Source organism: Sapajus apella, unplaced genomic scaffold (genome assembly GCF_009761245.1).
Source record: "Sapajus apella isolate SASKATOON/1434 unplaced genomic scaffold, GSC_monkey_1.0 scaffold102, whole genome shotgun sequence".
Classification (NCBI taxonomy): domain Eukaryota; kingdom Metazoa; phylum Chordata; class Mammalia; order Primates; family Cebidae; genus Sapajus; species Sapajus apella.
In genome coordinates this window covers 2,449,287-2,521,375 of record NW_022437042.1, presented here as the reverse complement: position 1 = coordinate 2,521,375, position 72,089 = coordinate 2,449,287, and the positions used below count along the sequence as shown (strand labels likewise).

The 72,089-nt window shown below is 42.6% G+C and overlaps 1 protein-coding gene and 1 long non-coding RNA gene across 4 annotated transcripts; both read right to left on the bottom strand.

Annotated features, from left to right (window-relative positions):
• Positions 1 to 13,495: 13,495 nt before the first annotated feature.
• Positions 13,496 to 33,749, bottom strand: LOC116536601. Of its 2 annotated transcripts, XR_004262722.1 has the most exons (6): positions 33,475 to 33,749; positions 27,364 to 27,414; positions 25,597 to 25,672; positions 19,379 to 19,481; positions 17,739 to 17,830; positions 13,496 to 13,594 (listed from the first exon to the last, which is right to left on the bottom strand). It is a non-coding gene; the product is annotated as an uncharacterized LOC116536601 (long non-coding RNA). The 2 variants fall into 2 exon arrangements; XR_004262723.1 differs by lacking the exon at positions 27,364 to 27,414 and having other exon boundaries at positions 33,475 to 33,747.
• Positions 33,750 to 47,834: 14,085 nt separating this feature from the next.
• On the bottom strand, positions 47,835 to 50,579 carry ZCCHC12 (zinc finger CCHC-type containing 12). Of its 2 annotated transcripts, XM_032258344.1 has the most exons (4): positions 50,322 to 50,579; positions 49,949 to 50,000; positions 49,653 to 49,745; positions 47,835 to 49,251 (listed from the first exon to the last, which is right to left on the bottom strand). In XM_032258344.1, exon 4 carries the CDS (start codon positions 49,135 to 49,137, stop codon positions 47,917 to 47,919), a length of 1,221 nt encoding a protein of 406 aa, XP_032114235.1. In that variant the 5' UTR covers positions 49,138 to 49,251; positions 49,653 to 49,745; positions 49,949 to 50,000; positions 50,322 to 50,579; the 3' UTR covers positions 47,835 to 47,916. The 2 variants fall into 2 exon arrangements, with proteins under 2 accessions (XP_032114235.1, XP_032114236.1); XM_032258345.1 differs by lacking the exons at positions 49,949 to 50,000; positions 50,322 to 50,579 and having other exon boundaries at positions 49,653 to 49,751.
• Between the last annotated feature and the right edge of the window lie 21,510 nt (positions 50,580 to 72,089).

Genomic DNA, 72,089 nt, shown 5'->3' with positions numbered 1-72,089 from the left:
TTGAGAGTCACCTGTACACGCTTAGCAAAGAGAGACTCTGCTTGTCAAGGCAACTGAGTTGAGCCACCTGACTCTTTTTGGAGTAAGTCAAGTCAGGGGTCTCAAGCTGAATGCCTCTCAGTCCATAATGCCACCAACCACATGGCATGTGTGGCCAAAACCAGAGACACTCTGTTGATTGCCAAAATTCTTGTGTAGAAGCAACTTTAGTCTATCATACTACTAAGCAATGAGTTGTAGGGAAAGGAAAGGTTGGGAGGGCTCTGTCCCCATCCCTGTGATATGTGGGCCATAGTTGCTCTGAAAACCCAGCTACAGAATGGGGACAGTAAGCAACAAGCAGAGCTCTAGTTCAGTCAGGAACCATTTTCTTGTGGTTATAGCAGAGTGACAATGGAGCAGGGAAAGAACAGGGGCCGAAACACAGAGTCAATGCTCCTGAAACCAAGATTACTCACTGGAGACATTTATTGGTTTCTGTTTTTCCTGTGAAGGGAAGAAAGTAGGTCAGCACACTCAAAGAACTGTGACCAGGAACAGTGGCTCTGAGAGCGAGTCATTTGCTGCACCCTGTGCCAAGATGAACGAGTAATTAACACGCCTCTCAGTTGAGGGCATTTGACTGAGGTCACTTGGCTTTGGGAAAAACTCAGGCTGTTGATCCCTTGGTGTGTATTCTTTGCAGGCCCTAGGAGTTAGGTACAAGGGAAGGCTCACAGTTTTAAAACCAATATCTAAATGGTTGGCTGGCATGAGCTGGCAAGCACAGGAATGTTTATGAGCAAACTGTGTGCCTACTTTGGCTTTCAGACAAGGTAGACAAGGCACAGGGCAGCTTGGCTAAATATAGATGGCACAGAGGGGACTAGGAAGCAGGAGAGCTAGGTTTCATTCCCAGGTCTCTGAGTTAACCTTCAGGCAAACTTCCTGAGTGTCCTTTTGTATACTGATTAGCTCTTAGTAAGCAGGAGTATTGAATAAGTTTTCCCAGGCCTAGAGAAAGGTTCATGTGGAGTCTGCTGCATTTTCTTATCTCATCTTTCCTCAAAAGATCCAAGTTTGAAAAAAGACTGCTTGTGATCAGGTGGAAGATGGAGTAGCTGACACATGATGAAACAGTACCAAGCTATGATGACCCACTGGGAGCCACAAGTCCTTCTGGACTAACCAAGGTGGCTGCCCAGCCAGAGCCAAAAGGAGGCTCCCTGGCCCTGGGTCTGAAGGCAGAGAAGTAAACAAGAGGCACCAAATCAGAACTCCTAATGCATAACCCACGGCTATGAGGTGGGCAGTGTGAAATGCAGAGCTTAAAGTAGGAGATTCAGAAAGCAGGTAATTCCTACCCTTTGTCACTGCCCCACATGCCATTCCCTTCCTCAGCAAGATTCTCCTTGCTCCAAAGCAAGGGTCCAAACCGAGGCAGCCACTTTTCTAGCATGTAGTTGGGAGGTTAATGTTCTTAGAAAAAAACTGGACTATTCACAGAGCAGGGGAAACTGAGCACAAGGAAACTATTTTGTGCCGGGCACAGTGGCTCACTGCTGTAATCGCAGCAGTTTGGGAGGCCAAGGTGGGCAGATCACCTGAGGTCCTGGAGTTCGAGACCAGCCTGGGCAACATGGCAAAATCTCATCTCTACTAAAAATAAAAAATTAGCCAGGTATGGTGGTGGGCACCTGTAATCCCAGCTACCTGGGAGTCTGAAGTGGGAGGATCACTTGAACCTGGGAGGTAGAGGTTGCAGTGAGCCAAGATCACACCACTGCACTCCAACCTGGGTGACAGAGCAAGACTCTATCTCAGAAAAATACAAAATTAAAAAAAACAAGCTGGGTGTGGTGGCTCGTGCCTGTAATATCAGTACTTTGGGAGGCCCAGGTGGGCGGATCATGAGGTAAGGAGATAGAGACCATCCTGGCTAACACAGTGAAACCCTGTCTCTACTAAAAATACAAAAAATTAGCCTGGCATGGTGGCACATGCCTGTAATCCCAGCTACTCAGAAGGGTGAAGCAGGAGAATCATTTGAACCCAGGAGGCAGAGGTTGCAGTAAGCCGAGATCACGCCACTACACTCCAGCCTGGGCGACAGAGCGAGACTCCATCTCAAAAACAAAACAAAACAAAACAAAAAACAGAAAAAAAAAAACAGAGAGAAAACTATTTTGTACTTCCTGCCTCAAGACCCTTGGGCCTACCCTTATCCCAGGACACTTTCTCCAGAAGTCAGTGCATCTCTGTGTGGCAAGAATATCTAGGAGGAGCTACTATTTTTTTTTTTCTGATTACAAAAGTAGTAAGTGTTTATTTTATAAAATTAAGATTTTCAAAATAACTAGAAGATTCTAAATCTTCTCTCTCACCTCCCAAAAATTATACATGTTTGAGGTGATGAGTATGCTAATTACCATAATTTGATCATTACATAATGTATACATGCATCAAAACATCACACTGTATCCCATAAATATGTAGAATTATCATTTACCAATTAAAAAATAAAAAAATTGCAAGCATCAAGGGAAATATAAAGTAGAAGCCAGGCACAGTGGCTCATGCCTGTAATACCAGCATTTCGGGAGCTGAGGCAGGCGGATCACTTGAGGTCAGGAGTGCAAGACCAGCCTGGCCAACATGGCAAAACCCCGTCTCTAGTAAAAACACAAAAATTAGCCAGGTATGGTGGCACACACCTGTAGTACCCGCTACTCAGCAGGTTGAGGTGGGAGGATTGCTTGAACCCGGGAGGCAGAGGTTGCAGTGAGCCAAGATTGTGCCACTACGCTTCAGCCTGGGCGACAGAGCAATTCTGTCTCTAAATAAATAAAATAAATAGCAGAAAACAAAAATCACTATAATTCCATCACTTAAAGATTTTTAGGGTTCACAGCCTTTACATAAATTTGGAGTATTCAGCCTTGACTCTATTGCTTACTTACCATGGGCAAGTTACTTAAATTTTCTGAGCCTCAGTTTTGTTATTTACAAAATGAGAATAATCATAGTACTCACCTCACAGTGTTATCTCAAGGATGAGAGAATTCATGTAGAGGTTTAATAGTCCCTAGAAAATGAGTGATCAATAAATATTAGCCATCACCATCACTATCACATTCTATGTGCATATATTGAAAACTACTCATATTGATGGCTGCATAATATTTTGTATTGTGACTATACCATTTTCCTAGTGTTAAACATTTATGTTGTTTCCAAAATTTCATTATTACAAAACTACTGCAAGCAACATCCCTGTACCTATAAGTTCCTGTATACCTCTGATTATTTCCTTAACATAAATGTCCTAGGATTGAGTTTACTGGGTAAAAGTTTCCTAAAAATGAGCATTTTTAGGCCGTTGTTACAGACTTCAAAATGGCTTTATAGAAAGGTTGTAGTTGGCCAGGTGCTGTGGCTCATGCCTGTAATCCCAGCACTTTGGGAGGCTGAGGCAGATGAATCACCTGAGGTCAGGAGTTCAAGACCAGTCTGCCCAACATGGTGAAACCCCACCTCTATTAAAACGAAAACAACAAAAAAAAACCAAAAACAAACAAAAAAAAAAAAACAAAAATTAGTCAGGAGTGGTGGTGGACATCTGTAATCCCAGCTACTTGGGAGGCTGAGGGAGGAGAATTGCTTGAACCTGGGAGGCAGAGGTTGCAGTGTTGTAGTGATCTGAGATTGCACCACTGCACTCCAGCCTGGGTGATAGGACAAGACTCTGTCTTAAGAAAAAAAAAAAAAAAAAAGATTGTAGTAATTTTAATTTCTGCCAGCAGGGCATGTAAGTATCCATCTCTCCATACTTTCATCAACAATGAATAACACTTTTTAAAACATCTTTGACAATTTCGTGGGGAATAATGGTATCTTGTTTTCATTTCCATAATTTTGATTATAAGGGATAATAAACTTTTTTTTTTTTTTTTTTTTTTCTGAGATGGAGTCTCACTCTGTCACCCAGGTTGGAGTACAGTGGTGTGATCTTGGCTCACTGCAACCTCCACCTCCTGGATTTTGAAGGTTTCTCCCACCTCAGCCTCCCAAGTAGTTGGGATTACAGGCGTAGGCCACCACACCTGGCTAATTTTTGTATTTTTAGTAGAGACAGGGTTTCACCATGTTGGCCAGGCTGATCTCCAACTCCTGGCCTCAGGTGATTGGCCCGCCTCAGCCTCCCAAAGTGCTGGGACTACAGGCATGAGCCACTATGCCCCGCCATAAGGGACAATAAACATTTTAAGTTAATTCTCTGTTAAGTTCATACAGTAACTCACAAGTTCCCACAGACAAAAATCCATACCAAAGTCCTCAGGGGTCCTGAAATGAAAACATACCAGAGACATGTCCATAAAAATAATTCACATTTGAGTAGTTGATATACATATTTTTAACCATTTTAATTGCAAAATATAATAATAGAAAACTGCATATCTTAATAGAGTATTATAAAGTAACCACACTTTTAGATATTTACTTCTAGATCAAGAAATAGAACTTTGCCAGCTACCTTAGAAGCCTGGCACATGTCCCATCCCAATCCTAAAATTAACCACTATGCTGACTTTTTTATTTTTTGAGACAGAGTCTTACTCTGTCGCCAGGCTGGAGTGCAGTAGCGCAATCTCGGCTCACTGCAACCTCCGCCTCCCGGTTCAAGCGATTCCCCTAGCTGGGACTATATGCACGCACCACCACACCCAGCTGATTTGTTGTATTTTAGTAGACACGGGGTTTCACCATGTTGGCCAGGATGGTTTTGATCTCCTGACCTCATGATCCATCTGCCTCGGCCTCCCAAAGTGCTGGGATTACAGGTGTGAGCCACCGCACCTCGCCTACGCTGACTTTTATGGAAATCTCTTCCTCTCTTCCTTGCTTTTATTATAGTTTTATCGCTCAGGTTGCAACCTTAAATGTAATAGTTTAGTTTTGCCGTTTAAAAATATTTTAAGTGTTTTTCATTTAGTTGCTGATATACTTGTAATAAAAATTACACCAGACTATAACAGCAATCAACTTAAAGAAGCAAATGCTTAAAAATGCCATTTTTGAAAATAGTGCTTTACAGGCACATGAAAACACATACAATTTTTCCCAGGCATGTGACTAAATAAATTGCTTTGTCTCAAACGTAGCATGTCATTTTGATATGGTTATGTTTTGCTTCAGTTTTGAAGTAATGCCTCCAACGTCAGTCTAATTTTAACACTTTCTATCAAACTTAGGTGTCAGTTAAAGGCTTTCTGAAGTTCAACCTTGTTTTCCAACCTATTAGATAGGTCTAAGTTCTGAATTGCAAACTGCAAAATCCACTCTGACTAGTTTGAGCAGAAAGGAAATGTATTAAACAAAACATCCCACAGGATCTCTAGAGACCCATAAAGTGAGGCCCTGAAGAGGCCAGAAACAAGGTGCAGCCATACTCTGGGTGCTTTGCTGGCAAAAACTCCACGGCCAGCACCCTAGAGAAGACATTGCCTCTCCACTATCCTTGCTTTCCCTTTGGAATTTCCAAGCTTCTGGTATCTCTCTTCAAACAGCCCCCAGAAACCCTTGCCAGAGAGAATGCTGAGCTGGATAAATTCCAGCTGTTTGATGTGGTCCCTCTGTTGCTTGTTGGTTTCTGCTGTCCAGAATGCTGACATGTCCTATGTTGGATCCCAGACAGTACAGAAAAGTTTTCTATCTATTTTGGGTTTCTTTCCTATTCAACTCTTCAGTAGAACATAAACCTTTTAAGGGCAGAGGCCAGTTTATCACTTTCAAGTAATCAAATACATTTATTAATAAACTATTATATTCAGCCGGGTGCAGTGGCTCACGCCTGTAATCCCAGCACTTTGGGAGGCCGAGGTGGGAGGATCACAAGGTCAAGAGATCAAGATCATCCTGGCCAACATGGTGAAACACCGTCTCTACTAAAAATACAAAAATTAGTTGGATGTGGTGGCGGGCACCTGTAGTCCCAGCTACTCATGAGGATGAGGCAGGAGAATCACTTGAACCCGGAGGCAGAGGTTGCAGTGAGCTGAGATTGCACCATTGCATTCCAGCCTGGGTGACAGAGTGAGACTGTGTCTCAAATAAATAAATAAACAAACAATTATATTCATTAACAAATATTTATTGGAAGCCTACTCTAAATTTGGCTTAGTGCTAGGTGCCAAAGATATCATTATGAATGAGAGACAGGTCTTCTCTTGTGAGTTTATAGTCTAGTCAGTGTAGAGTGACAACAAATACATAAACAAATAAACAATCATGATTTCAGGTGAGGAGAGGAGCAGGGCTACCTTAGCTAGGGTGATCAGAGAAAGTCTCCATGAGGGGCTGATAGTGAAGGTGACACTGAAAGGCAAAGGGTCCAGGCATTTAAAGCGCTAGAGGAAGAACAGTCCTGGAAGAAGGAATGTCATGTGAGGAAGAAACACACACATTCACTAGGTCTTAGGCTAGAGCACAATGAGTGAGTGGGAGAGTAAAATGTTTCCGTTTTATTCCAAGCATACTAACAAGCAATTGGAAGTTGTGAATAGCTGGAAGTGACATAGTCTGATGTACATTTTGAAGGATCATTCTTGATGGTGAGTGGAGAACAGGTTATGGAGGAGACAAATCGAAACATTTAGGAGGCAAGTGGTCCAGATGGAAGATGATAATGGTTTACACTAGGGTGGTTGAGAGAATGAGAGATCACATTTGGGAATATGTTTCAAAGTTAGAATCAAAAGAAATTCCTGATTGGTTGTGGGAGGTAAGGGGGAGAGGAGACTCAATGAAAACACAAAGATTTGGGGGCTTGTGCAACAGAGTGAATGATGTTGACAGTTACTAAGATGGGGAAGAGTGGGGTAAAGGGGGAATCTAGTTCGTATTTGCACATGTTGAGATGTTGATGTCTATGGGACTGAACATGAGAAGAGACAGTGAAATATATGAGTCTTGGGCTTACAGAAGAAGACCTGTCTGTGCTAAGCACTCTGAGAGGATATATGAAATGTATAAGACACAGCGCAGAAGAAAGGGTTAACACAGAAGCTCTAATTGATCAGTCCTTGCACATCTTCAGGGGAGCCTAGAATTATGATTTCCCCTAGGCCTACCTCTGGGAATACAGCCCTCAGATGTTCTTTATGTCACCAACTGATGATGTCTTTATGTCATTTTATACATCCAGAGCAACGCGGTATCTGTATCTGCTTGTCAGGACTTCTCTGGATTGTTTTGACAAGATGCATGATGTACCTGGTTTTGATGTTGGGATCCTGAGTGTCATTTCACAAAACCTCAGAGACTCTGAGATTTGGGTTGGCTTTCCTAGACAGAGACATTTCACAGGTGTCCCTGTAGTTTGCTGTTAACTGCCTAAGTGCTCTTGTATAGCCCTGGATAGACTTGAAAGCCTGTGCCTACTCAATGCATATTTTTCCTGCTGCTTTTGTTCTGTATCCTTTGGTGTAATAAACCTTAGCTATAAGTAAAACCTGCTATTGAGTCTTATGAGTCTTTCTAGTAAATCACCCAACTTGGGGTGGTTGTGGGACCCCTCAAAACACAATTTGCCCTCCAGAGCTTACAGTTCAGCTGCAGAGGAAAAAGAAACATACATGAAACAACAGTGACCCAAGCAGGACAATATAGTACTGTCAGCCAGAGGCCAGGCACTAAGTTTTTATTCCTCTTTGTATCCTTAAAAGACGGCTGGGTCATTGGGTGGCCCTCAATAAAGGTTTGCTGAACTTAAATAGAAGAGGTGGAGTTTGCTGGATGGGTCGAACTTTGAATAAGCTAGGAGGAGAAGGAGGGCATGCCAACTGGAGAAAACTTGATATAGGCCCAAAAGCAAGAACAGGCAGGGTTTGTTTGTAGAAAGTTGTCCTTGGTCTCCCTGTTCAACAATGTCTGGCTCATTTGCCAAACAGTGGGCATTTCATAAAGTCTGCCACTTGTCTGGTATCCTTGTCCAAGTTTGCTACCACACCCTTTTCAGTCTCTCCCCTGCTTTTTCTGGGCAGTGCTAATGATGGGAGGTGATGGGATAGCATATTCCTTCTGCTCCCACCCCAGTCACTTGCAGGAGAGAACTGAGGCAGAGATGTCTAGTTCCAAATCTAACTGCATCATGTATGGTTAGCTTGGCTGCTCTCCCTGTGATTCAGTGATTAAAATTCCAGATGGGACTACAATAACTCTATTAATCTTGAATTCCCTACATCAGTTCCAAAATAAAAACTCCTAGAACCTAGGCACCTCTATATAATCTTCCCAAATTCTCAGGGCAGCTTTAAAGTGAAATAGATGAATAAGTCCTTCACCAAAAGAGAGGTTCCAGTTCATGAAAGGAGATGTGGATAAAGAGAAAAAGAGAAGACGCTCTAGGAAATAAACCAAAACATTTCTGTCTGTCTGAACAAGAAAGAAAATGGAAGATTTAATGTTTAGATCTCAGGGACTGACTAGTACAACCATCGTCTCCTTCCCCCTCCGGCAGATGAGGAAGAGATTTGTTTAAGATCACATAGCAATCCACAGCTGACTCAGGACCAGAACCTGGTTAGAATCAGGACCAGGTTTCCTAATTCTAAGTCCAGTGCTCTGCCACATTCTAGTGCCCTATTTCACAGTTCTATAGCCATAACAATCATCCTCAAAGGGGGGCGGTCAGTGAGGAGTGAATAAAACAGACCTTCCTGCTGGCAAAGATGTGTGGCCAAACTATGAATCTGCAAACAAAAGAAGGGAGGTAATTGCAGAAACATATAACAGCAGCAGAAACCTCTGGTGCAACCAGCGTCACCTCCCGCCCAGTGCCTGCCAGTTCACAGCAGCCGGTCAGAAAGCCTGCAGGCTTGCAAACGGGACAGACCACAGGAGTGGAATCTATACACCAGCCTCTGTGCCCTGCCCAGGCTTGACTCAGAGGCAGCGACAAATGCATTGGGCTGGTTAGTTGATCGGTACACTGAACATGAATCCAGGCAACAACCGGGCAGTGACTTCCCTGAAGACTGAAGTCACTTCCTGTTTGGAACCTCCAGTCCTGAGATGCATTCCCCCACAGCTCAGGCTTCCATGCAGGATCAAAAGCAACTCCTGGGGCAATGAAAGAAATGTAAGGAAAAGCCTATGTGTGGTTGAGAGAGCCTTGAATGAAGTCTGAAATGTGACACTTTTTCTTTTCTTTTTTTTTTTTTTTTTTGATGTACAGTTTTGCTGTGTCACCCAGGCTGGAGTGTAGTGGCACAATCTCAGCTCACTGCAACCTCTCTGCCTCTCAAGCTCAAGTGATTCTTGTGCCTCAGCCTCCTGAATAGCTGGGACTACAGCTATGCACCACCACACCCAGCTAATTTTTTGTATTTTAGTATAGACAGGATTTCATCATGTTGCCTAGGCTGGTCTTGAACTTCTGAGCTCAGGCAATCCACCCATCTCAGCCTCCCAAAGAGCTAGGATTATAGGTGTGAGCCACCACACCTGGCCAACACTTCTATATAAGTATCAAATCAGAGTATGAATGAATTCAGCATTCCAATCACATTCTTATGCAATGCCTGAATCACTCTCACAGAAAATCCTTACTATAAAAAAAGCATTATAGGCTGGGCACGGTGGCTCATGTCTGTAATCCCAGCACTTTGGGAGGAGGAGGTGGGCAGATCACCTGAGGTGGGGAGTTCAAGACCAGCCTGACCAACATGGAGAAACTCCGTCTCTACTAAAAAATACAAAATTAGCCAGGCGTGGTGGTGTGTAATCCCAGCTACTCTGGAGGCTGAGGCAGGAGAATTGCTTGAACACGGGAGGTGGAGGTTGCGGTAAGTCGAGATCATGCCACTGCACTTCAGCCTGGGTGAAAAAAGCAAAACTCTGTGTCAAAAAAAAAAACAAAAACATTATATTGTCACTATAGGAAATACTCATAATTCTGGTTTAGGTGAGTTATAGCAAGCTTAGAAATAATTGGATTTGTACAGATAAGGGAACCTTACCCCTTAAATGCCAAAAATTTTAAACAGTATTTTCATGACATGTGAAATATACATGTTTATATTACATGTTCGCCAGATTTCTCAGCCCAGTGATTCCTTTTTCCAGCTTACTCAGGGTAATCTCAATCACATCCTTCATTATGTTATGGTATTTTGTTTTCCTGTCTCCTCTCAGGATTTCAGGCCTTCAGCAGGCACTTCCTTTGTCAGTTTGAGCTTCTTCCCTCCCTCCCCCACTGCAATATATCTTCCTGTTTCTTCTAATCTGTGCAGCTAGGCAACCAGATTACAGGATTCTTTAGAGCTATGTTATAAACAAGGCAATAGAAAAGGTCTGGAGAATAACAGACCTTTAAGGCTGTAAGGCTACCTCTGCGTGTTTGAGGGAGTTTGCAACTGTTTCTTCCATCCAGATTTGGAGCAGATTTTCAGAGAGCAGAGGGTGCCAGAGGCACAGGATAAATGCTGTGCTATGGAATATCAGCCTGGGATCAGGCCATGCCTCAAGCCCCCTGTCCCCCACTCAACTCCCTAGAGCGCCAAAGGCTTTGAGCGACAGAAAATTGGGAGGAATAATTAGGAATAAAGATGAAGCCACACCAGATTCTTCTTTCAGAAAATGAAATAACTGCTGACAAAGCAGGGGTAACACTAGCCTGGGGAATTTGCTCTAACCTCCACAGAGGAGCATCTCTGCATTGTGCCTTACAGAACTGTAAGCATTGAGGAAATTGAAAATGTGGTTTTGGCCGGGTGTGGTGGCTCATGTCTGTACTCCCAGCACTTTGGGAAGCCGAGGTGGGTGGATCACTTGAGGTCAGGAGTTCGAGACTAGCCTGGCAAATATGATGAAACCCTGTCTCTACTAAACATATAAAAACTACCTAGATGTGGTGGTGGGCACCTGTAATCCCAGCTCCTCAGCAGGCTGAGGCAGAAGAATCACTCGAACCCAGGAGGCAGAGGTTGCAGTGAGCCAAGATCGCACCACTGCACTCCAGCCTGGGGGCTGGAGTGAGATTGCATCTTCAAAAAAAAAAAAGGAAAATGTGATTTATCAGGCATAGGCAGACGCTGAGGGAAACCCAATGACATAAAAAATATCCTAATCGGAAGTAAACTAAGGTGAATTTGGGTTTCATGATTGTAATAATACTTGAGATCTCTGTGGTCTTCCTTACAAACCTCGGGGGAAAAACAACACATGCTATTTATTTATTTATTTATTTATTGAGATGAAGTCTCACTCTGTCGCCAGTCTGGAGTGCAGTGGCACAATCTCAGCTCACTGCAACCTCCACCTCCCTGGTTCAAGCGATTCTCCTGCCTCAGCTTCCCGAGTAGCTGGGATTACAGGCACGCACCACCATGCCCAGCTAATTTGTGTATTTTTAGTAGAGACAGGGTTTCACCATGTTCGCCAGGATGGTCTCGAACTCCTGACCTCGTGATCTGCCCACCTCAGCCTCCCAAAGTGCTGGGATTACAGGCATGAGCCACCATTGCACCAGGTAACACATGCAATTTAAAATGTCACAGCAATAACCATCATGTCTCATATTTTTACTACTTAGAAACCACTTTCATAGTCACTAACTCATCTGGTAATCTATAGAGAAGGCCATTCTCCCTCCCATCCTAAGCTGTCACTTGCTACTCTAGGAAGGAATACTTGAAATTTCTCTGTTTCTATTGTCTATAACATTCTTGGCAGCTAAATGCCCACTGCATCCCCATACTTTGTAGGCAAGGATTACCACAGGGTTCTGCTGGGAGGGCTGGGCCAGATGCCAAAGGCCCAGCCAGACACAGGATATCAAAGGATGATTGTTTAGATGCTGGGGTTCCTGCCTTTTAGGGACACCTAAGTACAGAGTTCTGCCTCTGCCAGATCATTCACCCCCATACAATGCACAGTAGTCTCCCTCAGCCTGTCTCAGTGTCATTTTTAGCCAATGAAGGAGGTAATAATGCAGAATTCACAGGTCATCATTTCATTACTTTGGTCTGGATATCAAAGAACCTGCAGGATAATGATGATGGAAAAGTTATTTATCATCTCTGAATCTCAATCTGTCCATTCTTAAGATAGGAAGGGTAAAAGTCACCCCTACCTAGTCTCCAGATATTTGGAGGTGATAAATGAAGAACTACAGTGGAAAAGTTTAATTTTTAAGGTGAATTACTTTGAACTCCTTGGAAAAATCACGTAAATCTAACAGATTCTAACTGGCTCAGAGTTATAAATCTTCAGTCACTTAAAAGTTTTGCTAGAAACCACATAAAATACCTGAAATTAAAGATACAGAAAAGGGAATAAAGCTTAGGATTTGATATTGAGAAAGGGAAGGAAACTTAGCAAAGAAAGTGGCAACCAACAGCAGAGATTGAAATAGAAGAGGAAGACAGGAAAATGTGAAATTGAAGAGTTAAAATTTTGTTACTGGTAATGAAAGGGGAAATATAGGCATAACTTGAAGATGCTGTGGATTGGGTTCCAGACAACTGTAACAAAGTGAATATTGTAATAAAGTGAGTCACACATATTTTTTGGTTTCCCAGTGAATATCAAAGTCATGTTTATGCTATACTATAGTGTTTTAATTGTGCAATAGCATTGTATCTAAAAAAAATGCCTTAATTTAAGATACTTTATTGCTAAAAGAAAATACTAATGATCATTTGACCTTCAGCATGTCATAATCCTTTTGCTGGTGGAAGGTCTTGACTTGATGTTGATGGTTCCTGACTGATCAGGGTGGTGGTTGCTGAAGGCTGGGGTGGCTGGGGCAATTTCTTAAAATAAGACAACAATGAAGTTTGCCACATCAATTGATTCTTCCTTTCCAAAAGCTTTATTTTCTTTTCTTTTTTTTGAGACAGAGTTTCACTTTTTTTTTTTTTTTTTAAAGACAGAGTTTCACAGTCTGGAGTACAGTGGCAGGATCTCGGCTCTCTGTAATTTCTACCTCCCAGGTTCATGTAATTCTCATGCCTCAGCCCCCTGGGTAGTTGGGATTACAGGCACCTGCCATCACGCCTGGCTGATTTTTTGTATTTTAGTAGAGATGGGGTTTCACTGTGTTGCCCAGGCTGGTCTCGAATTCCCGAGCTCAGGCAATCCACCTGTCTCAGCCTCCCAAAGTGCCAAAATTACAGGCATGAACCACCATGACTGGCCCAAAAGATTTCTTTATAGCATGCAATGCTTTTTGATAGCACTTTACTCACAGTGAAACTTCTTTCAAAATTGGAGTCAGTCCTCTCAAACCCTGCCACTGCTTTATCAACTAAGTTTATGTCCTATTCTACATCCCTTGTTGTCATTTCAACAATGTTCACAGCATCCTCACCAGGAGTAAAATTCCACCTCAAAAATCTACTTTCTTTGCTCATCTATAAGAAGCAATACTCATCTGTTCAAGTTTTATCATGAGATTGCAGCAATTCAATCATATCTTCAGGCTCCACTTCTAATTCTAGTTCTCTTGCTATTTCCACCACATCTGCAGTGACTTCCTCCACTGAAGCCCTGAACCCCTCAAAGTCGTCCATGAAGGCTGGAATCAACTTTGTATTAGCCCATTCTTGCATTGCTATAAAGAAATGCCTGGGACTGGTTAATTTATAAACAAAAGAGGTTTATTTGGCTCATGGTACTGCAGGCTGTACAGGAAGCATGGCAGCATCAGCCTCTGGGGAGGACTCAGGAAGCTTCCAATCATGGCAGATGGCAAAGGAAGAGCGAGTCATTTCACATGGCCATAGTAGGAGAAAGAGAGTGGAAAGGAGGTGATCCACACTTTTAAGCAACTAGATCTCATAAGAATGTGATGACAGCAACTAAAGGGGGTGGTACTAAAGCATGAGAAACCACCCCCGTTATCCAACCACCTTCCTCCAGGCCCTAGCTCCAACACTGAGGATTACAATTTGATATGCGATTTAGGTGAGGACACAGATGCGAAGCATATCAAACTTCTCAACTCTCCTGTTAATGTTGGTTGGTTTTCTTGTTTGTTTGTTTTATTTTTTGTTTTGAGATGGAGTCTCACTGTGTTGCCCAGGCTGGAGTGCGGTGGCACTATCTCAGGTCACTGCAACCTCCACCTTCTAGGTTCAAGAGATTCTCCTGCCTCCTCCTACTGAGTAACTGGGATTACAGGTGCCCACCACCACACCTGGCTAATTTTTTATATTTCTAGTAGAGATGGGATTTCACCATGTTGGCTAGGCTGGTCTTGAACTCCTGACCTCAAGTGATCCACCCACCTTGGCCTCCCAAAGTGCTCAGATTACAGGCCATGTTGGTATTTTGACCTCCTTCTATTAATCACAAGTGTTCTTAACGGCATTTACAATGATGAATCCTTTCCAGAAGATTTTCAGTTTCCTTTACCTAGATCTATCAAAGAAATAGTTCTATGGCACCCTTACAAAATGTAGTTTTAAAAAAATAGGACTTGAAAGTCTATCCATCGGCAACAGAATGGATGTTGTGTTAGCAGATATGAGAACAACATTAATCTCCTTGGGCATAGCCGTTAGAGCTCTTGGGTGACTAAGTGCATTGCTAATGAGCCATAATATTTTGAAAATAATCCTTTTTTCTGAGCAATAGGTCTCAACAGTGGGCTTAACATATTCAGAAAACCATGCTGTAAATAGACATGCTGTCATCCAGGCTTTGTTGTTCCATTTATAGAACACAATCAGAATTTGGCATAATTCTTAAGGACCCTAGGATTTTTCAGAATGATAAATGAACATTGGCTTCAATTTAAAGTCACCAGCTGCATTAGCTCCTAACAAGAGAGTCAGCTTGTCCTTTGAAGCTTTGAAGCCAGGCACTGACTTCTCCTCTCCAGCTATTAAAATCCTAGATGCTGGCCCAGCGTGGTGGCTCACGCCTGTAATCTCAGCACTTTGGGAGGCCAAGGCAGGCAGATCACTTGAGGTCTGGAGTTCAAGACCAGCCTGGCCAACATGGCGAAACTCTATCTCTACTAAAATGTATAAAAATTAGCCTGGTGTGGTGGCGGGCACCTGTAATCCCAGCTACTCAGGAGGCTGAGGCAGGAGAATAGCTTGAACCCTGGAGGCGGAGGTTACAGTGAGCTGAGATGGTGCCACTGCACTCCAGCCTGGGCAACACAGTGAGACTCCGTCTCAAAAAAAAAAAAAAAAATTCCTAGATGCCATCTCTTTCTAATATAAGGCTGTTCTGTCTACATGGAAAAGCTGTTATTTAGTGCAGCTACTTTTATCAATGATCTTGGTTAATCTTCCAGATAACTTGCTGCAGCTTCTCCATCAGCACTTGCTGCTCCACTTTGTACTTTCGTGTTATCGAGACAGCTTCTTTCCTTAAACCTCATAAACCAATCTCTGCTAGCTTCACACTTTTCTTCGGCAGCTTCCTCATCTCTCTCAGCCTTCATAGAATTGAAGAGGGTTAGGGCCTAGCTCTGGATTAGGCAGGCTTTGGCTTAAGGGAATATCATGGCTTAAGGAAACATTTGATCTTCTATCCAGACCACTAAAACTTTCTTTATATTGGCAATAAGGCTGTTCACTTTCTTATAATTCACATGCTCATTGGAACCATACTTTAATTTCCTTCAAGAACTTTTCCTTTGCATTCACAACTTGGCTAACTGGCACAAGAGTCCTCGCTGGGCTTTTGACATGCCTTCCTCACTTAGCTTAGTCATTTCTAGCTTTTGATTTAAGGTGAAAGATATGTGACTTTTCCTTTCACTTAAACACTTAGAAATCATTGTAGGGTTATTAATTGGCTTAATATCAATATTGTTATATTTCAGGGAATAGGGAGGCCCAAGGAGAAGGAGAGAGTTTGGAGAAGGGCCAGTCAGTGGAACAGTCTGAATACATAAACACTTATCAATTAAGTTCACTGTCTTATCTGGGCACAGTTTGTGGCACCCCGAAATAATTACAGTGATAACGTCAAAGATCACTGATCACAGCTCACCATAACAGATATAATCATAATACAAAAGTTTGAAATACTGAGACAATTACCAAAATGTAAGACAGAGACAAAGCTAGTACATGCCGTTGAAAAAATGGTGCCAACAGACTTGCTCAACACAGGGTTGCCACAAACCTTCCATTTGTGAAAAACACAATATCTGCAAAGTGCAATAAAGCCAGGCACAATAAAACGAGGTATGCCTGTATAAACAGCAACTGTCAAGTGATGTTTTCCAACTAGGATAAAAAGATTACATAAGGAATTTTTTAAAGGAATTCTATCTGGAAGAACTGAGCAACAATTAAGAATGCATTATAAAGGATATGATACTTACATATGTAAAATAAATTTACATGGTAAATTCCAACCAGAGTGAATGCTGCAGCTGGGTGTTCAAAATCTTTTAACCATACTGAGTTTGGCAGTGATTCTATACAAGGATATGATTTATATTCAAGGACTGACTATTTGGGTATCTCATCCAGATTCAAGATATCAAGACCCACATGGAATACAGCAATGAAGCCAAAGGAAGGAAAGGGAGAACTAATCATCATGGCCCTATTTCAGATGTAGCCCCTTTACCCATCTTACATGTCTGCACCTTTCATGCCTCTAAGCCAAGTCAAACAGTTATGCACACAGTGGATAACTTACGTCTGGCCTAAGGGCCTACCCTTCAGAAAGGTACACATGCTGGAGGCAAGGAAGCTGAGCTGCAATTCTGGCAGATTTGTACTGATGGGTTGATCTACAATGACTCCAGCCACTCCTTTTCTGTGGAAGACACTAAAGGCAGTAAGACGATAGTATTTCTTTAGTTTGCTCACCCCTGAGATTCAAAGGGAAAAGAATGACAGCAGGAAATTGTTGCAAGAGCTGGGCATCCAAAGTCACCAAATACCATAGGATTGTGTGTGAATGTGTGCGTGTGTGTATGCATGTACATACACAAACACTAGTATACTCTTGTGGTATGGTTCAGTTAAACACTATGAGTCAGGTCAGGAGCAGCCAACCACTTTTTACCGCTCAGGTTCCTTCTGGGAATTTGGTTTTTACTTCTAGTGAGAAATCTGGAAAAGGCTCCACTGGTTATCCTTCTCCTGGGAGAAAGACCACATGAATTTTCCTTCTCTCAGGACACTGGGAAATTCTGTTCACTTAGTCTTGTTAGAGGGTTTATCAGGAGTTAATTTATGGTGACACAGCCATGAGATATTAAGAGTCCCTACAGAATTAGGTACAGCCTGCCTCATTCTTATAAGGTCAACCTCATAAAGAACAAATATCTCACTTTCTATTTAAGAACTCCTGTTTGATCTGGGGGCACTTCTTATGTTCTTATGAGTATGACGCTTGGGACAGAAGTAGAAGGGACAATGTGTGTTTCATGGTGAGTAATGAGAGAGGGAAAGGACTGTAACTGACAAACAAGTGAGTACTGCCTGTGCTGCCTCCTCGCCTTGGGTAAAACAAGCACTGTCTGTTAGACTGAAGAGGTGGTCTGATGTTCACAATCCAGACTCGTACAGAATTAGAAAATCATCACCAGCTATACGTTCCTGGTGAGTAGGGTGGGAAGTTAGTGGTCACTTGGTACCGAGGGGGTATAGCAGAGACTATTAATAGACATTAAGTCTACTAGGTATGCCTCTACATATTCCAGTCTTCCTCGTGGTTAGATTGGGGCTAGGTGATAAGTTCTTGACAATGAAATATATGTGGAAGTTCTGTGTTACCTCTGGGATGAGGGGATTAAGGCACATGGGCTTCCAGTTCTCCTTTTCTTTGCTATGGTGTCCTTGGAGGTCATCTGTTCCAGATGGCATGGCTACAAGATAGAAGAGGGCCAACCACTCTATATCAAATATTACGTGAGCAACACATAAACCTTTGTTATTTGTCACTATATCAGTCTAGCCTGTCCTGACTAATACAGGCACCAAAGCAGTGCTCCATTTAGGATATCAGAAACTTAGTGCAAGAAATTAAGCTACTCACACCCACAATGTATAGTTCCTTTTAGAGACACAAACTCTACCAGGATGATCAGATTTCATGTTTCCCAAGACTCTCTTTGACAAAACTTTGTCTCTGAAGGAGAATGGTTTGTCATGAAATAGTAACTTCAAGTGTAGAGGCGATCTCTCCTAAGGACACACATCTTCCAAATATCACAAAGCATCCAAAAGTTACTGAATACCTCATGAAATCTCTTCCTAGGCACCTATCATCTCCTTCTGCTACTTCCCATTTTACTGATGACACTGGACACAAATGCTGGCTTGTAGCCTTTATACACAGAACTCCCTCATACATTAGGTTCCCATAAAAAACAGGAGACACAACTAAGTTTCTATTTATCAAAGCTATCTGATAGTGGCAAGCACTTGTAGTCCCAGCTACTTGGGAGGCTGAAGCAGGAGGATTGCCTGACCCCAGGAATTCAAGTCCAGCTTTGGCGACATAGCAAAATTCCATCTCAAAAAAAAAAAAAAAAAAAAAAAAAATCTCACCATCTCATAGGCCCTGGTTCAGCATACTTTTAAAGTTTAGAATAAGAGGGAGAGGAACATCCTTCATTCACTGTCTCCACGATGTCTAACATTCGCCTCAATCTCTCATTGAGCCAGCAGGTCCAGCATAAGATAGGAAGCACAACACTTCATTTATTTATTTATTTTTTTTGAGACAGAACCTCACTCTGTAACCCAGGTTGGAATGCAGTGGAATGATCTCCATTCACTGCAACCTCTGCCCCCCAGCTCAAGAGATCCTCCTGTCTCAGCCTCCCGAGTAGCTGGGACTACAGGCATGCACTACCACATTTGGCTATTTTTTTTTTTTTTTTTTTTTTGTATTTTTGGTGGAGACAGGGTTTCACCATGTTATCCAGGCTGGTCTCAAACTCCTGACCTCAAGTGATCCACCTGCTGTGGCCTCCCAAAGTGTTGGGATTACAGGTGTGAGCCACCATGCCTGGCCAGGAAGCACAACAGTTTAAACCTTGAAAGCAAAAGGGCTGGAACAACTTTGGCTTGACACTCTTCACAAAAGAGGGAAGACCTCTCTTAGCTATTTTTCCCTATAACCAGTTGAAAGCTCTGCCTTTCGGAGCATCTACTTACTGAGCTGACAGGGACCCCACTTTGCTTATTGCAAAAGACCAAACTATGTCTTTAAAAATGTTTCTTTAAAAAGCAGGTCACATCACCAATGAAAGTTTGAGAACTTACATACACAGAGAAATATTTTTCTTGGGTTACTGACATGATAAAAATTTCGATATATTCTCCCCCTAAAGGAACTGGTGAGAAGGCCTGTCTGGTGGTAAGGGGCCAGACAAAAGCCATGGCTTGGGTCGTGTGTACAAGCTTACCCCTTGCTCCACAGCTGGAATCTGGTTCTGTTGGGAGAAGCCAGTCAGAGAAGTCCTTACATCTCTGACCCCAAAAACCTTTTCTCAGCACTGCCCAACACTCCTGTTATACAACATGTAAAATAAATAATCAACCTTAAAAGTCAGGCAGCCAAAGCTCTACTCGAATAATAAGCCCTTTTACAAACTGCTTGTCATCTGCCAAAATCAGCTCCAAAGGAACACTAGGAACTCAAAATTCTATTGTTCTCATTAACTACTTGGGGGAACTAGACAAGCTTCAGTGGCTTTATTGGTTTTCTGAGAGACAAGCGACATTAAGATTTTCATCTACCTGCACCTTGTCTTTGATCTCAATAACTTGAATGTAGCTCCAGTCCCACCATCTCTGAGAGGCCTCTGTTAAAACGGTGAGCTAGAAAGGGGCCCCAGCCCTTTCTTAGAACATATGCTATTCTCTACTTTTCTCCTGCCTGATTGTTAGGGTGGGAAAGAAAGAATCTAAATGCCAACTTTTTCAGAAAATTCATTGAAAGGGAGGGAGAGGGCCAGACAGTAGCATCTGAAATTTAGTCTTCTGCTGGTGAGGGCCCTCTGGCTTAAGTTCAAAAGGAAAGAGGCGCTTCGCCCAAGGAAAGCTATTTAAAACTGTTTGGTACACTTTGGAAAGCCTCATGGTACACCGTTGGCCCAGAACAGGTTGTCTGGGTTTCAAAATGCAGGGTGAGGTTTTTTTTTAGGCATCGGACAAGATTTATTGCATGACAATTCCACATTTTCTGAGAAGCATTAAAATTTATCTGAGGCCCCTAAACTAGACGGCAGTATCAACACTGGTCTTGGTTATATGCATTTATCATAAAATTCACTCAAATAGCAGATTGAAGTTTCCATAAAATAATTAGCCCTGTTTCTATTTCCATGCAAAAAGGACAGACAGAAGCTATTCAAACATTCTTTTTCAAACCAGATGTGAACAAAGAATCCTCAAGTCTAGATGCAATGTTGAATCCAGTAACAGTGCTCCTAAAACCAACCAGATCTCTCAAAAGGCAAGGGAGGGAGGGGGAGGTGAATGGCAGTGCAGTCACTGTGCTGCCAAGTGAGACAGAGAGCATCACTGTCTGGAGGTCTCTTGTTAAGTGGTATTATTAAGAAAATCTTCCAGGTAAATGCTTTCAGTGAAACAAAAACAAACAAACAAAAGAAAATCTGATAGGAGAAATCTGTTATAAAACTCATCTCTGATGAACCATAAAAGGGATTTCAATGTGTACTTGACATTAATATCCCAGGACTGTCAACCCACAGATGCGAAGCTGAGGATTTCCCTTCTCTATAAGGCCTTACTACCCTGCCTTTTCCTATTACTATTCCCTCCTGTTAAATTGGTCCCTTATTCTGTTAGGTTCCATACATATGGATTTGATCACACTTGTTTCCTTCACTAGCTTGTAGGTTTTCTGAGAGCAGGGACCCAGCCTTATTCATCTCTGCACCTCCATTGTTAGCACAATTCCTGGAACATTGTAGGTGGTCATTAAATCATTTAATTGCTGATAATATTAATAATACTTATAGTTGGCTGGATGCCGTGGCTCACGCCTGTAATCCCAACACTTTGGGAGGCCAAGGCGTGTGGATCACGAGGTCAGGATTTTGAGACCAGCCTGACCAACATGGTGAAACCCTGTCTCTACTAAAAATACAGAAAAAAAATTAGCTGGGTGTGGTGTCAAGCAATTGTAATCCCAGCTACTCAGGAGGCAGAGGCAGGAGAATCGCTTGAACCCAGGAGACAGAGGTTGCAGTGAGCCGAGATGGTACCACTGTACTCCAGCCTGGGTGAACTGCGCTGCAGCCTGGGTGACAGAGCAAGACTCCATCTCAAATAATAATAATAGTAACAATACTTATAGTTAACTTTTGAGTGTTCAGAAACTCTATGTTTAACATCCCATATTTCTCCTCATTTTCCAGGTGAGAGAGCTGAGGCACTGAGATGTTAAGTATCATGCCTAATCTCATCCAGCAAATAAGTGGCAAAGCAACAATACAAACTAGGTGATCGGCTCCAGAATCTTCATTTTTTTTTCTTTTTTTTTTGAGACCAAGTCTCACTCTGTCACCCAAGCTGGAGTTCAGTGGCACAATCTAGACTCACTGCAACCTCTGCCTCCTGGGTTCAAGCAATTCTCCTGCCTCAGCCTCCCAAGTACCTGGGATTACAGGCGACCCACCATGCCCAGCTAATTTTTAGTAGAGACGGGGTTTCACCATATTAGCCAGGATGGTCTCTATCTCCTGACCTCATGATATGCCTGTGTCGGCCTCCCAAAGTGCTGGGATTATAGGCGTGAGCCACCGTGCCCAACCCCATTCTTAACTACTACACAGAGTGGTACACAGGAATGAATGAGTGATCTCATAAAAGGGTTATATACCTATGAAACTATTAAACAAGAACTTAAATTGGTTTGATTTAGAAACCTGGTTTATTCACACAAAAATGGATTAAGTACCTAGTACTCTCTGCCAAGCCCAGCAATATGCATTAGTGGTACAAAGACAAAAATATGGTCTTATTCCTCAGCGAGAAGAGAGACAAATGACAAAAGATCACTAAGCACTTACTATGTGCTGGGCACTGTTCTAAGTACTTCACATTGTTAATCTCTTTAATCTTTACAAAATCCCTATTATGAAACCCTTGTTATATTGTTATTATTAAATTGAGATGAGACAGATAAGAAACTGAGGCTTGGGGAGGTTAAGCAACTTGCAAGAGCCATCATTTGAATACAAACAGCCTAGCTCCAGAACCCATGCTCTCATCACTACCCTCTACTGCCTTTTCAGTTTACAACCACACAACCATAACACAATGTGATATATGCTAAGAGGAAGAAAGAAAAAAAATATTATAGATGCAGAGAGGAAATGATGACTTTTGCCAGAGAGGGGGCTCAAAGAAGGCTCTGTGGCGCAGGTAACATATGAGCTCAGCCTTGAAGGCATGAGAATAGGAAAGAAATGGAGGCTGGGCACAGTGGCTCACGCCTGTAATCCCAGCACTTTGGGAGGCTGAGGCAGGCATGTCACTTGAGGTCAGGAGTTCGAGACCAGCCTGGCCAACATAGTGAAACTCCACTCTACTAAAGGTACAAAAATTAGCCAGGCGTGATAGCAGGCACCTGTAGTATCAGCTGCTTGGGAAGCTGAGGCAGGAGAACTGCTTGAACCCAGGAGGTGGAGGTTGCAGTGAGCCAAAATCACACCACTGCACTCCAGCCTAGGTGACAGAGTGAGACTGTCTGAAAAACATAAAAATAAAAAATAAAAAAATTCAAACCAAAACACTACATGGAGCCCAGTAAAACTTGTATGTGTTTTCAAAGCCATCACTACTAAAGTACAAAGCTAAGAAGCAAGCCCAGCACTATACTGTCTTCTGCTGCTGAGATCACATCTCACCAAGGAACAGGGAAATGACCAGTGACTCTGTGGCCAGAATGTTTATGTCAAGTTTCCCACTTGGTTGAAACATTTCCTGGGGTTTTAGTCAGCTTCACAGAACCTGTAAGAACTTCTTTTCCTCTCCCTTCCATGCAATAGATAACATTTCGGGAAGGAGATCCTTAGACTCTCTTTAGTGTAACTTGAGGCTAGATCTTCCAAAGTTAAAAAAAGAGGCTAGAATCACCATGTATGTGAAAAGGATAGCTGGACCTCACAGCCCCAGTTTTTTTCCATACATGAAGATACTTTGTTCTGCTAACTGCAGAGGTTCTGAATTCAGTTTTATTAAAGAGCATCCATGGGTTCCCTTAGAGTTCATTCCACTCAAACCTATTGGCAACATCCCCTCCTGTCATATCTGCCTTCCCTGAGGATTACTGAGTACAACCCCCAAGAAATGAAGGTGAATAAGTATAAGTGAACTCAACTCTCGGTAAGTACTCCCAGAGCAAACTTGCAATTATTTCTCCCACTCAAAATACCCTTTCTTGATCCCACATACCATTTGAGTTACTGCCTCATTTCTCTGCTCATCTTTAAAACAAAAATCTTCAAAAGATTTGTCTATACTCCCTGTCTACAATTTTTTTCTTCTCTTTCCTTTTTGAACCATTCTCATCAAGCTTTTGTCCACTGAAACAGCTTTTATCAAGGCTCCTAGTGACCTCTATGTTGTTAAATTCTACCAAAAATTCCCAGCCCTCATGTTACTTGGCCAACTGGAAGTATTTTTCACAGTTGAGATCATGCTCTCTTCATTGAAGCGTCTTCTTCACTTGGCTTCCAGGATTCCATTCTCTTCTGCTTTTCCTACTACCTTCTGGCCACTTTCTCTTAGCCTCCATTGCTTGTTCCTCTTTACGTTCCTAAACTCTAAATGTTGAGATGTCTCAGGGCTTGGTCCTTGGTCGCCTTCTCTTCTCTAACTATTCTCACTCCTTGGTGATTTCGTCCATATCATATCTTAAATACTATGTAGATGCCTCTGACTCAAAAAATCTTTATCTCTGGCCTGGGCCACTCCTCTGAATGCCAGGCTCAGACATCCCACAGCATATTCAACATCCCCACTTAGGTGTCTAACTGGCAGCTCAAATTAAACACATCCAAAATTGAGCTTCCAATATACTCCCAGCCCTGTTTATCCAACAGTCTTCACCATTACAGTTAGTGTCAACTCTATCTTTCCGACCATTCAGGCCAAAAGCCCTGGCATCACCTTGCACAGAGATGCTATGTTACAGAACTCCAGGGGGCACCAGTCACATTTTCGTCAATGCTATTAGTGTTATGCCGTATGGTGACCCTGCTTTTCTTGATTCCTCTCATATCCTACATCTGATCTGTTAGCAAATCCAGTTGTCTCTACCTTCAAAATGTATCTAAAATCCAACAACTTCTCCCCAGTTCCACTGTTCCTCCCCGACCCAAGCTTGCCCCCTTATAATTTACTTTCCACAAAACAACCACAGCAATCCTTATAAAATATAAGTCAGAACACATCATTCCCCTACTCAAAATTCCCCAATGCTTCCCATCACATTCAAAATTCTTACAATAGCCTACGAGATGCTGCATTGCTTTTTTCTTTTATATTTATCCCTATCTACTAGACTGTATATTTTCTTTCTTTATCTCACTTATTGTCTGCTGCCCATATGTGAATATATGCTCCATAAAGTCAGGGGCTTGGTCCGTTTTATTCACAGATGAAACCCCAGCATATACAGCAATACTTGACACAAAGTATGCACAATATGTATTTGCAAATGGAATAAATGAAATAGATGGGTTAGGGGGAAATCTTGGCACATGAGCCAGAATTATACCAAACCACAATATGACAAGTGAAATGGCATTTGAGGAGCCAGCTAGTGCTGTGACATCGTCAAAGCCCAGGAGATGTTTTCAGTTCCTACTTCCTACCATTGTTTTGACATTTTGTCTGAGGAAGTCTTCCTTCTTTTGTCTCCCGCAGAAAGAAATTGACTATATAGCATAGTAAGGAGCTCCCCCTAGTGGAAGCAACTCCATCAAAGCAATGGAATAGAAAATCATAGCTTGGTGCTTGAAATTACAAAGATGACTGGGGACAAAGGAAGTGACTCCACCATTTCACAGGGAAAGTCCTCAGTGGAAACGTTGGAGTTCCAAAGATTGGATCTGAAGTACATGGTAGAACTTACCAATTCACTTTATTGTTGAACCTCTTTTGCATCTGATGATGGGGAAAAAATAATTCATTTAAAATTGAACAACAGGCCGGGCACAGTGGCTCACGCCTGTAATCCCAGCACTTTTGGAGGTCAAGGTGGGCAGATCACTTGAGGTCAGGAGTTCAAAACCGGCCTGGCCAACGTGAAGAAACTGCTAAAAATACAAAAAAAATAGCCAGGCGTGGTGGCATGCACCCATAATCCCAGCTACTTGGGAGGCTGAGGCGCAAGAATTGCTTGAACCCGGGGAGTGGAGGTTTCAGTGAGCTGAGATCATGCACTGCATTCCAGCCTGGGCAACAGAACAAGAATCTGTGTCAAAAAAAAAAAAAAGTTGAACAACATATGTACCTACTCTCAAGGAATTTAAAATCTGGTAGAGAATGTAACTCATGAATACAAATAAGCACAAAGCAATGAGTATGGATGTAAATCAGTGAATATGAGCCAAAAGAGATGAATAAACTAAAAGATATGACTCACTCAGGAAAAAGAGGGATTATTTTAGGCTGAGGAAATCCAGGAAAACATCTTGGAGGGAGTGGTTCTTGAGCGGCACCTTGAAAGACAAACAAAATTTAAATAAGCAAGTACTACAAGTAAAGACCGAAATCTAGAGAAGGACACATGACGTCAAATTCCAAGCGGGGCTTTGTAAAGGTCACAATTTGGGTGACAACACAGAACCTGAAACCCTCCTCGAAAAGAGCAGAGAGGGATTAGTGAGACAAAGGTCCTTGGCAAAGGTAAACACAGGCAGAAACCAAAGAAAGTCCCTTTCTTCATTTTCCCTTGGATGAAAGGAACACGACTTAAATATATAGGAAAAATAATAATAATAATATAACTGGAAGCAGTTATTCTCTTCCACAGGCATGACTACTGAGGCAATTTTCTGGTGAATCTAGAATAGGGGTCCATAAACTTTTTATTTAAAGGGCCAGATAGGCTGGGCACAGTGGCTCATGCCTGTAATCCCAGAACTTATGGGAGGCTGAGGCGGGTGGATCACTTGAGCCCAGGAGTTCAAGGCCAGCCTGGGCAACATGGTAAGACCTCATCTCTATAAAAAATTTAAAAATTAGCTGAGCATGGTGGGGCACACCTGTAGTTCCAGCTACTTAGGAGGATGAGGTGGGTCGGTCGCTTGAGCCCAGGAGTTCAAGGCTGCAGTAAGCCATGATCACTCCACTGCACTCCAGCCTGGGTGACAGAGTGAGACCTTGTCTTATGAATAAATACATAAATGAACAGATTGTAAATATTTGTGACTTTGTAAGTCAAATACGGTTTCTGTCGCAACTACTCAACTCTGCCATCAGAGGGTAAAAGCAGTGATAGACAATACATAAATAAATAAACAATAAAACTTTATTTACAAAAATAGATGGCAGACCAGATTTGGTCCACAGTCGAAGTCTGCTGACTCCTGGCCTACAATAAGAGAAGCAGTTACATGATTCCAATGCTTAATCACATCAGGCTTTGGTAGCCTGATGTGCTCATGCATGCAACAGAGATACACCTAACTCTAGAGAAGGGCACATCATGTCAGGTTCTTGGGCTGAGTTCCTTCTTTTCTGACCACTGCTTAGATGTATACTGCCAATATTTGCCTCTCTGGTCCTTCTTTTTAATTGCTGGTCACCCTACAAAATCCAGTCTCATTTTGAAAACCCCCATTATAAGAAAGCTATTGATAGGGCTATTGTTAGGGCTCATAAGGTAGCATTTATCTTGATACATTTTCTGCTTTTTCATGGTCTGGACTTCACCTTGGCTTTGCAGGATAAGAAATCCAATCTAGGCCAGGTGCAGTGGCTCATGCCTATAATCCCAACACTTTGAGAGGCCAAGGTGGGTGGATCACCTTAGGTCAGGAGTTCAAGACCAGCCTGGCCAACATGGTGAAACCCCGTCACTACTAAAAATACAAAAATTAGCTAGGCAACACTGGTGGGGGCCTGTAGTCCCAGCTACTCAGGAGGCTGAGGCAGGAGAACTGTTTGAACCCAGGAGGTGGAGGTTGCAGTGAGCCGAGATCATGCTACTGCACTCTAGCCTGGGTGACAAAGCAAGATTCTGTCTCAAAAAAAAGAAAGAAAAAGAAAAAAGAAATTCAACCTAGAGTCATCTGAAATTGGGAAGACTATGAAAGCTCTACTTATCAGTAAAACTCCCAGAGGAATGCCAGTAGCATTAGTTTATATTCAGTAGCATTTCACAGAGAATACCCCGATACTTTGTTACCTGCAAGGGCGGGGGGGGGGGGGGGGCTCCCTTCTTACATGTTTTTCGGCCCTGCAAAAAAAATAGTGACAAATTTGACAATGTGAATACTTACAAGAGGCATTAGCTATAAGCTTTGTGAAAAGAGAGATTATTTTTTAAATTAGAAATAATCTGTTATTTTTACAAAAGCAGTATATATTCATTGTGAAAAATTCAAAAGCAAAAATAACTAAATAGAACATTGTGTTCCCATCACACAGAAATCACCACTGTTAACAGCTTAGTATATATCATTTCAGATATTTTTGTAAGTATGTATAATACGTAATGCATTTTATACCAAAAATGAAATAGTGTACAAAATGTTTTACAACTGCCCTTTTCAGTTAGTGACCTCCACCATTTCATATTAATAAGTTTTCACATCATCTAATAACCATCCATATTCAAATTTCCCTAACTGTCCCAAAAATGTCCTATAAAGCAAATTTGTTCAAATCATGATCCAATCTCAGACCATACGCTGCATCTTAAGTCTCTTTTCATTGAGAACAGTATCCTCTTTCCAGACAAAAATTTTGAAAAAACTTTGTTTCGGCCTGGCACACTGGCTCACACCTGTAATCCCAGCACTTTGGGAGGCCGATGCGGGCAGATCACCTAAGGTCGGGAGTTTGAGACCAGCCTGACCAACATGGAGAAACCCCGCCTCTACTAATAATACAAAAATTAGCCAGTCGTGGTCGTGCATGCCTGCAATCCCAGCTACTTGGGAGGCTGAGGCATTAGAATTGCTTGAACCCGGGAGGTGGAGGTTGCAGTGAGCTGAGATTGCGCCATTGCACTCCATCTGGGGCAACAAGAGTGAAATTCCATCTCAAAAAAAAAAAAAATGTTTCATGCTTTATCCCCAATTCATTTAACAGTTCTTGGTACATAATAGTAACTCAATAAATGTTGGCATAATTAATTAATCAAAAACTTAGGGGGTGGGAGATTCATGCTAGAGTTTATCTCATCAACCCATTACCCTTTATCTCCATTTTATAAATAATAAAAGACCAGAGACATAAAATGACTTCCCAAGGTCACATAGCAAATACATGTGAATTGCTTTCCATACTTCTTTTTATTCTATTAAACCAGGAGTTGGCAAGCTTTTCTATGAAGGCCAAAGAGTTAATAATTTAGAATTTATGAACCAAGAAGCAAGATTGAGGATATTATATAGGTATTTACATGAGAGCAAACAAAATTCTGCAATTTTTTTTTGAGAGGGAGTCTTGCTCTCTGTCCCCAGGCTGGAATGCAGTGGCATGACTCGGCTCACTGCAATCTCCACCTCCCGGATTCAAGTGATTCTCCTGCCTCAGCCTTCTAAACAGCTGGGACCACAGGCGTGCACCACCATATCCAGCTAATTTTTGTGTTTTTAGTAGAGACAGGGTTTCACCATGTTGGCCAGACGGCCTCAATCTCCTGACCTCATGATTCGCCCACCTCGGCCTCCCAAAGTGCTGGGGTTGCAGGCATGAGCCACTGCTCCCAGCCAGTAACATTAATTTTGTATTAATGAAATTAAAAATATAATAACAATTGACTATAAGGTTTTATAATACAGTTCTACTAATGAAAAGGTTAGAATAAAAAAATAAAATTTTGCTCCATTGGGGTTGAAAATTAGTGTTCCCTATCGTCAAATTTGTTGTCACTATTCATCTGAAAACACTCTTAGCTCACAGGTCATAGATTGCCAATCCCTGTACTATCCCATGAAGCTCATTTGTGGTTTTCTTTTAAAGTGAAAGTAACTTTCCTCATAATTGACAGTTACATTTGGGTGCTGGCATATGGGAGCTATATGATAGTAAAGCACCAATGAGGAAAATAATTCCTCAGTCACATCTTTTTTTTTCTGTCGCCCAGGCTGGAGTACAATGGTGTGATCTCGGCTCACTGCAACCTCCGCCTCCCAGGTGCAATCGATTCTCCTGCCTCAGCCTCCCACGTAGCTGGGATTACAGGTGCACGCCACCACACCCAGCTAATTTTTGTGTTTTTAGTAGAGATGGAGTTTCACCTGTGTTGGCCAGGCTGGTCTCAAACTCTTGAACTCAGGTGATCTGCCCACCTGGCCTCTGAGACTGCTGGGATTAGAGGCGTGAACCACTGCACCCAGCCCACGTTTTTTACAAGTATGTATTGTGTTACTTCAGTTACTCTAGTACTTAACTATTGAGCATGCCTGTCTTCTTTCATTTAAATGGACAAAAGGTAGGCTGCATTATGACTGTTGCTTCCATAATTTACCATATGTTAATATTTAATAGAGCTGACCAATTTAAAAATCAGTGCAAGTGAGGACAGTAAAATTGGCCTATGTTGGGGCTTCTTTTCCTCAAATAAAAATATGCTCTTTAAAGATATACAGGAAAATATTCAAAGAGTTAAAAGAACAGAAAGTGGTTGCTTTTGGGGACAACATGGAATGGGGAGGAAAGCGAATGATTCCTCTTTTAAAAAAGCAAATCTTGGCAGGGAACGGTAGTCCACGCCTGTAATCCCAGCACTTTGGGAGGCCAGGGCAGGTGGATCACCTGAGGTCAGGAGTTGAAGACCAGCCTGGCCAACATGGTGAAACTCCATCTGTACTAAAAATAAAAAATTAGCTGGGCATGGTGGCAGGTGCCTGTAGTCCCATCTACTCAGGAGGCTGAGGCAGGAGAATCGCTTGAACCTGGGAAACAGAGGTTGCAGTGAGCCGAGACTGCACCACTACACTCCAGTCTGGGCGACAGAGTGAGACTCTAAAAAAAAAAAAAAGCAAATCTTGTAGAACTATTTGATTTTTTTAAACTACAGTATGATACCTGTAATCCCAGCACTTTAGGAGGCTGAAGTAAGAGTGTCACTTGAGGCTAGGAGTTCAAGACCAGCCTGGGCAACATGGAGAAACCCTTTTTTGTTTTTTCTTTTATTTCTTTTTTTTTTTTTTTTTTTTTTTTTTGCTCTGTCACCCAGGCTGGAGTGCAGTGACACGATCTCCGCTCATTGCAACCTCTGCCTCTTGAGTTCAAGCAGTTCTCCTGCCTCAACCTCCTGAGTAGCTGGGATTACAGGTGTACACCACCACAGCCAGCTAATTTTTGTATTTTTAGTAGAGACAGGGTTTCGCCATGTCGGCCAGGCTGGTCTCAAGCTCCTGACCTCAGGTGATCCACCCACCTCAGACTTCCAAAGTGCTGGGATTACAGGGTGAGCCACTGCACCTGGCTGCAAAACCCTGTCTCTATACAGCATTTAAAAATTAGCCAGCTGTGGTGGTGTGCAGCCATAGTCCCAAGTATTTGGGAGGCTGAGGTGGGGGGATTGCTTGAACCCAAAAGGTTGCAGCTGCAGTGAGTTGTGATCACGCACACCACTGTACTCCAACCTGGATGACAAAGCGAGACCCTGCTTCAAAAAAAAAAAAAAATCTGCAGTATGTACTAGTACAATTTTAATTAAATAAATAAAACCAGAGGCACATTAAGACCTGTCTGGAAAAGGTTTCCTTAATACTTTCCTCCATCCGCCTTCAGGCATGGTTAAGTGTTCCTCTTCTTTGCTCCCCAGAGCATCTTGTCCTCAACTCCCTTCAGATAACTTAACAAGATGTACTGTCACTGTTTGCTGTCTGTCTTCCCGAAGGAACCATGAGCTCCTTGCAAGGAAGCACTATGTATTATTCATTTCAGCTCCTAATTTTTATAACACTAAAAAGGCATTCGTTAAATGAAGTGAAACCAACTAAACCAAATGCACCAAAAATCTCTCAATCTAGGCAAATTAACATCACAATGAGATACCGATCAAAAAGACAGACAAGAAAGCATTGATAAGGATGTGGAGAAATAGAAACCCTCATACATTTACCAGTGAGAACAGAAAATAGTGCAGCCACTTTGGAAAACAGTCCAGAAGTTCCTAAAAACTTAAACATACAGTTACTATATTACCTAGCAATTCCACTCCTAGGCACATACCCAAGAGAACCCAAAACATATGTCCACACAAAAACTTGTATACAAATATTCCCAGAATTATTCATAACAAATGGAAACATCTCAAATGTTTATCAACTGATGAAGGAAAAACAAAATATGGTATATCCATACAATGTAATATCATTTAGCCAGAAAAAGGAAGGGAGTACTGATAATGTTACAAAATGGATGAACCTTGAAACATCATGTTAAGTGAAAGGACCGAGACACAGGCGAGGCGCAGTGGTTCACGCCTGTAATCCTACCACTTTGGGAGGCCAAGGTGGGTGGATCACCTGAGGTCAGGAGTTTGAGACCAGCCTGGCCAACATGGTGAAACCCCACCTCAACTAAAAATACAAAACAATTAGCTGGGCATGGTGGCAGGCGGTACTTCGGGAGGCTGAGACAGGAGAATCGCTTGAACCCAGGAGGCAGAGGTTGCAGTGAGCCAAGATCACGCCATTGCACTCCAGCCTGGGTGACAAGAGGGAAACTGTCAAAAAAAAAAAAAAAAAAAAAAAAAAAAAAGAAAGAAAGAAGTCAGACACAAAAGGCCACATATTGTATGAGTCCATTCATATGAAATGTCCAGAAAAAGCAACAATATAGAGACAGAAAGCAGACAAATAGTTGCCTAGGGCTAAATATGCAAGAAGCGATAAACTGCAAATAGCTTCTGGGAATTCGTGGGGGATAGGATAAATGTTCTAAAACTATATTGTGATGATGGTTACGTAACTCCGTAAATTTATTTTTATTTATTTGTTTAGTTTTGACACAGGGTCTCACTGTCACCCAGACTGGAGTGCAGCAGTGCAATCACAGCTCACTGCAGCCTCAACCTCCCTGGCTCAAGTGATCCTCCCACCTCAGCCTCCAAGTAGCTGGGACTCCTGGCTAAATTTATTTTTTAAATTGTACACTTAAAATCAGTGGATTTGATGGTATGTAAAGTACAAGGCTGGGGGAAAAATTCTTCAATCTATTACATTATTCCCATGTGCCTCCCCACCGGCCTTGGTGAGATGAGCTTTAAACATACAGCAAATTGTGCTCTTAAAATCAGTGGATTTGATGGTATGTATAGTACAAAGCTGGGGTAAAAATTCCTCAATCTACTACATTATTCAGTTTCTTTCTAAATTAATTGTTTTTCCTCAAGTAGACTACCTCAATTAAGAACTGTGGTAAGGCAGGGCGTGATGGCTCATGCCTGCAATCTCAGCATTTTGGGAGGCCGAGGCAGGTAGATCACCTGAGGTCGTCAGGAGTTCAAGACCACCCTGGCCAACATCGTGAAACCAAGTCTCTACTAAAAATACAAAAATTAGCTGGCAGGAGTCTGTAATCTCAGCTACTCGGGAGGCTGAGGCAGAAGAATTGCTTGAACCCAGGAGGCGGAGGCTGCAGTGAGCCGAGATTGCACCACTGCATTCCAGCCTGGGTGACAGAGTGAGACTCCATTCCCACCCCCACCCCCAACCCCCCACGGAAAAGGAAAAAGAAAAAAGAAAAAGAAGGAACCGTGGTGAAGGAAGTTGCTGAGGCATTTCTGTAGGTTGGGGCTTGGGGCTGTGCTGCATAGACATCACAGCCAGCATCTCAGTCTGTGAAATTGTAGGATGTCTTGAGGTGTACAACGTGTTTCCAGTTGAGTGTCCCCAGTGTGTAGTCTGGACACTCCCTGGCCTCTCTGGCAATTTAAGTGTGCGAGTGCCTAAGGCCTCTACACCAAGCAAGAAACTAGTCAGGTAACAAACTCCTTGAAACTCCCCAGCGCAGTTCACAACCAGGTGAATTGTTCTATTACGGCATATCCATGAAAATGATTGATCAAATGACTGATTTGATTTTCTCTTTTTTTTTTTTTTTTTGGAGTGTGGGCAACTGGGTAAGTGCTTATTGGGCAAGGATGTCTGACCAGATCAGCTAAGAGATACAAAGTTCACCCCGTCGGCCCGCTCCCCTGGGATACTACAGGGGAAAGCTCATCTCTCCAAGGCCGGTGGGGAGGCGCAATGGGATTTAACAGCATCTCTCCTGGCTAGGGGAAAGGCTGGGACAAAGTCACTCCTTTGTTGCATTGCGAGAAGGGCCAAACCTGCTACAATGTCAGGGTGAGGTGTCTGTTCTCGGGGCCTCCCAGTGACCGGGAAGCTCACGCGGCTGCTCCCAGACTTTAGTGGCTTTCGCCGCTGCAGCCTCACTGTCCGGCTCGCGCGCGGCGAAGCGAGCAGGCAGTGGAGGGAGGAAAGCAGCCGGAAACGGCTCGGCACTTCGACGCTCCCTCCTCGCAGCCGTCGGGGAATCCCAGGCGGTCCCCCATGACCCTGCGCGTGACCCCCCTAGTCACGTAGCGGCCGTCCCTTTCGGGATACGCCATTGTTTTTGGCGCCCCCTGGTGACCGGAGGAGAGCAGAGCTGGCGCAGCCAGAGCTAGCCGGATGGTCCGCTGGACCCTACTTGAGCCGGCGGCGCGGTCTCCGCCTCTGCGGCAGAAATGGCCGCGTGGGTGGCACCGGAGCGGGCTCCGCGACGCCCAGGGAGCTGACCCAAGCCGGAGCTGGAGTGAATGGAAGCTGCTTCCACCCTTTCCTCCCTTCTCCCAAAAGGGAAAAGGACCCTTGCGAAGACAGAATGGCCAGATAATTATTTGAACATGGATTCCAGCTCCCTTGTGCAAAAACGGAAGAATAAAGCAGGGTTTTGGGGTGTTTGATTAAGAGGATTTTGCTTATGTCCTGAAAACATGTATTTGTAGCCCCGAGATTGTGAGCTAATTATTAATTCTGAGTCTCATTCTCCTCTTCTATAAAATAGGGACAATAATGATGACGTGTTTGTGAGGATTCACAGGTGTTTGTGAGGATCAAATGAAATAACCCACCTGAAGGTTTTAGCAGACAGGTTAAAGCTAGTTGTTTACCTTTAAACTAGCTAGTTTAGCAACTATTTCAGGTCTCAATAAACACCTTCGGGAAACGAAAGGATTTTGACACTATATAAAATAAACACGTGCCTAAGGTGAATTGTTCATTAAAAATGTATGTATATGGGAATTAAAATCGTCCATCTCCAAACTCGGCCCGCACACTGAGAATCAAAAACCATCCTTTAGCATATGCACAAAAAGGACTTTGCTAGTCCCCTGTCTTCATTCGCATTACTTTTCCAGAACGTTCCCTGCAGGCAAATCCACAAAGACCCATCAACTCGTCAATGAAGAGCACCAACATTTCCCACACTACAATTTTTTGAATGCCTCATTAAAATCCTCCCCTTGCTGCCCCACCAATCCTAGACTGTTGGTATCTCATGATTCTTACCCAATCCCAATCAAATCCCCGCATTTAAAGACCCACAGCCTTAAGTTCAATTTTCCTTTCTCAATAAATTCTGATCTTACTTTTCCTCTCTGAAGCACAGCTAAAGCTTCACGAAGTGGTGTTCTTTCATAGTGAGGGAAGCAATAAATGCAGCTTTGTCATATCATGAGGTGCACTGATGATATATGGGGAGCCAGCATTTCATTTTTATTTTTTTATTTTTGTAGAGATGGGGTCTTGCTATGTTGCCCAGGTTGATCTCCAACTACTGGCCTCAACTGATCCTCCCACTTATTCAATTAATGGTGTTAGAATAATTAGCTAAGCATTTGCACGAATTGTTTTTTTTTTTAAAGATGGAGTCTCACTGTCGCCCAGGCTTGAGTGCAGTGGCGTGATCTCGGCTCACTGCAACCTCTGCCTCCTGGGTTCAAGCGATTCTCCTACCTCAGCCTCCCAAGTACCTGGGATTGCAAACACACGCCACCACACCAGGCTAATTTTGTATTTTTTAGTAAAGACAGGGGAATCTCACCATGTTAGCCAGGCTGGTCTTGAACTCCTGACCTCAAATGATCCACCTGCCTCAGCCTCACAAACTTCTGGGATTACAGGTGTGAGCCACCATGCTGTGCCTCACACTTGTTTCATTCCCAGTGAACTACATACTGGCAAGCCTAATGCAGCAAGGGTTCCCTGAATTGTAATTGTCAGGTTGGCCTGTGATGTGGCTGGGTCCTGGATGATTTTTATGGTGATATCTTCTTCTTTACCCCAGCCACCAGGCCCACCATCCTCCGGCTAAGCTTGAGTTTCCTCCATTCATTCAAATCTTCGAACAGGTGCACTCACAAGAGTGGTATCATTTGATTCTCCTAAGTCGTTCAGTTTTATGTTATTGTCCCTCATTGTTTTCTTTTCAGCTGTGTTTCCATCAATTCTCTTGATTTTTCTAGGAAAAGAGTCATATTTATTACAATTTATGGTGAATATTTGCCAGCCAGTAAAACACAGTGTTTATTACGGTTTTTTTATTCGTTTTTTTTTTTTTTTTTTTTTTTTTTTTTTTGAGACGGAGTCTCACTCTGTTGCCCAGGCTGGAGTGCAGTGGCGCCGTCTCGGCTCACTGCAACCTCTGCCTCACAGGTTCAAGCGATTCTCCTGCCTCAGCCTCCCAAGTGGCTGGGACTACAGGTGCACACCACCATGCCTGGATAATTTTTTTTGTGCGTGTGTATTTTTAGTAGAGACAGGGTTTCACCATGCTGGCCAGTCTGGTTTCGAACTCCTGACCTCATCATGCGCCTGCCTTGGCCTCCGAAAGTGCTAGGATTATAGGCATGAGCCACCACGCCTAGCCTATTAGTATGTTTTTATATTTGTTCGGGCCTTACCCCCTTCCTTACTCCTCTTTTTTGGCAAATAATCATTAAGTTTGTTTTCAAAATTACCATGTTTGTCAGTAGAAAAAGAACAAAACAATTTTATAAATACATCATATGTAAAACTCCCATTTTAGAGAGTACAATCCCAATAAAGTAAATTATACATATATCTACATTCACAGAGTTAGAAAAAAAGATTTAAAAGAAATATGCCAGGCTGGGCATGGTGACTCACACCTGTAATCCCAGCACTTTAGGAGGCCGACATGGGAAGATCTCTTGAGTCCAGGAGTTTAAGACCAGCCTGGGCAACATGGCGAAACCCCATCTCTCCTAAAAATGCAAAAATTAGTCAGGTGTGGTGGCACTTGCCTGTAGTCCCAGCTACTTGGGAGGCTGAGTTGAGAGGGTGGCTTGAGCCCAGGAGGCAAATGTTGCAGCGAGCTGAGATGGTGCCACTGCACTCCAGCCCGGGTGACAGAGCTAGACCCTGCCCTCAAAAAAGAAAAAGAAAAAAGAAATAAAAGAAATATGCCAAAATATTCAGTGTTTACCTATGATTTATTTTTATTTTGCTGTATACTTTTATGATTATTTAAATATTAACTATATTTTACATAATTTTGTGACATTCTAAATAGTTGACTTTTATAACAAACCTAAAATTATTCAATAAACAAAATAGTTTTACAAAACATTCTGGCAGACAGAGAAGGAAAAAGTTTGCATTTCTTTTCTTTTTTTTTTGTTTTTAGAAACAGTCTCATTCTGTTACCCAGGCTCAGACACCATCGCAATTCACTGCAGTCTCGAACCCCTGGCCTTATATAATTCTCCTGCCTGGGCCTCCCAAAGTATTACAATCATGAGCCACTGTATGTGGTCAAGATTTTTTTTTTTTTTTTTTTTTTTGAGACAGGGTCTCACTCTGTTGCCCAGACCAGAGTGTAGTGGCATGATCAGGGATCATTGTAGCCTTGACCTCCTGGGCTCAGGCTATTCTCTCATTTCAGCCCCCACATGTAGCTGAGACCACAGGCATGCATTGCTTGTGGTTTTGTAGAGCTGGTGTCTCACTATATTTCCCAGGCTGGCCTTAAACTCCTGGGCTCGAGCAATCCTCCTGCCCAAAGTGTTGGGATTATAGGCATGAGCCACCATGACCAGCCCTAAGATTCTGTTTTAAATTCTATTTTCCTGAGCCAAAATTAGATTGTGGTCCATCCAGGATATTTAAAACCAACCTCTATCATGTTCCCAGTAGTAAAATTTAAATTCCTTTACTTACAGTTTTTCAAACAGCTTTGCCCTGTGCTTGATGAATAGGAAATTGGTCGAGTATTCATATCTGCTTATTTCTCCTGCCCCAAAAACTAATCTTCCATTATGATACAGTTTTTCTAAGCAATGTCAATATTTTTACTTGAAATACATATGGAAAGTTCACAGGCTTTGGAGCCAACTTATCATTCACGTACTGACTGTATAACCTTAATCCTGTTACTATCTTCTGCTGAGACTCATTGATCTCCTTTTAAATGGGATTAAGAATTCTTACCATATTATTGACATGTTCAATACATAGTGATTGAAAATCATATTTATTATCATTTTTTTAATTGAGAGGGGGTCTCACCCTGTCACCCAGGCTGGAGTGCAGTGGTGAGACCAACCTCGGCTCACTCCAACCTCTGCCTCCCAGGTTCAAGTGATTTTCCTGCCTCAGCATCCAAAGTAGCTGGGATTACAGGCATGGGCCACCATGCCCTAACTTTTTTTCTTTCTTTCTTTTTTTTTTTTTTTTTTTTTAAGTAGAGACAGGATATCACCATGTTGGTCAGACTGGTCTCGAACTCCTGACCTCAAGTGATCTGTGTGACTCAGCCTCCCAAAGTGCTGGGATTACAGGCCTGAGCCACTGTGACTAGCCCTATTATCACTCTTGATTGTTCCTTAATAGAAGGAAAATAGCAAAGGGTACCCAAAACACCCATATTTTTCAAGACAGTTATTTTCTTTTTTAAAAATTTCATTTAATTTTTACAACACTATGTGATTGAGACTATTATTTCCATTTGACATATTTTCAGATTGAAGAAGGTGGTAGTCCCACTATATGGGTCTGATGACATCTGGAATACTCTGTATAGTGCTGCTTTTTGGAAGAGAATAGTAAACTGCAGGGAAACTGCAATAGATGGTGAAAATGTTCATGAAAAGGAATTGATGTTAAGCACATTCAAGGAGACTTCACCAAATTCTACTCCCAAAGTTAAGCATAATCTCTCAGAGATGTCTTATAATGTTAAAATTTATAGAGGAGGTTGAGACTACTAGCTATGATTTTCCTCAACTTCCCTTCTTAACATCTTCATACTTTCCTAAAGGCCCAGTCAAAAGATAAAATGAGCCGGGCACAGTGGCTTTCATTTGTAATCCCTGGACTTTGGGAGGCCAAGGCGGATAGATCGCTTGAATCCAGAAGTTTAATACCAGCCTGGGCAACATGGTAAAACCCCATCTCTACCCCAAAAATACAAAAATGAGTTGGGCATGATGGCACATGCCAGTGCTCCCAGCTACTCGGGAGGCAGAGGTGGGAGAATCACCTGAGCCCAGGAAGTCAAGGCTGCAGTGAGCCATGATCGTGCCACTGCACTCCATCCTTGGCTCCAGACTGAGACCCTGTCTCAAAACAAACAAACAAAAAAATAAAATGCCTCCTGGTCAGTTACCATCCCCAACCCTGGGTAGCTTCATATTTTTTTTTTTTTTTTGAGACGGGGTTTCGCTCTTGTTACCCAGGCTGGAGTGCAATGGCGCGATCTTGGCTCACCGCAACCTCCGCCTCCTGGGTTCAGGCAATTCTCCTGCCTCAGCCTCCTGAGTAGCTGGGACTACAGGCACGCGCCACCGTGCCCAGCTAATTTTTTGTATTTTTAGTAGAGACGGGGTTTCACCATGTTGACCAGGATGGTCTGGATCTCTTGACCTTGTGATCCACCCGCCTCGGCCTCCCAAAGTGCTGGGATTACAGGCTTGAGCCACCGCTCCCGGCCAACAGTAGCTTCATATTTTTAAGGAATTTAGTGGATTCCTTGTCTTTCTGTCTTTAGTGGTTTTCCTTACTCTAAGCATGTGAATATATTCTAAAAATAAAGCACTAACAAAGAAATCCTTTTATAAAGACAAATAAGGCATAGCCCTAGACCTCAAAGAGCCTGGATTCTAGGATAGAGAAAAGACATGTAAAACATGAATATTGTGGATATTAAACACATGAGTAAATATCAAAACAAACATGTTTTTGTGACAGGTTCTTTTTTTTGTTTTTTGTTTTTTTTTTTTTCTTTTTTTGAGATGGAGTTTCACCCTTGTTGCCCAGGCTGGAGTGCAATGGTGCGATCTCAGGTCACTGCAACCTCCATCTTCTGGGTTCAAGTGATTCTCCTGCCTCAGCCTCTGGAGTAGCTGGGATTACAGGCAACTACCACCATGCCCAGGTAATTTTTTTGTCTTTTCAGTAGAGAGGGGGTTTCACCATGTTGGCCAGGCTGGTCTTGAACTCGTGACCTCAGGTGATCTGCCCACCTTGGCCTCCCAAAATGCTGGCATTACAGGAGTAGCCACCGTGCCCCGCCTTTGTGACAGTTTTATATGTATTATGGTAGAAGTCTACATAGGAGCAGAAAAGGAAGGACTGGGCAACTTTCCTGGAAATGGGAGTTGATAAAGGAATTGTAATGCTTGAATTGACCCGGTGGCTCTCTTTGGCTATATTAACCTGTTGCTGATCTCCCCATATTTCATGAGTTGTGTAAAGAAAAATATAAATTTAATGTTTCCACTTTTCTCTCATTCATTCCTCAAATCTGTGCCTATAGGCATTCATATTTGTTAAATGATAATGGCTTATGATAGCTAATATTTATAGAGCTCTTACCTGTTGCCAGGCACTGTAATATGTGTTTCACATAGAGTAACTTGCTTATTTCTTACAACTACTCTCTCAGATAGGTACTGTTATTGTCCCCATTTTAGAGACAGGCACCTGAAGCATAGAGAGTTTAAATACCTTGACCGGAATCACAACTAATAAATGTTGGGACTTGTCTTCAGATCTGGGCAGTTTAGCTTCAGGACCTATGAGTTATTATCAGACTTGTATCCCCTATGCCTCATACAATGTTGTTGGGGCATCTTGCAAATGTCCATGGGATTAGAAAACAAATGCACATGGGATGATTTTTGAGACAGAGTCTCACTCTGTTGCCAGGCTGAGTGCAGTGGCGCAATCTCGGCTCACTGCAACCTCCACCTCCCCGGTTCAAGTGATTCTCCTGCCTCAGCCTCCTGAGTAGCTGGGACTACAGGCACGTGCCACCACGCCCAGCTAATTTTTGTATGTTTGGTAGAGACAGGATTTCACCCTGTTGGCCTGGATGGTCTCAATCTCTTGACCTCGTGATCTGCCCGCCTCAGCCTCCCAAAGTGTTGGGATTACAGACATGAGCCACCATGCCCAGCCACGGGAACCAATTTCTAATTGCCATACTCATGACCAAAAGCCTGCACAGTAGCATAGCCTCTGTCTCCTTTCTTTTATTAAACAAGACAGGGAAAAAATGATAAATTTAAGAAAGCTCCTTCTTAGAGCCTGAAACCATCTTCTCTTCATATTTATATTTATATACAATTTCTGGGATAAGATACTAAAAATAACTGTTGATGAGGATGTGGACAAGCAGCCTCTCTCCTACACTGCTGGTAGCACGGAGGATTGACGCACTCTTGCTGAAAGGCCGACTAGGAAATGCATCAAAGGTTGACATATGAAAATCCGTGGACCTAACAGTATGAGCTGCTGAAATTGATGCCAAGAACATAGCTGGAGAAGGGTAAAAAATTTTTGTGAACAAAGATGTTTACCCTAGCTTATTTTTTGTAATAGCAGAAAACTGGAAAGAAGTTAAAAGACCATGAGTAAAACTTGGCTGAATAAATTAGGCTTCATACTTGCAAGAGAATGCTCTGTATTTAAAGCTCTCGGTGTGCCTTCAGATCATTCAGTCTAATTGGAAAAAATGAAGTGTGCCTGCTCGAAAACAGGGCTTGAAACACCAGGCCATCTGTGTTCTCTGTGTTCTTTCTGACCCCCAGTATGCTGTTCCATCAGTTAGGAACTCTCTTCACCTGACAAAACCCTCGTCAAACAAATATCCTCTCATCTGGCACTCCCTCGGGCCAGCTTGCCCTGACCCTGTTAAAGCTCATTCTCCAAATCTTAGGTAGCATTTATCATTTTGTTGTAATTGCTTATATAACTAGCTGCCTTCCCCACTAGGCTTTTATCCTCTAAGCCTAGCACAATGTTATTGGGGCATCTTGACACAGACTTCAAGCATGCTCCCACCTCACCGGTTTGCGCAGGCTGTTCTCAATTGTTCCTCCAAATAGCCTTGTGCCTTAATTGCTCCCCATGTTCCCGTATTTGCTCAAGTGCCATCTTCTCATTAAAGCTGACCCTGAACAGCCCTTTCAAAACAGCATATCTGATCATCAGCACCCCCATTCTCCCTTGCCTCCTCTATTTTTCCATCGCACACCCCTCTTCTAGTATACTACGTAATTTACTGACTTATTATATTGTACATTGATGTCTCTCCCCACCAGGCTCAACAACAGCAGACATTCTAGTTAACTGCAGCATCACCAGCTCCTGGAACACTCCCTGGAACAGAGCTGTTTTTCAATCAATGTTTGTGGCTAGAATGAACAAAGTGCCTGGTACACAGTAGGCATTCAGTGAATGCCTGTCTTTGCTATTGCCTCCTACCTGGAACAAGTGCTGCCAGAGAGGAGATAGTCAATGAGAGAACGGTTCATATTGCTGAGCCACCACTCATCTAGCAGATGAAATCAGAAACCTGAAAGACATTCTATACCCATTGCTTGGTTCTCAGTTCCCCAGGGTATCACTTATTAGTTGGACCATTCACTCCTAGCATGGCAGAAAGTGGGAAATGGATTTCTTTGTAGCTTCATCTATGTCACATTATCAAACTTTAGGTTTAAGAGTTTCAAATCCTTTGGCCAGGCGTGGTAGCTCACGCCTGTAATCCCAGCACTTTGAGAGGCAGAGTCGGGTGGATCACGAAGTCAAGAGATTGAGACCATCCTGGCCAACATGGTGAAACCCCATCTCTACTAAAAATACAAAAATTAGCTGGGCATGGTGGCACGTGCCTATAGTCCCAGCTACTTGGGAGGCTGAGTCAGGAGAATGGCTTGAACCTGGGAGGCAGAGGTTGCAGTGAGCTGAGATTACACCATTGCGCTCCAGCCTGGGCAAGAAGAGTGAAACTTCGTCTCAAAAAAAAAAAAAAAAGAAAAAAGAAAAAGAAAACAACAGCAAAAAAGAAATTGGTTCCCAGGATGCAGCAGATAGAATGATCAGATATATTGTACCCATTAGGAAGGACTTTATAGTAGAACTGTAAAGACTTCTGGCTCTGGGGAGAGGCAGATCTGAAGTTCAATTCCAGCCCCAACCCTTACTAGCTGTGTAATCTTAGGCAAGTGATAATAACTGTGTGCACCTCAATGTCCTAGTCTATAAAATGGAGATGGTAAACATGTTACATATCTGGAGGGAGCATTTGTGTGAGGCCAGCCTAAGTTGTCAGCTCTGGTCTGCAACGAGCTGCTGCAGCTGAGGGTCCATACATATTTCCTGCCAGCATGAGAACTCAAGACCCAGAGCTAGTCTTGTTGCCTCCTTTTATCCTGCCCCTGAGAACCCTGGCAGTAGCAGGATTTCAAGGTTACCTGAATTGTAAAGGACTCTTCAGACCTGAGTCATACCTCCTTCCTACCATGCACGGTGGAACCTCTGTGTCACTCTGAGATCAGCACCACTCACCCCTCGCTCCCATCTGTTGCTAGGGAGAATGGTTGTGGTGGAGGAAGATGTTGCTAGTCTTGAGCTATCTGAAAAGATAGGGTACCTCTGACTTGTGAGGGAAAGAGAAATTCCCTGGGAACATACAAACCATGTGTAGGGGATAGGGGTGAGCTAGTGTCATTCCTGTCCAAGGAATCTACTTCAACATTCACTAAGAGTTTCAAATCCCTTAGCTGGGAGTGGTGGCTCACGTCTGTAATCCCAGCACTTTGGAGGCCGAGTTCCCTTATCATCCTATCGCCATCCTCATTAAATTCTCAGGCATTTCTGAATCCACTTTTGTGCCTATCGCCTAGCTCAGTGTAGCTCCTGGAATCAGACTGTCACATCCTCAGATTAACACTAAATAAGCATTGTATGCATGGTATGGACAGCATTTAATTTTTCCTGCCCTTTCTTCAGTAGCAGAGTAATGCATTTTAGCAGATTCTAGTAGCTGCTGTTTCTTGAGAGTCCGTGGGAGTCTACAGTGGACTAACCCTGTGTTAATCACTCAAACACAGGATACACTTGGAAAGACAGGTCTTATTATCCCGAATTTACAAACCTCAATTTCGTTACATGTCACATGCAGATAATAACACCTACATGGCAGGGTGCCATGAACACGAGAGACATGTAAGAAGTATAGGCTTTGGGCCGGGCACAGTAGCTCAAGTCTGTGATCCCAGCACTTTGGGAGGCCGAGGTGGGCGGATCACCTGGGGTCAGGAGTTTGAGACCAGCCCGACCAACATGGAGAAACCCCATCTCTACTAAAAATACAAAATTAGCCAGGCGTTGTGGCGCGTGCCTGTAATCGCAGCTACTCAGGAGGCTGAGGCAGGAAAATCGCTTGAACTTGGGAGGCGGAGGTTGCAGTGAGCCAAGATTGCACCATTGCATTCCAGCCTGGGCAACAAGAGCAAAACTCCATCTCAAACAAACAAACAAACAAACAAACAAACAAAAAAGAGTACAGGCTTTGGAGCCAGTCCCTGGGAATGTGACCTCTGGCTCCACCACTAACTAGCTGCCTGACCCTAGGTGAGCTGCCTAATGTTCCAGGTTATTTCCTCATCTAAAATATGTAAAAATGGCAATACCGTATGGGGTTAAGATGAGGATTCAAGGAACCAATGCCTTTAAAGGGCCTGATACATGATGTTTGGCACACAGTACGCTCTTGAAAACAGCAATTTTCCAGCCTGGGCAACATGGCAAAACTGTGTCTCTACTGAAAATTAAAAATTTAGCCAAGTATGGTAGCCTGCACCTGTGGTCCCAGCTATTCAGGAGGTGGGAGAATTGTTTGAGCTGGGAAGGTCAAGGCTACAGTAAGCCATGATTGCACCACTGCATTCCAGTGTGGGCGACAGAGCCAGACCCTGTCCGAAAAAAATATATAACAATTTTAATGATGGTTATTGTATAAGTACTATAGAAGGATCAGGAAGAAGAAGAAGATTCAGCAAGGGAGAACGAGAAGTGGGCATCAAAAGGTCACGAAGCGAGAACTGTGAGAGAGGGATGCCATGGAAACGGAGGGACAAGATGCCAGGAAGGAGGGAGATTGTGCAAAAGGGCACTCAGAGATTGGTTTCTTCTGACAAGATGAAATAGCAATTTCTCATCTCTTAGCGACCAGTGAGAATGAAGGCAGAAAGGGAGAAAATAAGCCCTTAGCTTTAAATGAAGGCTATCCAACACAAAATTCTCTAAAAGCCTTTTGGGTAACTCTGTTTGTCCGATCTGAATGCGCAGGTATCCAATTAGGAAGAATACATATTTCTTGAATAAAATCAAAGCCAGTGTCACACAAAGTTTTTTTTTGTTTGTTTTGTTTTTTTTTTTTTTTTTTTTTTTTTTTTTTAAAAAGGAGGGGGTGAAAAAGGATGAGTCACAAAACAGGGTTTCAAAGCAGTGAAAGCAATGGTCTATACTAAACATCCAAGCTCACTGCAGTGAAAGGGAAGGTAGTGGTATGGATAGGATTTATTCATTTTTCTTTTTATTTCTCTACTCCCCCTGGTAATAGAAAGAAATAACAGCATAATCTGTGTCTTTGGACAAATCATTCAACAAGTGTTTATAGAGTAAAACTGAAAACGTGAGCAGGAAATGGAACAATATTCGAATCTGGACTAGATGAGAAGGGTAGATGTCACCCAGGAGTAGATTTAGGGAGGAATTAGGGGTTAAACCCTATGCAAGCTGGAGAATGTTGGGGGCCTCTGTGGCTTTGGGGCCTGAGTGGAGCTGCCTCCTGTCTGGGGGTGCACAAGAGGACTCTTTTCGCTCTGGAGAAACTGAGATTGCTGACAGGGGTCCAGAGATGCTCCAGAAGGATGCGAGGAGTGGCTCTCTTGAGCCTTTGCTCCTGACTCAGTTTTTGGCTAAAGGATCAGAAACAGATACCTGGCGCGGTGGCTCATGCCTGTAATCCCAGCACTTTGGGAGGCCAAGGTGGTTGGATTACCTGAGGTTAGGAGTTCAAGACCAGCCTGGCCAACATGGCGATACCCCGTCTCCACTAAAAATACAAAAATTAGCCAGGCACAGTGGCATTTACCTATAATCCCAGCTACTTGGGAGGCTGAGGCAGGAGAATCGCTTGAATCTGGGAGGTGGAGGCTGCGGTGAGCCGAGATTGCACCACTGCACTCCAGCCTGGGTGACAGAGTGAGACTCTGTCTTAAAAAATAAAAATTAAAAAAAAAAAAAAAATGGGAGGGGGATCAGTGGCAGAAGGGCCCTCCCAGTCTCCTTATGGTCATGAGGGTAAAGGAGGCTGAGGCTTAAGGCAAACACTGAATGTTGGGGGAGGAGGGAAGGGAGACTGGGCAGAGCACAGGAGACTGAGCCTCCACACCCTCCACCAGCAGCTGGGTGTGTCTCCTGGGGTGGCAGGTCAGATGGCGCGGTCATGAGTGGAGCACAGGCAATAAACCAGGGAGTAGCCAAGAGGCTCTTTCTGGAAAGAGAAGCACTTAAAGCCAGGTTCTTGGTATGTCAGCCCAGGGAAGACTTCTTGTAGTGCCTGGCTACCACTCCTTCCTTGGGGCCTCAGCCTGAACCCCCTTTGTCCCTAGTGAGTGGACCAACAACTGCCAACATAATCAGAACCCCAACAGCCCTCCCTGGGGCCTTCAACCTGAGGCATTTCTGGTACAACACAACCCAGAGACCGGTTTGAAACCCTAGGATCTATGATGTCTCCCAGGCTCCCCTTCTCAGTCAATGTAGTTATGAATTGACTGATCACAGCACTCTCTCCTCTCCCCTGCCCATCCAGCCCTGTGCTTCTCTCCCACACAGCAGCTCTCACTGCTGCAAAGTCTATCCTCTCAGCTCAGAGGAGCCCCTATTTCTGGCTAGACAGACTCCCCAAGGGCTCCAAATCTGCATATTCATTTCATACTTGACCCCAACCTCGCCTTCAGTGCAATCATCTCCACCCCACTCCCTAGCCTTGTCCTGCTCACAAAAATAGGGACCTAGGCACCTACAAAAAACATAGGGACCTTTGCAGCCTGAGGTCACACACAAGTCCTCTTTTATCACCCTCCAGGATGAGACAAGGAGGTGGTCCCTCTTTTCTCTCTCCCTCTGCCGTGAATGTCCTTCTCTGCTCACATAACGCTCAGGGCTTCCTGGCTTTCTGATCCCCATGTTCCTTCACATGCCCCAGCAAATAAATTGCTTTTTGTGCCTCCCAAGCTAACTTGGAGTCCGTGGGCTGCCGGGGTCCTCTAGCGCATAGCTTCAGAGTTTACAGGGGGAGGGTCTGGTGCCATCAAGAGCTAAGCCTGCTAATGCTGAGCTACCATGAGTGGCTGCTCTCTTCCTTAATTGGGGAGGGGGCAGAAGGTGGTGTCAGCCCACAGGAGAGACTCCTTGTTGTGACAAGGACGTTGTCCAGAGGCAGCCACAGCAACAACGATCTAAGGAATCTGCCCAGACGAAGAACTGCCCATCCCCAAAGTGAACAGAAATGAGCCCCTGATATCCCCATATTGGGCTATTATCTTAGCACCAGACTCCCCCATCCCCCATCAGACTCCTGGGTATGTCAGAGAAGAAAGCATTGGGGTTTTGTCAACAAGTGGGTGTCAGGAGTTGGCTCTTTGAGTGAAGGGACAGGTTGGTTGTGGTAAGGGAGCTCTGTCCTTTAACCTTTGGGAAATATCTCAGCCCATTTCTTATTTTTTTCCTCATCTGCAAAATGAGGTTGATTAAAAACCCCACCTCAGAGTACAATCCCCCTTTATAGTTTTTTACTGTATTTTCTTTTTTTTACTTCCTAAAATAACAGCACAGACACATTAAGATAGATGCTGATATATTTATTTATTGACATAGAAGCTCACAACATATATTGTCTGGTGAAAAAATACAGAGTATAGAACAGCACTTATATTTCATCACTTTTATGTATACATATATCTATCTGGGTACATAGGTATAGGAACATATCTAGAAGGGCACTCACCAAAGGGTTGACAATAAGGGTGGAGAGATTTGGGTAGTTTGTACTTCACTTTTTGTACTTTTTTATAGTTCAAAGATTTAACAATAATTTATACCACTTTCACAAAGAGAATAAAGCTGTCAAGGGAATGGGCACACACAAAAAACAGACCCTTAGGCTGCAAGGAGAAGGAGCAAGGACAGAGGTCAGGCTATCTCCCTCCAATGTGCTATTATCCAAGACCCTTTCTCCTCCACCCCAAAAGATAGCCGCTTTGTGGATTAATTCATGCAGTTAGAAGCGGAAGCCCCACCCCACCCCCGCCCCTCCCCTCACCCCCACCCCACCCCACCCCAGTTTTCCCAGTGCTGGATGCTGAATATAGGTAAGGGTTTACTGAAACTTGGGGGCTGGTCCCTTACAGAAGCTGAGAGAAGATATTGTATCGGCCAAGGGCCCCTCTGGATCGCTCCATCTCGGTATGGGTCAGCTCCTGCAGGGTGATGATCAAATTCTCAAAAACCTGGGCCCTGTCACTCTCATTGTCACAGGTTTCTTTGGAGTGGCCCTCCTCACCACAATAGGAACAGCGGAGAATGTGTTTTCGCTTCCTGGCTCTACGCATCTGCATCTCCCCAGGACCATTATTCTTAAAGCCAGAACCACCACTGGTGGAAGGAAACTGAGCCCTGGAAGTTTGGGGGGAATCAATGACCAGCACTTCATCCTGAGGTCTGGCCCTGTTTCTGAGGGAAGGGGCACCCCAGGATGGAAGTGGAGGGTCCTGAGACTCCACCAGGATCACATCCTCATCAGAGTCGTCGTCGAGGGTATCATCAATCTCTATCACATTGCAGTCAGCACTGCCCATTAATATTGGCGGGGAGCCCTGAAATGCCACGGGGCTGACTGCCCTCTCCACCATTGACTCAGACCTTTTGGACCGCTTACGATTAACAGCATCATCATCATCCCAATCGTCTTCCTCCCTCACCATTCTGATTAACTCCAGGAAAGTGGGAAGCTGATCCTGCTCATTTGCATACATCCTGAGAAGCTCTTTAAGTCTGAGGCGGAGGTCCCTACTAAGGTCAGCGCCTAAAAGGAACTGCTGCAAGCGAATCTGGTTTGCATCTTTCTCAGCTATGATGCCTGCCTGAATAGCATTCTGGAGCTGCACCTCTAAACGGATCACATAAAGGTAGGTTTTCTCCCCTTGTGCCTGCAGGGTGTTAAAAAATTTACCATGGGCAGTCATACTGCTTTCAGACTCCCCAAACACCAATTTCATGGCTCGCAAGAAATCTGCCACATTTAGGTTAGGGTTGGTCGCCTGAAGCACACGCATGACCTCCCGGGCAGGGCCCCTAAGGGTTTTCATCAAGCGCTGGAGCTTCTCCTCCTCAGACATATTCCAATCTGGCAGGACCTCATTGACTTGGGTCAGCCAGCTTTCAAAGGTTTCTTCCCCCTGGGCTGGCACCATCCTCCCCGAAAACAACTTCATATTTCTCTCTGCCATGCTGGCCATTATTGGACTGAGACTCCTCCCCAGGGACCTCATCATGGAATAGAGCCAAGGCGGCAAGGGTGAGTTCTGCCGCCGGCTTTTACCCACACGTGCAATGATGCTAGCCATGACTGACAGCGAGAGGGTATCTGAATATTACAAGGGGCCCAGGCTTTTTAGAAAAGCGTAATCTGCAGGTGGGAGAGGAGAGGAGGCGGCTCGGTCTTCCTATCTCAGCAGGGGCTGTAAAAGAGAAGGGGGGGCTGTTAATAAAGGAGCGGGCTGCAGCTGCATTCTCCCTACCTGAATATCCTGTAGTACATTTTATATTTGCCCACTACCCTAAAAATAATCCCGCAAGAGATTGGCACTTACAACCTCCCAGAGCTACCTGATGCCTGTGTGCTATCAAGGTGCTTTTTGCAGACACATCCGTCCCTCCCATCAGTCCTCTAAGAGGGATGGCAACTGTTGCTCCAAACAGTGTCTGGAGCTGATATTGGGCTCTCCAAATAGAGTACAATGATCACAGTTTGTGGAAATAAAATAAGATCTGGTCTCAACCACACCCCCTTCTCAAAGTGCTCCCCCATCCCTCTCGTTATTTCTCAGATTCTTACACGAGCTCAGAAACAAGAGCACACCTTTATTTCCAGTCTCCAACCAGTGCTCTCCGAGAGAAAGCTCGTCTGGGGGGGAGGTCAACCTCTGTCCACAGGGGGTGGCAGATCCGGGTCCTGGAGGTTTCAAGATTGCGCCACAGCGGAGAAGGCCAGAGAAGGGGGGGGTTAGAAGCAGCTTAAACCGTCATCCTGCTACCCACCGCCTCCGCTGTTGCCAGGCGGAAAATTCTCTGCCCCCTCCTGAATATAAGCCAGAGACCAGCCCCCCCCCCCCCCCCAAGCATTACATTTCCCCCTGGAAACCGTCGTCAGCCTACCAGCTCTGCAATCAGCTGTACAGAATTCAAGTTCAGATGCGGCTTTGATGGCCTGCCACGGAGAAAAGGAATAAGAGTTGGACACACCCACTCACATATTCCTCCCAGAAACAGATGAGGAGATGCAAAGGAGGCTCCAGGCAAACAGCTTGAGATTCCTCCCCCCACTACTCCTCGCGTCTCCCCCCGCCCCCAAATCCTACCCAGTCCGCAGTATCCAGGTGAACCCCACCTCCTCCCTCAGCGCAGCCTGCCCGAGAGCGCTTCTACCCCTGCCTCGCAGTCACCGATTCTCCAGGCGGGGAGCCGCCCGGTACTGGTGGGTCTTCCCCGACCCCTCTCCGCGCCGGGCTATCGCTCCCTGCTTCTTTACCTGTGCCCCGCTGGTGGACAGCTAATGCTCCCGCGTCGCCAGCTGTGGATTCCGCCTTCTGGTCTCCTCCGCCCTGCAGGGGGAAAGAACCGGAGCCTCCTCGGCCGCTAAGCGACCCGGGGCTGCTCAAAGGAGCTGCTTCGCAGGGCTGCCCAACCAGGGGTAGCCGAGACGAGGCAGCGCGGTTCCTAAGGCAGCGGCGGCAGCTTTTATCTCTGCGGCTGAGACAAAAGAGCGTGACGAGTGGTCTAGTGCGGCCAATCAGCGAAGCGCGGGGGCGGACGGCCCGCACAGCCTTGGGCAGGGATGAGTGTTCCGGGCGGGAGGGCGGGCAGGCAGGCGGAGGCGGGAGGGCACAGCAGGCCCGCGGAATCTCAAGTGCCCCTTGATTAGACCGATGGAGGCAATCTTCCTGTTACCCGGCAATTTGCTACTCTTTCTTTCTCGCCCAACCCTTCCCTTCTACCGGGGCTCAGCTCTGCATCTTAGGCCAGATGCATTAAACACAAAGTGGGTCCAAAATCAAGTAAATAATAAAAGTTCTTCGCTTTGGTATAGGGGAAAGAGGGAGAAGAGGGGAAGGGGTGGGAAGAGCATTAGCCCTTGCATTGTGCAAATAGGCTTTACAGACATCTCTTTTATTGTGAAGGAAGTGGCAGTATGTCCATTTAACAGAGAGGGCAGCTGGAGCACCAAGGCTCTCAACCAATACCCATTCGAGTATGGGTGCAAGACATCAGAGTCATTTGGGAGAGCTTGTCAGAAATGGAGGCTTCTGGGCCTCAACTCTGGTGGATTCAGATTGACTAGGCCTAGGGGTTGCGGTGTGGTTTTGTATTTAGTATTTTTTTAAACTGCATTTTAACTAGCGCTGCGGTTGGTTCTGAGGTGTAGTGAGGTTTGTGAATAAGTAAATGAGTCTGTCTCAAATATCTGTCCACAGTTATCTGTGATGAAATGCAACTCCAGAGCAGATGTGCCTACCTGGAATCCATGATCTTCCTGAAATTTTAGGCAAACATTTTGGACTCTGTGTGAGGCTAAATAATGTCCCCCCACCCCCAATATATCAAGCCCTAATCCCTGAAAGCTGTAAATGTTACCTTATGAGGTAAAACGGTCTTTGCAGGTGTGATTAAGTTAAGGCTTTTGACTTGAATTTCCAGGCAGGCTGAAATCCAAATCCCAAGTGTCCTTATAAGCGAGGCAGAGGGAGAGCCGGTGCACCAAGAAGAGAAGGCAATGACCAGAGATTAGTGATGAAGTCATAAGCAAGGGAATGCTAGCAGTCACCAGAACCTGGAAGAGGCAAGGAATAGAGCACAGTCCTACTGACACCTTGAATTCAGCCCAGAGAAACCGATGTTAAGCTTCTGGCTTGTAGAACTGTGAGAAATTAAACTTCTCTTGTTTTAAGCCACCAAGTTTGTGATACTTTATTATGGTGCTGTCTTTGTTTGGGCTGCTATAGCAAAATACCACAGACTGGGTGGTTTATAAACAACAGAAATATATTGCTCACAGTTCTGGTGGTTGGGAAGTACAAGTTCAAGGTGCCAGCAAGGTTGGTTTCTCCTGAGGCTTCTCTTCTTGGCTTGCACATGGCTGCCCTCTTGCTGAATCTTTTCATAGCCATCCTCTCTGTGCATATGTGCCCCTGGGGTCTCTCAGTGTGTCCAAATTTCCTCTTCTGATGAGGACACAAGTCAGATTGGAGCCTACCCTGAGGGCCTCATTTTTCCCTTAATTACCTCTTTAAAGGCCCTATCTTTAAATACAGTCACGCTCTACAGTACCTGAGGGGTTAGGACTACAACATATGAATTTGGGGGAACATAGTTCAGCCTGCAGCACTCCATTTTCCCTTACTTCTGGTTCTGGGAAAGCAAGTCTTCCTTCCCTCATGTAAAGTGTGGTTAAGAGACTCCTGTAGGGACTTTGGGGAGGTCAAGACCAAGTGCACTTGGACCGTCCAAGTGCAAAGGAGTTGCTTATTCTTGACTCCTGATGCTTGGAAGTGAGTGAACAGTCTGATACCTTTCAGCTGCTATTAGGTTCAGCTTCAGCCTGCTAAAGTACTTCTGCTCCTTTCTGCCTTCTTATTTCCAACCTCAATACCTAGAATTCCTTGGAGTAAACAATCTACATCTAAAGACAAAGCATCTTCATCTCAGAGGCATGACCTTTCTCTTGTGGATGGAACACTGGAAGGGTGATAATGGTGGGTGGAGGATTTTGGAGGTGTAGAGAAGGCAGGTTGCTTACTGCACACAGTGGGGGGTGATGCTGGCAATAGCTTAGGGCTATTCTTCAGACTCTTGCTTCTGCTCCCCAGTGCTACATCCTCTGACTCTGGCCTCTAAACAGAATCTTGTTCTGCATTTAAATTGGCTTCATCGCCAAATCAGGTAATCTGTAGTTGGACCTGGTGACATCAAAAAGGACAAAGACTGTATCTCAGAGCTGTGTAAAAAATTTTGATTGTGTAAAGGTGCCTGGGTTGGGTCATCAGAACCAAGCGAAGTCTCTTCATACAGGGCTTGGAGGGGCATTTGATAAACAGGCTCCAGTTGGATACGGAGCATACCTTATCTCTGGCCTCATATTATAGGAGAGGGGTTGTGGGTAAGGGGACTTCCAATTACAAGGATTCTAGCTCTCGTGGTTCTAAGGAGGCCACATTTCATTTTCCAATTGCCAAAAAAAAAAAAAAAAAAACCAAACCAAACAAACAAAAAAACCTTAAAATCTGGAAGTTTCAGAGCCAATGCCTTCAGCTGAAAGAATAATAATGATAACTACCTTTAGTTGCCTTTGACCTCCATACCAGGAATTTTCCATCCTTATCTCATGTAAGTGCATCATCAATCCTATTCAGATAGGCATTGTTATTTCACAAGGTTTCTGAGAGCATATGGGCATTTCAAACTTGGGCTTCGGCTCAGGCATATCAAAGACTGGATGGGGAGATGCTGCACATATTAACCTGGCATTCTAAGGGCTGCGTCACTCACAAAAGTTTTGAAAAGGAGGATAAAATAGTTATTTTTATACAAACAAAACAGAGAGTTTGTAACCAGCAAACCAAGCTAATGGAAAATTTGAAGTATGTACTTCAGGAGGAACATGACCTTAAAATAAATAAATACAGGAAGGAATGAAGAGCAAAGAAAGTGGTAGTATGTGGGCAATGTAAGAGAACATTGGCAGAATAAGAAATCAGAAAAACATCTATTTTCCTTTTGCAAAAAATAAACTTAAAGTATCATAAAATCAGAAAAAACATCAGGAGGGGCTTAAATGGATTTTGACATCTCTAAGAGCCTGGTGTCATATTGGAAGTTATGTAGCTGTTTATTAAATTTACATTCCGATAAGGTAATTATATATCTAGTAATTAATAGCATGTGACTATTAAAATAATAGCAACAGGATGTACATTTCCAAGTTATTAATAGTAGGAAGGGGGAAAAGTTGAAAAATCAACACAAAATTCTCGATTTTTTTAAAATCAAGAAAAAAATATAAATAGGATGAATAAAAGCAAAAACTGAAATTATAGCTTTAAACCCAAATGTATGAATGCTTTCATTAAATGTTTGTGATCCACAACATCAAAAAACCCAAGTTATCCCATTTAAAAGTGGGCAAAGGATCTGAATAGACATTTCTCAAACAGACATGTAAATGGCCAATAAACATATGAAAAATGCTCAACTATTCATCAGGGAAATGCAAATCAAAACCACAGTGACCCCAGTTAGCATGGCTATTATCAAAAGACAAAAATTAACAAATTCTGGCAAGAATGCAGAGAAAAGAAAACTCTTATACGCTGTTGCTGGGAATGTAAATTATTACATTCACTATGGAGAGCAGTTTGGAGGTTCCTCAGAAAATGAAAAACAGCCATCATACCATCCAGAAATCATATGATATATAGCCAAAGGCAATGAAATCAGTATATCAAATTAATACCTGCACCCCCAGGTTTATTGCAGCACTATTCACAATAGCCAAGATATGGAATCAAACTAAATGTCCATCAATGGATGAATGGATAAAGAAAATGGAGTAGAGATATACATGCAATGGAATACTATTCAGCCATGAAAAAGAATAAAATCCTATCATTTGCAGCAACATATATGGAACTAGAAGTCATTATGTTAACTGAAATAAGCCAGGCACAGAAAGATAAAAATTGCATGTTCTCACTTATCTGTGGGAGCTAAAAAGTGCATGTCACAGAGGTAGAGAGTAGAGTGATTGTTATCAGAGGCTGGGAAGGGTGTTTGTGGTGGGGGGGGTGAAGGGAGAGTAGTTAATGGATTAGAGGAAATAATAAGTTATAATGTTCAATAGAACCATAGGGTGACTATAGATAAAAACAATATGTTGTATAGTTCAAAATAGCTAGAAGAGAAGATGTGAAATGTTCCCAACACAAAGAAATGACAAATGTTCAAGGTGATAGCTATCCTAATTACCCTAGATACATATTGTATTCATGTATCAAAAGATCCCATGTATCCCATAAATATGTACAGATAGTATGTATCAATAAAAGGATTTTTAAAATTACAAAACATAAACAATTTTATGAGCTAAATGCTCAAGTTAAAAAATATCATCAAATGGGATTAATAAATATAACTACATGCTGTTGAAAAGAGACAAATCCAAAATATAAGGGTACAGGTAGGTTGATAGTAAAAACATGGAGACAGATAAATCATGCAAATAATATATAACAGAAAACTTGTAGAGCTATATTCATAGCAGACACAATATACTTAAAAGTGATAAGCATTATGAGAGATTAGAAGATTATTTCATTATGATAAAATTTTCAATTCACCAGAAAGTTTGGCAAATTTGAATGAGTATGCACCAATAACAAAACCTTGAAATATATAAAGAAAAAATTAATTTACTAAAGGAGAAATAAGCAAATATGAAACTAGAATCAGAAGTGTTACCACACCTCTCTCAGTAGTTGATCAAGGAGACAAAAAAAAAAAAGTCTCTAAGGATATAGAATTTTTGAACAATATTATTAATAACAAACTAATAGTCAGTGTATACAACACTGGAGACAACAACTACAGAACACACATACAAAACATTCATAATATTTGACCATATGTTAGGCCAGAAAGCAGGCGTCAACAAATTTCAAAGAATTAAATCTGACTGCAATGCAAGTAAGTAACAAACCAATAATAAAAAGATAACTAGAAAAATGTCAGTATGTTTAGAAAACAAGACACATACTCTGAAATAACTGATGAGTCAAAGAACAATGATAGTGAAATTAAAAATATTTTTTGCTGAACAGTAATAGAAATACTCATATCAAAAGTTGTGGGAGCTGGGTGCAGTGCTGCATGCCTGTAGTCCCAACTACTCGGGAGGCTGAGACAGGAAGGTAGTATGAACCTGGGCAACATAGCCAGACCCTGTCTCTAAAACAAAACAAAACAAAACAAAAAACCCTGCCCTTGTATCTGTAAGCAATGATGAAAAAACACAAGTTAATGAGTTAATGAATTAATCGTCCATCTCACAATGTAAGAAAGCAAACAAAATAAGCCCAATAAAATTTTAAAACAATGATATGATAAATAGAAATTAGTGAAGTAGAAAGCAATGTTATAACACATCAAGAATGTCCTCTCTTGCCACTATTCAACATTGTACTAGGGGTTCTAGTCTGGGAAATTAGGCAAAATAAACGACATGAAATAAATGACATCCAGATTGGAAAGGAAGAAATAAAACTATCTGTATTCATAGAGGACATCATTTTGTACATGGAAAATTCTAAGGACATCATTGAAAAACTATGAGAACTAATAGATGAGATCAACAAGATTGTAAAATACAAGATTGTTATACAAAATTTAATTGCATTTCTATACACTAGCAATGAACAATCTAAAAATGAAATTAAGGCAACAATTGCATTTACAATAACATCAAAAATACTTATGAATAAATTTAACAAATGAAGTGTAAAGCACTTACACTAAAAATAGTAAAATGTTGTGGAGGGAAATTAAAGATCTAAATAAATGAAAGAAATTTGATCATCATGGTTTGGAAGGCTAAATATTGATAAAATGAAAATCTACAGATTAATCTGTAGATGCAAAGTTATGTCTAACATAATTTCAGCTGGCTTCTTTGTAGAAACTGAGAAGCTGATCCTAAAATTCATACAGAAATGCAGGAAGCCAGGTGTGGTGACTCACACCTGTAATCCTAGCACTTCAGGAGGCCACAGTGGGTGAATCACTTGAGCCCAGGAGTTTGAGAACAGCCTGGGTAACATGGTGAAATCCTGTGTCTATTAAAAATACAAAAACTAGCCCGGCATGGTGGTGCGAGCCTGAGCCTGTAATCCCAGCTACACAGGAGGCTGAGATAGGAGGAACACTTGAACCTGGGAGGCGGAGGTTGTAGTGAGCAGAGATCATGCCACTGCACTCCAGCCTAGGCAACGGAGTGAGACCATGTCTCAGAGAAAAAGAAAAGGAAGGAAGAAAGAAAAAGAAATGCAGGAGACCCAGAATAATCAAAGCAATCTTGAAAAAGAACAGAGTTGGAGGACTGACGGTTCCCAATTTCAAAACGTACTATAAAGCTGCAGTAATCAAAATTGTGTGGCCTTGAAATAAGGATAGATATATAGATCAGTGAAACAGAATTGGGAGTCCAGAAATAAACTCATACATTTATGGTCAGTTAATTTTTGACAAGGATGACAAGACCATTCAATGGGAAAAGAAAAGTCCACTCAACAAATGGTGCAGGGACAACTGAATATCACATGCAAAGAATGAATTTGGATTACCACCTCACACCATGTACAAAAATTAACTCAGAATGAATCATAGACCTAAGTATAAAGGCTAAAATTATAAAAACTCTTAGAAGAAGTCATAGAAGTAAATCTTTGGTCTTTGAGTTAGGCAAAGCATTCTTAGATACGACACTAAAGCATAAGCAACAACAACAACAAACAGATAAACTGGACTTCATCAAAATTTAAAAATTTTGTGCATCAAAAGACACTGTCAGGGCTGGGCATGGTGGCTCACACCTGTAATTCCAGCAATTTGGGAGAACCGAGGCTGCGGATCACTTGAGCTCATGAGTTCAAGACCCGCCTGGCCAACATGGTGAAACCCCATCTCTACAAAAAATACAAAAAATAGCCAGCATGGTGGCAAGCACCTGTAATCCAAGCTACTCAGGAGGCTTAGGTGGGAGGATGGCTTGAGCCTGAGATTGCAGTAAGCCGAGATCATGCCACTGCCCTTCAGCCTGGGAGACAAAGCCAGACCTTGTCTCCAAAAAAACAAAACAAAACAAAAAAAAACTGTCAGGAAGTGGAAAAGACAATCCACAGAATGAGAGAAAATATATAGAAATTATATATCTGATAAAGGATCTTCATCTAGAAGATATAAAGTAGTTTTACAACTCAACAATAAAAAGACAACTTAATTTTAAAATGGAAACAGGATCTGAGTAAACATTTCTCCAGGGAATATATACAATATACAAATGGCCAATGAAAAGGTGCTCAAAATCATTTGGCCATCAGGGAAATGCAAATTAAAACCACAGTGAGATACCACTTTATACCTACTAGGATGGGTATAATAAAAAAGACAGATAATAACAAGTGTTGGCAAGGATATGGAGAAATTATAATCCTCAAATATTGCTCACAAGAATGTAAAATGGTGCAGTCACTTTGGAAAATAATTTGGAAATTACCTCAAAAGGTTAACTATGGAATTACTATATGACCCAGCAATTCTATTACCAGGTGGATACCCAAGAGAAATGAAAACCTATGTCTATACAAAAACTTGTATACTAATGTGCATAGTGTCATTTTTAGTAATAACCAAAAAGGGGAAACCACTCAAATGTCCATCAACTACGAATGAATAAAAGGAAAGAAGTGCTGTTACATGCTACAACATGGGTGACCTTGGAAAGGTTCACCCATGTTGTAGCATGCTAAGTGAAAGATGATTCTGTTTATATAAAATGTTCAGAAAAGCCAAATCCACAGAGATAGAAAGTAGATTAGAGGTTGCCAGGTGTTATGGGGAGGAAGGAAAAGAGAGTGACTGCTAATAGGTACAGGGTTGCTTTCTGTGGTGATAAAAATGTTCTAAAATTGATTGTGATGATGGTCATACAACAATATATTTTAAAACCATTGAATTGTACACTTTTAAAGGACGAATTTTAAGGATGTGCACTATATCACAATAAAACTTTTTTTTTAAAAAAAGAATATTTATGGTGTGAATTCATGTATATAAAGTTCAAAAAAAGGTGAGACTAAACTATATTGCTTAGACATGCATAGAGAGATGATCAAAAACTAAAAGAAAGCATGGAACTACCCCCATAAAAGTTAGGCTAGTGGTTCTGCCTGGCGGTGAGAGAAGAGCTTTGATTAGAAAGAGAACCACAGAGGGCTTCTGTGGCATCCTAGTGTTTTACTTCTGATCTTTCTTGGGGGTTGCATGGGTATTTCTTTTCTGATGATTTGTTAATATTTACATATAAGTTTTATGCATATTTCTGTATATCTGTTTTATGCTCAATAAACTGTTAAAATTAAACTCATTCACGTGAATGTATGTGGACTACACTGAATTGTTAAAATGTTGGACTGAGCCACGCTATTGAGTCCAGATATTTCAAGAAAAGGGTTCCTAAATTAAGTGTCCCTAAGATTAAAAGAGGGAGTAAGAGTGGAGAGAGTGTCACGAAGAGGAGAAGGAAGATTTGACTTTCCTAAAAGAATTACTTCTTTGGTTCCTGTACAAAGCACTAAAGATAGGGTAATAGTGGTAACGCATGCAGGCTCTACAGCCGAACCAAATAGGTTCTGCATCTACCATTTAGTTTTTAGTTTCATAATCCTTTTGGGCCTCAGTTTCCAAATCTGTATAAGGAGATTATAATAGTATCTAGCTAAAATGTTACTGTGCATATTAAAGAAGGTTTTCCTTGTAATACTTTGTGAAATTTTTTTAGAAAGGGATCTCACTGTTGCCCAGGCTGAAGTGCAGTAGCCATTTACTGTACTTATCATAGTGCACTGTGGCCTCCAATTCATGGCTTCAAGCGATCCTCCCACCTCAGCTTCCCAAGTAGCCAGGACTACAGGTGCCCCTCACCACACCTAGCTGAGTATGTGTTTTGACATGTAAGTGCTCTATAACTGGCATCTGTTATTATTTCCTCCTAAAGCTCATTATGAGATGCATTAATTCTGAATCCCTATTGTATGTTTGTTATTGCCCTATTTTCCATTTATTGTAGATACAGTACATGAAAATATTATAATTGCATTTTTTTGAGACAGGATCTCACTCTGTTGCCCAGACTGGAGTGCAGTGGTGTGATCTCGGCTTACTGGAACCTCTGTCTCCCAGGCTCAAACGATTCTCCTACCTCAGCCTCCAGAGTAGCTGGGATTACAGGCGCACACCACTACTGCCTGGCTAATTTTTGTATTTTTAGTAGAGACGGTGTTTCACCATGTTGGCCAGGCTGGTCTTGAACTTCTGATCCACCCCCTCTCAGTCTCCCAAAGTGCTGAGATTGCAGGCGTGAGGACCGTGCCCACCCCCACAATTGCATTTGAAAACATTTACATTTCTGAAAGTTCACTCTTAGACTAGTTCTGCTTTCTCAGCCCAAAGGAGGTTGAAAGGAATAAATATTTATTAAATGTTCCAATGCGGCATGCATCATGTCAGGTGCTTTATATATGCCAACTTTCTTATTCCTCAAACTTATCTTGTGAATCGGTAGATGTAATAGAAACTGACACTCAGAGAGGTTAAGTAAGAAGCCTAAAGTCACACAGCTTTAAAAGATTGAATAATGTTTTGAAAACAGGTCCAAGTAATCCAAAGCCTGGGCACTTTCCACGTTTTCTTCAAGTTGAACATAACCATTGTTCAGTGGGTAATTCAAATAATTTTTAACCAAACACTGTTTTGTTAAGCTATTTATATGACTTAATAGGAGAAAACATGTCCAAAAGCCTGAGTACTTTGTGTACTAGGAAAGTTTATATAGTGCAAATGTACCATTTCAAAGCAGACCTAAATCTCTTGTGTTCTCTAACAGCTGGTAAATAGGTGTTCCTAGAAGTTGCTTAAGTTGCTATGATCTGGCAGGTTTTAAAGTCTGGCCAAACCTCAGGAATATAGCAGTAGGATTTCTAGGTCACAGGAAGTATATTACCAACAGGACAGCACATGCCACCAAATCTGAGGGAGTGCAGTCAAACTCCTAATGGGGAACCTGGCATTCAAAACTGTTATTTTGTCAATTCCTCTCATTCTGCCCTAAGTATCTGAACACAGGAGAGCACCCGCCCAGAGGACCACCATAAAAGGGCCCAGCAAAAAGTTCAACCAATTCTGCATAGCTGCAACACCTCAGAAAATGTAGGCCAGCCTGCTGGTCTGGACTGACTGAGATGACTGAGCCCCAAGTGGCCCTTTGGGAGTCACTGTGAATTCATGGTGCTGGATGCTTCAGAAACCCCTGCTTACTGATCAACTGGACTGCTGTGGCAGAGGCAAGATCTAGAGCAAGTGGGGGAGGAGAGTGGGGTCCAGAGGCAGAAGTCAGGCTGGAAAGCCCTGGGGGCCCACTGGCAAGAGGGAGGCTGGCAAGAATTAGATCACAATGGTGGCCATTCAGAATGTGTGTGTGGTGAAGGGAGCACTAAACTACAGCCTGGGGGGCGTGGGCTCAAATGTCAGTTCTGTCACTCTTGAACTAATTAATTAATGTCTGGATATATCATCAGTTCTCTCATCTATAAAATGGAAATAATAATAGTACTCATCTCATTGGATTGTCATGAGGAACAGATGAAATCATGGACATGAAAGCACTGTGAAAAATCTTATAGTATATAGAAATATGAAGCTAAGTATTTACTTGTTTTGTTTACTTGTGTATCCCCAGCACCTGGGACAGTGTCTGGCATATAGCAAGCACTCAGTAAACAGTCATTGAATGAATGATTAATATATGCACTACAGTTCAAGTACTGACTGTTCACGTGATCATGACAAGTAAAACTATGTTAGGTGAAAGTAAGTTCTTGGCAGGGTGCAGTGGCTCATGTCTGTAATCCCAACACTTTGGGAGGCCAAGGTGCCAGGATTGTTTGGGTCTAGGCGATCAAGACTAGCCTGGGCCACATAGGGAGATCCCATTTCTACAAATAATAAAAAATTAGCTAGGCAGGTGTGGACCTGTGGTCCCAGCTACTCGGGAGGCTGAGGCAGGAGGATCATTTGAACCCAGGAAGTGGAGGCTGCAGTGAGCCAAGATCATACCACTGCACTCCAGACTGGGCAACAGAGCCAGATCCCATCTCAAAAAAAAAAAAAAAAAAAAAAAAAAAGCAAGTTATTGCATCCTTCCATTTGGAGCCCTGTCCCCTGTCCCTTGACAGTGCCCTGGAGGTATTAAATATCCAGCATCCTCCGCCACCTCATTTTTCTTCACCCAGCACATGTTGGTATCAGTGATGACAAGAATGATAGCTGCCATTTGTTGAAGGTGTATTCTGTTCTAAGTGATAGGCTTCACATGCATATTCTCAGCTTGATCTTCAAATCCACCCCCACATTTAATGGCTATTTTCCTTGGGGGAAAAAATACATGACTCTAAAGCTCAGTATTCTCATGTAGGTTGCAAGGCAAATCCTGTTACAGAAACTGGCATGATTCCTGTTGGTGTTTCTCTTCCCAGGACTCATCTGGGCTCAACCCAAGCCCAGGCTTGAAATTGTGTGGGAAGGGACCCAACGACCATAGCCATGCTAACAGGCATAGCTGTGATTGATAGGGGACAAGTGTCTCAACCTGCATGAAGGCACCAAGGCTCTGCTATCCTCTTTCACAATTACATGGCTGGGAAACAGCAGCTGTCATTCAAGTCCAGGTAATCTCTCTTCAACACTTTGTGACATTTAAGGAAGCAGATGGAACAATTTGACAAATGGAACAGCTTGTCCAAAGCTGCTCACCTGGACTCACAAATCCTTCCCATCAGCCAAGAGAGTTTTCACAAAGGAGTGCTAATCTCTTTGGCACACTGCCCTTTGTATCTCTACAACCTTAGATGCTGGTGCCACTTTCCAGGTTCAGAACCCTCTGGCAGGCTGTCTCATACCACCCCACCCTCCCTGATTCTTACTTCATAGACCTATCAGAGTAGAAAGAATACAATTGCTTGTAGAATAATTTGATTACCTTTGGTCTCCACCAAGTGCCCCTGAATTCCATGACAGCCAGGTAGAATTGACTTCCTTCTCTGCCACTTCCGCAGTGCCCAGCTCTGGGCATAGTACAAAGCAAGTGTTCGATCAATATTTATTGAAGAATGAATGAGTGAAGAGCTTGGAAGTATTTTCCCCTGACATCTTCTACAAACAGGTCATCCCTGGAATAATAATACTAACACGTATTATGCACTTACAATGGGCAGGGCGCTGTTGTGAGTGCTTTGCAAGTGTTGACTCCAAAGCCCTAGGATGTAGCAATTATTGTAATCCCTATTTTACCGATGAGGAGTCTGAAGCTCAGATGGGTTTTGGGATCTTGATTTGGTTCAGGTCTGATGTGTTAAAAGATTTAAGAAATTATGATCAAGTTGTTCAAATGAGTGTATACAGAGATCTTTTTTTCTTTTTTAAAAATATAATTTTTAAAATTTGACACATAATAACTGTACATACTCATGGAGTGCATATTGATGTTTTCATACATATAGCGACCAGGTCAGGGTAACTAGCATATTCATCATCTCCAAAATTTATTATTTCTTTGTGTTGGGAACATTCAATATCTTCTTCTTAGCTATTTGAAACTATACATTATTGTTAAATATAGTCATTCTACAGTAGTATAGAACACTGGAACTTATTTCTCCTCTCTATTTGTGATTCTGTATCCTTTTTTTTTTTTGATTTTTTAAAATTGCATTTTAGGTTTTGGGGTACATGTGAAGAACATGCAAGATTGTTGCATACAGAGATTTTTAAAAAGCAGTTCGGGCTGGGCACGGTGGCTCACACCTGTAATCTCAGCACTTTGGGAGGCCGAGGCAGGCAGATCACGATGAGGTCAAGAGATCAAGACCATCCTGGCCAACAGGTCGAAACCCTGTCTCTACTAAAAATACAAAAAAATTAGCCCGGCGTGGTGGTGCATGCCTGTAGTCCCAGCTACTTGGGAGGCTGAGGCAGGAGAATTGCTTGAACCTGGGAGGCAGAGGTTGCAGTGGGCCACTGCACTCCAGCCTGGGTGACAGTGTGAGACTCTGTCTCAAAAAAAGAAAAAAAAGCAGTTCGGCTGTGTGCAGTGACTCACGCCTGTAATCCCAGCAATTTGGGAGGCTGAGGCAGGTGGATCACTTGAGCCCAGGAGTTCAAGATCAGCCTGGACAACATGGTGAAATCCTGTGTCTACTAAAAATACAAAGTAAGTAAGTAAGTAAATAAATAAATAAGTTAGTGGGCATGGTGGCATACACCTGTAGTCCTAGCTCCTCAAGAGGCTGAGGTGAGAGGATTGCTGGACCCCAGGAGTTGAAGGCTGCGGTGACCTGTGATAGCATCAATTCACCCCTACCTGAGCAACAGAGCAAAACCCTGTATCAGAAAATAAAAAATTGATTTAATTGTTTAAATAAAAAATAAAAATGAAAGAAATAAACCAAAAGATGCTATTTCAAGACTTCAAGAACATTAGTATTTCTTTGTCTGTCTATACCTATCCCTATTTCATTAGGACAGTCTAATTTGGAGAAGTTTTATTTGCTGATTTTCTAGTTGTTGTTGTAATTGTTATTTTTTAGACATATGCTTTCATTGTAGTTGATGTGCTAACTCAGAATTAAAGATTTTCCCAGAGACTGTCCTATGTAAAGTAGTCGAATCTCCCTGCTGTATTATCATCATTGAAGACAGAGGAACAAGGAGGATGGACCCTTCTTTCCCAGCCTTAGTGGTTTCATATTTTTCAGAACAGTTAATTTCTGGCTAATTCCTACCAATCCTTAAAATTTCAGCTTAAATGTCACATCCTCAGAAAAGTTTTGCTACCTTCCAAGACTAAGTCAGAATCCCCTGCTACCTGTTCTCACAGCCTCATCGACCTTTTCTTTATCTCACCTTACCACACCTCACTGCATCATTGACCTTTCCTTCGTAGCAATTATCACACTTAAAATGATTTTGTTCTGTCTTTACAGTTAGATTGTAACACAGGTTTCTGAGGGGCCCCATCTATTTTTGCTCCCTAATGTTTCCTAGTACCTGACACATTGTGGTCACTCAATAAATATATGTTGAATGCAAAAGGAACAAATAAAGATCCAGTTTCACTTAGCAAGAGGATGTTAGCAAAAGAAAACATAGAAGAGTACATTGGGCCCCTGCAGGCAAAAATTCAGCATTCTAGTATCAAAGGTCAGAACAAGGAAGTGACGAAGTCAAAATGAGGGGATTTGGGGGATCCGGCAGAGGGTGGTTCAGGCGAGAACTATGGTCAGTTGCTAGAGGACAGCAGTAGCAGGAGCATGGAGGATCTCAATTCAGTGCTAGATGCTGTAGCTGAGTGAAAGTAGTCTGCTTTCAGGGGTTCAGTCCTTCTGAATGCTACAGAACATATGCACCCATGGTTTCCTTCATTTGGGACAGAGAAGTAGAACTAGAGCGAAAAGAATTTAGGGAAGAACTGTAACAGGTTTTTGAGAGGAAGGGTCTTGCTGGATCCAAAATAATGTCCTCTCTCACGAAGTGGCTTTCACAAAGCTGCCATTACAATTTCTACATGAAGCCCCCAGATGGCAGCAGTGTGTTACTCTTGGGCGGCCAAGTTCCTGATGAATGCTCCACTTTGACATCTAACCCGCCATCCCATGACTGCCCCCAGAGCTAGCTTACATTTGGGCTGTCCTCACAATGTGCTGAGAGGGCTTGCAATGTGTCTTCTTCTGGGAGTGGCCTCCTGGGTCTTTCCCTGGCAGCTAGCTCCCATGACCCTGACTCTTGAAGCTGCTCTCCTCTCACTGCCATCCATGAGTGTGCCCAACCTTGTTGGAAATCATAACCTATTGGTTCTTTCCAGCATACTATAGTGAACATGTCCAAAATGAAGTTCATATTTCTCATCTACTCCCCTTTTCCCACCCAAGCCTGTGCTTCTCTATAACATTTTAAGCATCTCCCTCCCATTCATAGAGTCCTGGTAAGTCTACCTCTAAACTACTTCAGTCCTGTGCCTTCCTCTCCTGTTTGCCAGGCAAGGAGCAGGTCCTCTCCACCTCTTGCCTAATCCCCTAGGTCATCTGCTTATCTCTGTCATCTTTCTCTCATGATCCATCCTTCCACCCCATCTGTGCCTCTACTCAAACTCCTTCTGAAGACAAGAATGCCCCCTTTTGTTAATCTCTTCAGATTCTACTCTTGTTTTAAGATGCGGATTAACTAGCACTGCCCTCAAAAAACTTTTCTTGGTATCATTTTTTCTACTGCCTGTATGCAGTACTTTACTTGGACCTCCTTTCATAACTCTAATTGTTAATATTCCACCTTGTTGACTATCCATTATTTATATACATGAATATGTCACTTTAGCCTTTAGCCAAGGTGGCAACTATGTGGCATAAGTGCACCGACTCACTCCCTCCCACCTGTGCCCAACAAGAGACATCACTAACAGATCTTAGCTGTCTTCCCACTGAGCCCAAGCCCAATCTCAAAATCCTTCTCGAAACAGTCCAGAAGAACTTATCCGCATGATGAAACAAATTTGCTATTCCTGCCCTGGAGTATCAGCAGTAATAGGACAGAGAGTATGCACTGTTCCTGCAGTCCCAGCTAAAGCTTGGCAGGCAAGAGGATCACTTGAGCCTAGGAGTTTGAGATCAGCCTTGGCAAAATAGTGAGACACCATCTCAATTATTTTTTAAAAAAGAAAGCATGCCCTATTCTTCTTTGAATCTACTACAGCATCTTGTACACAATCTATACTCATCTAAAGCCTTCTTGAGTGAATGAATAAAAGCACAAAGTGGAATAGAGTAGACACTGACAACAGGAATGTTGCTCCCAGGCTCCATGTTTAATAGTGCTTCTGTGAATATGGGTGTGGAAATATCTCTTCAAGACCTTGCTTTTAATGCTTTTACATAAATACCTAGAAGTTGGATTCCTAGATCATATGGTAGATTTCTAACTGTTTGAAGAACTACCATTCTGTTTTCCATGGCTGTTGCAACGTTTTACAATTCCACAAATAGCACACAAGGGTTCCCATTTCTCCATATCCCCACCACTTTTTATTTTGTGTGTTTTTTTTTTATAGTGGCCATCCTAATGAATGTGAGGTGATGTTCATTCACTTTTGTTGCTAAGTAGTATTCCATGATGTGAATGTACTAAAAATTGTTCAATTATTCACCCACCCATTGAAGGATATCTGAGTTCTAGTTTTTGAAAATTATGAATAAAACCATTATAAATATTTTTGTCAAAGTTGTTGTGTGAACATACGTTTTTATTTTTCTGGGATAGACACCCAAAGGTACAATTTCTGGGCTATGTGATACTACCACGCTTTCCCAGAGTAGCTGTACCATTTTATGTACCCATAAGAAATGTATGAATGATACGAATTCTTTGCATCCTTACTAATATTGGGATGTTGTCATTATTTTTATTTTAGCCATTCTGAGAGGTCTGTAATAATGTTACCAAAACAACAGGAGTCCCATCTAGGTTCTGTTGCTTGCTGCACAGAAAGCCAAACATGAGACAATGAGTATTGCCAAGGAAGAAGACTTTAATCAGGTGCAGCAGCCAAGGAGATGAGAGATCAGTCTCAAATCCATCTCCCTGACCAACTAAAAGTAGGTGTTTGTATAGCAGGGAAGAAATGAAACCATGTGTGGGGAAACAGGAATTAGGGAGGGATAAGGAAGAGGAGTTGGTCAATAGGAAGCAGGTGGTTTGTCAGCCAATCAAGATGGATGAGGAGTCTGGTTTCTCACTGTCTGGATGTAGTGATTTGGTGATTTTTAGCTCCTTGATGCTATCTGGGAGGCCTGATGGTTTGTTTCCTGAGAAAGGAACTCCAATAAGACAAATGTAACTTCCTCAAATTTTAAAACTGCGAGGATCAATTATTTAAAGAGACCAGAAACATCAGCTCTGTGGGACAATTGGGTTGGTTTCACAGTCACATGGTTTGTATATTTCCCAGAGGTATTCAAGGCAGCAACTTATGGAAAACTGCATGATCAAGTATAAACTCAGCAGATTTACAAAGCACACACTTGACCACAGATAATTTTTTTCAACCAAAAATTCAGACCCATAGTCTATTTTCCCACTCTGCTTTAAAATTTTCAGTGCATTTAAAAATGTCAAAAAAGGATTGCCCCATATTGGTCTTAATTAATCCATGTTGAGAAATTCTCTTTTAGTATCACATTTCCAATTTGTTTATATTGGTTCTTATCCAGTGGGAAAAAATTACCCAACACAGATATGCTCTGTACTACCATTTGCAAAACATTCCCTAGACATTAGAAATTGGCATTTGTGTGTGTGTGTGTGTGTGTGTGTGTATTTGTGTCTGCGTGCGTGTGTGTGTGTGTGTGTTTATGCATGGCTTTTTTTTTTTTTTTAAGGAAGACTGTCTTGGTTGTGTGAGAACTTCGAAGCTTCAAGGCTAAACTTGAGTTTTCACTTCTTTCAGAGATGTCTGACTATGCTTATAAAGAATTTCCAGAATATGCTGGGTGCAGTGGCTCATGCCTGTAATCTCAACACTTTGGGAGGCCGAGGTGGGTGGATCACGAGGTCAGGAATTCGAGACCAGCCTGGCCAAACTAGTGAAACCCCATCTCTACTAAAAATACAAAAAATTAGCCTGGCATGGTGGTGGGTGCCTGTAATCCCAGCTACTTGGGAGGTTGAGGCAGGAGAATTGCTTGAACCCGGAGGCAGAGGTTGCAGTAAGCCAAGATTGTGCCATTGCACTCCAGCCCAGGCGACAGTGTGAGACTCTGTCTCAAATAACAATTCACAGTGTAGAAAGTAGAGAATGGATGGAGGTATAGATGAAATAAGATTGACCATTTTGTTAATTGTTGAAGCTAGCTGATGGGTACTTGGTCACTCACTGTAACAGTCTCCTTACGTATATATGTTTGAACTTTGCCATAATAAAATATTTTTTAAAATTCACCATACAAGTATTAGCATGGTTTGGGGAGGCTCCTTGTAATATGAATCTTATCCAGAAATGGTAACCCACAAACTTCTTAGCCATCTTTGGCCACATTGGCAAAGATGAATTGATCAAATGTCTTATGAGAGGCAGAGGCCACAAGGAACAGGAAATGAAGCAGGACAAGTCTGTAAAAAGAAGTTAGGAAAGGCTTGGAACCTGGACTCTTGTCAGAGTGGACAAGCTATTGCCAACCACTGGACAAAAGGGTTTGGAAGTGGTAGCAACTGGAGAGAGGATGCTAAAAGAAAGTAGTAGACTCCTTAGGGGGAAGGTGTCTTGTATATGCATGTTGGTGGGGGATAGTGGGATGGAGCTTGAATGTTCAAGGATGTAAAAAAAAACTCACTCCTTGATTAGAGTTATCTTTGTCTCCCTTTGGAAACATGAAAATAAGACATTTAGAACTCATTCTTAATCCAATTCTCAAGTCAAACAATAACTCATAGAATAATTACCTGTTTTTCCCCCATTCTCAAATCTACAAGCCTTGAGTCAGCTGCTTTTTCTAGACTTGTTTCCATTATTTTCCCAAAACGATCAAAAGTTACCATTTTATTGATCGTGAATGTTAGACCTAAAGGAATCCCTGTAGATCACTTACTCCTTTTTTTTTTTTTTTTTTTTTTTAAGTGAGCCAACTGAAGCTCAGAGAAAGAAAGAAAGCTGCCCTGCACCACACAGTACTGAGCACAGTGCTGGCACTTGGTAAACACTCAATAAATATCTGTTGAATCCAGGGCTGATACATACCTACAAAGTATATTGTAGACAGGATCTCACCTGATTGGTTGGTGCTCATGTCGCACAGCTTTAATTGAACAGATGAATGAATGAAAATAAAGTAGTAAAGTCAGATTGTTCTCCACTTACAGACATTATTTTTCTGTAATTCTAGTTCTAGTCTTCATGGTGCCCTAAGTGGACAGGCAGAGGCACCCTGGCTGCAAAGCTTACAGCAAATCCAGGCCTCCTCTGGACTTGATGTTTGTTAATTGTCCATTAGCCTCCTCGGTGCCCCCAGATACTGGCCAGCCTTATCTGGGGCTGCATCGCAGGCAAAGTGTATGTTAAAGGTTTGTACTGCGCTCTCATCCTGAGAAAGTAAGTAATTTGGGCTCCAAACTACCTATTTTACTGTCAGGGAGTGGATATCCAGCATTATCCTTTCAGTTCTCACCTACTCCAGAGATGAGGGGAGAGTGAAAAGAAAGAAAAGAAAAAAGGAAAAAAAAAAAAAACACTTTTAAGTGTTTGTAGAAGCATAAATAAGAGTTAATGTTGCTAACCGGATTTATACCATAGAATGTTTTTTTCTAAAAACAGTGTAATTGGAAAATGCCATGTCTTTACAAATTCACTACAATGAAGGCAAATATTATAGTATGATATTGTAAAAGCGAGATATATTGCTACCACCAGGATTGTCATTTTCACATGAGAAAGGAGAAGAAATTGGTTCCAGAATAACAGTATGTGCAATCACAACTACCATTTATTGAAGTTCACTGTGCTAAGCATTTTACATGTTTTATTTCATTGACACCTTACAACAACGCTATGTGGTAGGTCCTTTTATCAACATTTTACAGATGAGGACTGAGCCTCAGATAGATCAAGTTAAGAAAATCTCCCAAAAAGCAGAATCAAAAGACAAATAAATGGAACATGGGAGAAAAAGATATGAAAATTAGAGAATCAGTCCAGGATGTCCAATATACAACTAATAGGAATCCTAGAGATAAAGAAAATAGAAGGGAAGCTATTATGTGAGAAATAATAGAAAGCAATCTCTCAAAAATGAAGCATGCATTTTTAAATTGAAGGGCTCACAAAGTCCAGCCCAGTAAATGGAAGAAGATCCACAATAAGGCATATCATTAAAATTTAAAACACCAAGAGAAAGAGGCCAAGAGAAAATCTTGCAGACAAAAGTTACATATAGAAAATTCGAAATCAATAGGGAATCTAGACTTTTCCAAAGCAACACTAGAAGCAAGAATGCATTGGAATAATGCTTTCAACATTCTCAGAGGAAATTGTTTCCAATTAGTAATTCTTCACCTAGCAAAAATTTTAATCATGTGTGGAGATTATATTTAGACACAGAATGATTTTACTAAAATCACTTTGGCTGGGAGCATGTAGCTCATGCCTGTAATCCCAGCACCTTGGGAGGCCAAAGTGGGAGGATTGTTTGAGCCCAGGAGTTCAAGACCAGCTTGGGCAACATAAGGAGACCCCCCATCTCTACAAAAAAATAAAAATTATAGCCAGGCATGGTGGCACATGCCTGTAATCCCAGCTACTCAGGAGGCTGAGGCAGGAGAATCGCTTGAACCCAGGAGGCGGAGGTTGCAGCGAGCCGAGATCGCACCACTGCACTCCAGCCTGCATGATAAACCTAGATCCTGTCTCAAAAAAAAAAAAATTACATAAATAAAATAAAATAAATAATACTTGTCCAGGCATGGTGGTATGTGCCCACAGTCCCAGCTAATTGGGAGGCTAAGGTGAGAGGATTACTTGAGCCCGGAAGGTCGAGGCTGCAGTGAGCCATGATCATGCCACTGTACTCTAGCCTGGGCAACAGAATGAGACCCTGTTTGAAAAAAATAAAATAAAATAAAATCACTTCCCATGCAGCCTTTCTAAGGAAGTTGGTAAATGGTGTGGTCCAGCAAAACCAGGGCATAATCCAAGAAGGGGGACAACTGGGGATGCAGGAAACAGAAGCTAGAAGTGGAGGTAATTCCCAGGATGGCAGGCTGGGTGCGAGGCCTAGAGAACAACCATTTCAGTATGGATCAGCAGGGCAACAAACTCTAAAGAGGGCTGTCTCCCCAAAAATACATGAAACTCATGGATTACCTAATATGTTTGATCTATTGAGTGAAGTTTTATGGTTCTGTCAGAAAGTTTGGGACTGAACTCATGACAGGTACATGAAAAAACAAATCAAAGAAAGACAATATAGGAGAAACAAAGGAAATATAATTAATGGTACAGTGCATGGGTTAACCACAAGCAACATTTACATAAATGTAATGCAAATATTGACTATTTTAGCCAAAATATTTATATTTGTGGAAGAGAAATGTATGTGTCCACATGTGTGTGAGAGGCATAAAAACAAGTTAATTCCTCACCTTCAACAGAAGTTAGATCATTTCTAAAGCTAAATAAAGAAAAGAAATTGCAATATTAGGGTATTAAAAGTAAAGGGTTATATACCAAAAGAAACAGGTATGGCCGGGCGTGGTGGTGCACGCCTGTGGTCCCAGCACTTTGGGAGGCTGAGGTGGGCAGATCACGAGGTCAGGAGTTCGAGACCAGCCTGATCAACATGGTGAAAACCCATCTCTACTAAAAATACAAAAATTAGCTGGA

What these genes read in the sequence shown, in the direction of transcription:
- ZCCHC12 (XM_032258344.1), bottom strand. Translation starts at nt 49,137, where the DNA reads ATGGCTAGCATCATTGCACGTGTGGGTAAAAGCCGGCGGCAGAACTCA.